General features: G+C 46.6%; 5 protein-coding genes across 5 annotated transcripts; 3 read left to right on the top strand and 2 right to left on the bottom strand.

Moving 5' to 3' along the window:
- Positions 1-1,180: 1,180 nt before the first annotated feature.
- On the bottom strand, positions 1,181-13,845 carry MRRF (mitochondrial ribosome recycling factor). The gene is made up of 6 exons (XM_054393436.1): positions 13,669-13,845; positions 13,115-13,270; positions 11,754-11,872; positions 8,811-8,902; positions 3,119-3,278; positions 1,181-1,633 (listed from the first exon to the last, which is right to left on the bottom strand). Exons 1-6 carry the CDS (start codon positions 13,841-13,843, stop codon positions 1,556-1,558), a joined length of 780 nt encoding a protein of 259 aa, XP_054249411.1. The 5' UTR covers positions 13,844-13,845; the 3' UTR covers positions 1,181-1,555.
- Positions 13,846-15,035: 1,190 nt separating this feature from the next.
- RBM18 (RNA binding motif protein 18) lies at positions 15,036-26,616 on the top strand. The gene is made up of 5 exons (XM_054393377.1): positions 15,036-15,148; positions 21,063-21,189; positions 22,433-22,519; positions 24,395-24,480; positions 25,809-26,616. The coding sequence occupies exons 1-5, from the start codon at positions 15,036-15,038 to the stop codon at positions 25,966-25,968; spliced, it is 573 nt and encodes a 190-aa protein (XP_054249352.1). The 3' UTR covers positions 25,969-26,616.
- Positions 26,617-29,736: 3,120 nt separating this feature from the next.
- On the top strand, positions 29,737-44,470 carry LHX6 (LIM homeobox 6). Its single transcript, XM_054393376.1, has 10 exons — positions 29,737-29,811; positions 30,341-30,481; positions 30,830-31,012; positions 31,093-31,214; positions 36,842-37,062; positions 39,567-39,667; positions 39,752-39,847; positions 41,812-41,986; positions 42,711-42,814; positions 44,424-44,470. Exons 1-10 carry the CDS (start codon positions 29,737-29,739, stop codon positions 44,442-44,444), a joined length of 1,239 nt encoding a protein of 412 aa, XP_054249351.1. The 3' UTR covers positions 44,445-44,470.
- Positions 44,471-48,816: 4,346 nt separating this feature from the next.
- On the bottom strand, positions 48,817-62,404 carry MORN5 (MORN repeat containing 5). Its single transcript, XM_054393559.1, has 5 exons — positions 62,358-62,404; positions 62,135-62,282; positions 61,730-61,841; positions 60,681-60,812; positions 48,817-48,896 (listed from the first exon to the last, which is right to left on the bottom strand). Exons 1-5 carry the CDS (start codon positions 62,402-62,404, stop codon positions 48,817-48,819), a joined length of 519 nt encoding a protein of 172 aa, XP_054249534.1.
- Positions 62,405-62,576: 172 nt separating this feature from the next.
- Positions 62,577-64,879, top strand: NDUFA8 (NADH:ubiquinone oxidoreductase subunit A8). The gene is made up of 4 exons (XM_054393434.1): positions 62,577-62,642; positions 62,745-62,908; positions 63,841-64,006; positions 64,488-64,879. Exons 1-4 carry the CDS (start codon positions 62,592-62,594, stop codon positions 64,623-64,625), a joined length of 519 nt encoding a protein of 172 aa, XP_054249409.1. The 5' UTR covers positions 62,577-62,591; the 3' UTR covers positions 64,626-64,879.
- The last annotated feature ends 3,975 nt before the right edge of the window (positions 64,880-68,854 follow it).

The raw sequence follows: 68,854 nt of genomic DNA on the forward strand, positions 1-68,854 counted from the left end.
CCAGCCTGGCACCAGTAAAACTGGTGCAGTTTTACTATTAGGTTTTAATTCATGGTGTGTGAGGTGCTGCAGGGTAGGAATAGCAGTGTATGTGGGAAATTCCTCTGTGTGATGATGCCATGCAGCTCTGCTTCTCACCTCCATCAGCCCATCACCACCAACTTGGACCCTGGGAAGACGCTGTAAGAAGCCCTGGTGGGCTGAGCCTGTGCCTGCAGCAGCTTCTCCACCTGCCCTGGCTTAGAGGAACACCCAGCTCAGCAGCCACTGCTCCCAGGCAGGTACCAGGGAAACCCTTCAATCCCAGGCTCTTGCTGGGATACTGAGGCTGCAACAACTGAAAAAAAAAAAAAAAGAAAGAAAAAAAAAAAAAGCCTAGTTGATAAATGTCAAAAGAAATGCAGTAATGGGCTGAAAGCAATTTAGTGAGCCATGTAACCGCCCTGGGCTCGCCATTTTCCTTTATTCATTTATCACGGTGAGGGCTTTGGCCAAAATACACAAAGCAGAGAAATTGTTGACATGTGGGGCCCTAGCAGAGCAAATCCTTCATCCTCCTCCCCCTCCCCACTGCACACAAACTAACTTTTTTGGGAGTTGTTTATTTAAGGACTGCAGAGCACTCAGTGCTCTTTGAACCCAAATGCCTTGGGAGCAGGGCTGGCCACCACCTTCCCTCCTCCTGCCATTGCCCAAGGCTGTGGGGAGGCTGTTTGCTGCTCTTGGGAAGTACCTGCTGGAGGTGAGGAGATGAGCTCTGTGGTGTTCTCAGGACCTGTTCTGTTTCTACCTCCCCTAACACCTAAACGGTGATACTGGTGGCTTGTGTGGGCATTCTGTAACTGGTCAGAGAGGGCAGATGATTATTTTGGAAAGTTTGTGTTGGTTTTTGGTGTTCTCAGATCTGGTTAAAAGAGCCATGAAGACAGCACTGGTTTCAGTTCTCTATCCATGCAGCCCAGAGTCCTGCAAAGACCTGCCCACCCTGCACCAGTCGGTGCTGAGCTCCCTTGTGCCTTCCCAGTGGCAGGCTGCAGCTAACTCTGCTGGCCATGGCAACAGGCAAACACTTTTTTTTTTGATGCATGAACTCTGGGGGGCACACCAACCAGGAACTGGCTGCTCCTCCACATCTCATTTTGTCTTTATTTTACGCAAAAATAAATGGTTGACAGCAGGACAGTCAGGTTTCCCTGGTGTGTGGTCCTTGCCTCTGCCAGGCTGCAAACAGTCCAGTGCACAAGGTAAGCAGGGCAGTCATTCCTCCTGTGCCTTCCAGTAGCCTCCAGTCCTCCTTACTCCTGTTTTGTTTTTAATCTGGGTGCATCCAGTTCTGTTGCCACCTGGATGAAGAGCAGCAAGGAGAGTTCCCCAGCCCCTCCAGTACAATCCGAGGTGGGGAATCACTGCAGCTGAAGCACAGAGCTGCTTGAGAGGTCTGGCAGAGGTACCTCTGCCCATCACCTGAGGCTATGGGCTCTGGGCAGGGATGGTCACTGGGGTCTGTGGCAGTCCATTATTGCTCAAGAGGGCTGTGTGTCCATTAAGATGGTGCTTATCCGAGTAGCTCCTTGGTCTTCGCTGCCAGCAGCTTGTCCATCTCTGCAGCAGTGCTGTCTGCCATTTGCTGGATCTGTGGCAACACAGTACAAGCCCAGGTCATATGTCAGGGTGTAAAGGGAAAGGAGTGACTGGATCATCTCCTGGAACAAAGCCCAAAATAGTGCTGGGGCAATGATTGGCTCTTCCTGGGGGCTCCCACCAGCCCTCAGTAATTGTGCCAGTATGGCATCAGTACAGTAAGGACATGGACAGGTCTCTGAAGAGACACATAACACAAGCCCTTGGCTGAGCTTTACAAGTGGCTTGGTCAGGTCCTTACTTAAAGCCACCTCGGGGGAAGACAGGGTTGGAGACCTCATGGTATTGGCACCAGAGAAGAGAAGGCTTATCTCACTACCTGCTGCAACCTTTCCACTGTTAGAACAAAAAAGGTAATAGCAGGAGCACAGCCTTAATGCACACTAGGAATTTACTCAGTGAGTAACAGATCTGTTTACTTCTTGTAAAAAGAAAGCAATGGAGATGGTTAAAGCCCTGCCTAATGATGAGGTCTCCTGGTAATATGGGATGGACATGGCAAGCATGTAAGCAGGATGGAAATGTGTATACACTTATGTGAGTGAGTGCAGAGAAAGGCTGGAGCACATCAAAGGGGTTTGTGCACCAGTTCTACAGGATTGATTAAGATGCACTCGCTCCCAGGGTCTGAGGTATATGCTGATGACCTTTCCTCGTGATGAAAAATTTGGGCACAAGCAAGAAGGAGACTTGAGAGGCTACCTCTACACATGCAGAAAACCATCTGTCTGCTCTGGGAGAGCTGCTTCCCAACAGGATTCAGTTACACTAGCATGGCCATTTTTCCTGCTTGCACGAATGCTCTGTATATCAATGTTTATTTTTGTGAGCACACAGAGAACTGTCCTGAAGCATTTGCAATGTATCTAACTTTAGCTATTACTAAACAAACAGCTAAAAAGTAATGGCCTGCCTTCAGAGGCATCAATTCAGCAAAACGCTTAGGCTTGTGCCTGAGTTTATGCCCAAATAATTGACTTTAGTGACATCTGCTCTCAGGGAATTAGGCATGTGCTTAAGTATTTTCCTGAATTGGAGCCAAAAACTCCTAACAGAGATAATCTTGCTAGCCTTTTCATTAATAACAATCTGGAGCAATCCTCATTAACACCAGCTGTTTTGCTATGGCCAGCACTGTGGAAATGGTGGTGAAGCTATGGACGTGGGCTATTCTGCTCCCCAAGTTCAGCTGGTTTGTGCAACAATCCCTCATAGCACAAAAGCTTTTGGGGAACCTTTTTTTTGTCCTTTGTCAGCTTACAATGGTTCATATTATAAATTTGGCTTTGAGCTTGAAGTCCCAAATCTCACAAAAAAAAAAGCAAATACAACAGCCATTGCTGACTCCAAACATTCAGCTCAGGGCCACCCACTCCCCAGCTGGATTTTCAGTGCTGGAGGTTTGTCAGCAAGGGCTGAGAGAAATACACCACTAAGCTGTGAAATATCATGATATGGCAGAAGGAAAAAAAATTACCTGCTTTTCTAGCAGCCAGATGGTATCTTCAGACACTTTGCTCTTGAACTTCTTTACCTGATTGATGCTTTTGCTTCGCACCCTTCTCAGGGCTTCTTTGGACTTGTTGGTGGACTGCTTGGCAAGCTTGGCCAGGCTCTCCCTATGTTCTCTCGTTACCCTAGCAGCAAGGGGAAAGAAAAAAAAAACAAAACACTACCAAAAGGAAAAACAGGGTCATGTGTAGCACAGCCAGATTTAATTTCCAGGGGCAAATGCAGTGATCCTGCCTGCTGTGGTATGTCTACGACTAGCTCAGACAGAGCTTCCATGCAGCACCAAGCTGGGCTGTACAGGGAGACCTAAGAGCTCGCAGTGTGTGGAGGCCCTGTGCTGCAAGGGCAGAGGGACTTAACAGCTCAGGGGGTGTTTTTCTTCCTGTTTTGGTCCACCTGAGCAAATTGGCCACCTCTGCACAGCATCACCAGGGTAGCACACCCCAGTGATGCACATCTTCAGCCTAGAATGGAAAGTTCCCAGCACAGACCTAAGTTGTCACTCCAGTGCCTGAAAGTCATGCTGAAATGTTCAGACTTTCCTTTTCTCTGCTGCCAAAGTATTTGCAGGAAAGAGGGAAAATCCTGCTCCAGACCTGAGAGATGGAGCTGAAATGTGTAACACTGCAAAGCAGGGAAGAAAATTCCATGCCTTCCTGAAACTCAGTTTCATGTCCCTGCCATGGAAGAACCTGAATTATGCATCTGGAAGCTACAGAGCTTATATTCCAGCTCAAAGCGACCAGGCTTTTCCACCAAGACAACGTGAACACCCAGTTTGATAAGAGGATGATACAAGATATGGCTGGCCACAGGAGAACTTCAGCTCCACCTTCCCTCTGATCTGGGGCAAGCTGCTGTTGCAGAAAGTACTCAACTTTCCATCCCAAGCTAAAAACTGCAGGTGATGAGGAGTCTGGCCATCTGAATAAGGCACAGGAATGGCTGACGTGTCACCTCAGCTCTGGTAACGCTCCAGCACCTACAGCTGATCGCTGTCAACATCAACTGCTGGCGCTTAACAATAATATTTTAATTATTTTCCTGGCTATTGAAGTTTCCAGACCGCCTCGGGAATGAGAGAGCTCAGTGTGCTCACTGTGCCTCACTAGCAGGAGAGCAGTCCCCTGCTCGCAGCAGATACTGCAAAATAAACATTTCACAGAGTATTTAGAAATTGGCTGCAACAGCCTGGGTCACCGAAACACCAAGGCCAAGACTCTTCCTGCAGAGAGCTCAGGAAACATGGGGTGAGGGCTCCGAGGGCAGGGCCTGCTCTGCCCCAGTGAGGGTGCGTTACAGGGAGGCTGGCAGGGCACGATAGGACCCTTGGCCCTCCCTGATCTCACGCTCAGCCCAGCAAGGTGCCCGGGCACCAACACCTTCCCTCAGCAGCCAGGTTGCTTGCAGCAGATCTCTGCAGAGGCACTGGCCTCTTTCCAGTTATCTTTAGCTCACAGTGCAAGAGGGAATAGGCTTCCCAGAACTGGTTAGCAATTACAGGAATTTGGGATTGCTAGAAAAGCTGACAGACCTTGAAAGCAGCAACTCAGCCCCAGCATCCATGGTGCCCCCTTGGTGCCCCTAACCCATCCTGCTCCCTGCTGAGGGGCAGCAAGAAGGAGATGGCCAGTGAATTTCACATGTGGCGAGTGGCTCTTGGTTCACACAGGCTGGAGCCTGGACTGAAAGCCTAATTAGATGTGAGTGGGGTTACTGGTGATTTCCTCTGCATCCCAACACTGATGCCTTTAGGGCTTCTCGAGTTCGATCTCCTCAGCTGGAGGTCCCATGGCACATGCGAAACCAGCAAAGCCAGCTCACAAACAGAGGTCTGGGTGAGGTCAGATTCTCAGGCAGCTTTATTTGGGGGTGGGGAGTCAATCCCGACTGCTAAACTTGGAGGAGGGAGCCGGAAATCTCTCCCATCTCCTGCTGGGTGGTGAGAAGAGCCGGTCCACAGTGGGCCTGTCTCAGCTCTGGGAGCCCCAGCTTGCTGTCAGCTGCCTGCCTGCTTGCTCCTGCTCAGCCTCTGCAAGCTGTGCTGCAGCTATCTCTTGCCTGCTTGGGGCTGCCGAGCCTTTAAGGAAATGTTTTTGTTTATACAGCGCTGCCAGATTTCCTATGCTTCTTGGCACGGGGTCACAGCTTTCATGCCTCCTTGTCTGTCTTTATTAACACCAATTTCTTTTTATCACTGCGCAGCGCTGTGGAGTTTCTCAGCGGGTTTTATGTTCCAGCCAGACTGTGTGTAAATTCTCAGCAATGCTACCAGCAATGCCAGAAATGGACACTTTTTCAAGCAGATGCTGTTTCTGGTTAAGGAATCCATCAACACGAGCCAGGCCCATGGTTTCTAAGGACAGTTGTTTAATCCTGCCCCCAAATCTAGGTCTTTTAAGCTGTTCTTAGATATGTTTTCTTTTCTGTCTAGTAACCATTGTCCTTACAACTCTCTTTAAAGCCAAAAAAAAAAGTGTGATGTGAACATGGGGAAGGGATGCCAAAATGGGGAACAAAGACAAGATTCCCTCCTGTTGTCCATTCTGTCAGGGAGCAGTGGGCTCTGATTCTGCTGCTCCCCTGGGAACAGTCCTGCCCTGGCAGGACAGAGGCTGGAGACTGCCACACCAGGGCATTCAGAAATACACACCACCCCATGAGTAACATCTCCTCTTTTTCTGTTTCCCTCAGCAACCAGCAGTTTAAGCACTGCAGCCCTTGGATGTTCCTCTCCCAACACCCGCAGTGAGCACAGCACAGGGCACAGCTCGTCTGGAGACGTTCACGCGGGTAAGAGTAATTTCTGTATCTCAAATGCTAGGAATTTCCTGTGAACGAGAGGGATCAGTTAAAGGAAAGTAGGCTTAACTAAACACTCTGCATGCATAATTGCAGATAAACATAGGGTGCAATGTATATTGCTCAACAAAAAGCATGCAAGAGACTTCTGATGACAAGTGATCCAGAGCAATGCACCTCAGAAACAGCTTTGGCTTTGGCTTTGTTTTTTAAATGAATTTTTTTTGAGTCCTTTCTCCCCATAGTAGGTATCTTTGCATATTTCTTAAAGGGCAAAGGAAAAAAAAAAGCTCACAATGAGTCATTAAACTTTCAAATGAGTCATCTGGCTTTCAGTAAAGCATGTGTAAAAATATTACTAATTTACAAACAATATCCAGTGTAACACAATGGGTCCAAAAAAGATGAATCTAAAAATGAGGCAATACCATAAAAGACACAAGGTCAGGTCAAATTCGGCCAAGAGATCAACCAATACAAATGTTCCCATGGCTGGTTCTCTTTCCCCCTTTTTTATTTTTTTTTCCTTTTAAAACCCTCAGAGAATACATTTTATACAAATAAATATTGCCTATGCAGCGCTAGCAACACAAACAGGCAAATGCCTTAGGGAGCAGAGGGGATCCTAGCAGGCAGCAGAAGTAAACACAAATGAACCAAATGTATTTTTTCTGTTAAAGCTGCAATACAAAAACTAAACTAACACAATAAATACTGAAAAGTAAACTCCATTTTCAGATGCTTAGTTGAAACAGTCTCAAGCACTGAGGCATAGCTGGACCTGCATAAGGCACAATATGATGCATGTGTGTCCAGCTGGTAAGTCAGACTCAAAAAAGTATTTTTAACAACAGGTAAGGGCAAATCAGGTTTGATTGTACTTTTACTGTGCCTCCTTGTGAAAGAACAATTTCTGCAGAAACAACATTATCTCTTCATTTCTGCTTTGCTCACTCGTTTTGTGCATCTGCCAGAATGCTGGCAACTTCACTGCATCTGTCTGTCAGATATCCTGCCCTAAATGTCTTTCGAGTTGGGAAAATGAAAACTTATAAAATTTAAAGAAATCATTCAAAGATATAAATTTAATATAATGTTAAAGAGAGGCCTCAAGCCTCTTTGCATTAGAAGTTTGAAAAGGTTGAAACTGTCTGCTTGTCTTTTTTTGGTAAGTGGATGAAACTCGGACCCACTCCAGTGTGGGTGAGCAAACAGGACGTGAGGTGCCAGGAAGGGCAGACTGCAGGACATGTCCCCAAGCCAAAAACCTCTTCAACTTGAGACTCTGAGAGCAAGGGGCCAGGAGCAGCAACCCTGACACACCAGAGGGATGAGGGAGTGCATGGGGCAGATGTGCCCTGAGAAGATTCGTTTTGGCGCTGCAGCACTGACAAAGACAGCGACAGGCCATATGCATTTGTTTAAAAACCACTATTTTTTTAAAGGTTGGGATTTGCAGTTTTGGAGTTTCCTCCCCTGCAATTCATATTCAAGGATGACCCAAGTGCCCATTAACAATCAAACCACTGTGCAGCAACCCAGGAGCCTCAGCAATTATGAAGATAATGGTGCCCTCCTCCTTCTCTGCCTCCTCTCCTGAGGAATGGGGGAAGGGCAGGGAGCATGGGGAAAAGAAAATCAGCAAATAGAATGATAATGTCATTCCCTCTCACTGACAGCAACGGAAAGCTGTAATTAGACTTCTCTGATCAAAATGCTAGCTAAAATTTCATAGAATTTCTGAAGCACAAAGAATACTTGGTTCATCTTTACTGAGAAGTCACCTGCTTGTACAACACAGTGCATGTGCAAGGTGTAAGGAGGCATAGGCTGTGTCTTTACCCTTTATGGGAGTATTTTTGCAGCAGCCCAGGGTGTGGGATCACATACACCCACATCTGCCCAAGGCATTCAGGGGCCAAGCATTCACAGGTGTGTTTTTGCACCACCCAGACCTGGGCAGAGCAGCACTACAACCCTGGTTACAGGCTGTGCCAATGCTAGCAAGCTGTCCAGCACAGCACAAGCAGAGCTGCTGGGAGGCCTTGCTCCACACAGGTCCAGCCTGGTGCCAGGGACTGAACACATGTGCAGTGGGGGGCCACTCGGGGCACTGCTTGAGGCTATTTCTCTATCTAGTTCCATCTGAAAGGAATCTTGTCCATAGGCAGAGAGCTCAGCATGCTACAGCCCAAAGCACGCTAAGCAGGGATCATCCAGATTGCTTCAAAAGTGCCCTGTCCATGAGATGCCTGTGGTGGGTGAGAGAAGGATGCTCAGACCTTGGCCAGGAGCAGCCTGCTCTTTTATCAGTCCTATACCAAAATTTCCATGCAGCTGTCAATCACACAAGAAGGAGTAGAGTTTTTTCAGCCAAAGCTATCAATTTCCTCCCTCTTTCTCTTCTAACTTCCTTTTAGTGTTCTCTGCAGCAAGGTGCTATTCACTCCTAATACTCCTGGCTCACTGCTGTGTTACTGCTGCTCTGCCCTGGTGTAATTCAAGGACAGCAAGGAATCAGCCCTTGAATTAAGGCAATACAGCTTAAAAAACCCTTTAGCTGTCTCTTGCAAAGTGCTGAAGCCAGCTAGACCCAAGTTTCCTCTGAAGAGAGAACAATAAGACCAACAATTGGATGCCAAAGTGTGGTGACTTATTGCTCAGGCACTTAGAAGAGCTTCCACCAGACACTTCTAGGGGCTCAGATTTTTTTCTGAAGCTGAAATACAGGTCTCTGGAAAGCAGCTGCATTACGACATAATAGCAGTTGTGCATGCTCACCCTCTGAAGGGCACTTACTGCAACCTATTGCTTATCTTGCATGATGATGAACTCGTGCAGCCATCAATACTCACTTAGGAACTGGCACCCGAATTACTGTCCCGTCCGCTTCTGGGTTCAGGTTCATGCCGCTGTCCCTTATAGCCTTCATAGCTGCAGCTGTGCTCTGTAAAACAGATCAAAAGGTAAAGGGAATTAGGAAATAATCATTCCCATATGCCAGAACTCTGTCAATACTTGGCAATCCATCTCCACAGAACATGGAAACATTTACTTCTGTTACCAGTAAGATCAGGAAGTTACATTGGTGTAGAGAGCTTTGATCAAACCGAATGGGAAACTACGGCAGTGCTTGGTATCGGGGTAGGGGGGCACAAAGGGGGGCAGAGGGGAAGGGAAGCAACAACAAAAGAAAACTGTTTTGCTTCTTTGAAACTATTTGAATGGTTTGAGGCAACGCAGAGTAAAACCGCAATAAATTCCCAAGGCATAGCCTGACTGTGGCGAAGGAGATGAAAGATTCTGAGCATTTAAAAATTCCAGTTGAGTGTTTCCCACTAGAAATCACACAATGCCAATTTAGAAACTTTAACTAACTTAACCACTTCAGCACTACAGCCTAACCACATTACATCAGGGCAGTAGCAGCTGACTGAGAAAGAGTGTCTGTGCCCAGCTCTGTGTTTATTTTACAGATTACTTAGGATTAACCTCTCCAAATCCCCCCACCGTTGGCTGACACTCTGCTTGCTTAAAAGGTGGGGTGCACAGGTTTGCCTGGTAAGTGCAAAGTGATTAAGCAGCTTCCTTCCCCATTCCAGGGCACCGGTGTACCTCTACAGCATCAGCCTTTATGGGTAAACTGGAGTTATGTGGGGAGCTCCTGCAGTGCACTGCCAGGTTGCTTTGGTCTTGACATTGACAGTAACAAGAATGAATGAGTCTGTATTCTTGTGACACTTGTGTGGCACTTCATAAAAGGTGTACTGCTATTTCTGAGACTCTTTCTCATCATAACTCCAGCTCCAGGCTGCTGCACTATGGCTGTGTTTATGGAATTCAGCCTTTGTCAGCTGAGCCACACAATTAAAGCTCTGCATATTTGTTTAGGTCTCCAACGCGTGACATCTCTGAAGGAAATGATTGTTCTGCTAGTGCTTTGTTAAACATCACTGCTGTCCCCTAGAACACAACAAGGGCAGAGAAAATGTAACCAAGATGATCTCAGCACACGAGGAATGTAAATGTGTTATTCTATGGACAGTGCTTGCTCTGGAGGAAGGAAATGCTCAGTAAAAGCTGTGTTGTTTAGCTGTGTTGGAGGAGAGAGAGGAAGGGGAAAACATTGCAATATTGCCCCCATGCTCCTGCAGCCCATGAAATAAATATCTGTGCTTAACAGCCATAGCGTTCTTTGGATTTATAACACTCTGGCAAACAGTGTAAGTTGTTTTTTATGATTATTTTCTTTCCCAGATTCTTCAGGCATTTTTATTTACTTTTCAATGCCATGAAATACTGACTATATGCTGTAAACAATGACATCAAGTTAAATGTGTCTGTTATGGCTTGAAAGAGGTTCAATCTATCCATGGAAGAGTTATGGTATAAAATGACTGCATGGAAGGAAATAGTTCTAGCTTGAGTTCAAATGAAAAATGGTCCTTTGGCTTAGAAAGCAAGTATAGGCAATGCCTTATAGATGATCTTTAATTTCTCACATGTCCATTTCTCAGCCTGAGCTCCTGCTTGGACATGAGCTAAGTCGTGAAGTGACTTCTCAGGTCCTCTCAGCTCCAGCACTATGAGGGACCTTGGTGCACATATTGATGAGAGGCCTCCATTCTTCAAAACCATTACACATGCTGGGTACACTTTAAGAAAAACTTAGGCATCAAGTGCCTTACACTGACCTCCTCTGAGACTTTGCTGACTTAATTAATTGGGGAAAGCCTTTTCAAAATAAATAGAGATAAGCTTTGGCAAACCTCCAGACCTGGAGCGGGATGAATAGCTAACCTTGCACTCATTACTGCTCCTCTCTGCCTGGCTCTGGCTGCGTGAGCCTGCTGCAGGGGACCACTACTTGATCCTGAGGTGGGGATCAGATTTGCTCCCTCATTTAGGGGCAAGTTTAACTAAGGCTCCAGCAGAAAATCAAGGGAACTCGGCTCAAGATACCAAATTTGGGTTGTGATCTGTAGGTGCTGCCAAGGGAGTTCACTAGCTCAGTGAGCTCAGCCTGGCCCAGTCATGCCTTGTGACAGCAGCTAGCATGGGCCCAGCTTAGTCCTACCAGGAGGCTTTGCAGAAACTTGTTGGCTACATGAGCAGCTTCTTCCATGAGCTCTCAGAGGGAGGCACCAGCCCTGGTGATAAGTAAACAAGCTTTAGAGGAGCCTGATGGTGTTCCCAACACAAATACAGACTACTCCAACTATATTTCTTGTGCTGTGCATGGCCACATCTTCATATGGAAGTGAAATGACACAAATGGAATGGGGCAGATGCAGCATTGCTTCCACATGTCACCCAGGTGAACCAAAGGAGACTGTGTGCGCACTCAAGACTCCTGAGTGCTGTGAAAGCAGAGGAAATGGGGACAGCTGGCAGGGCACTATTCATCCAGGCACTTAGTCTACAACATGCTCAGTGCCACTTTACAGCCATGCTTTCGCAGATTCAACTGTGGGGAAAACCAGTCCCCAAAGCAAACTCCTTAGATTGTGATATTTGTTGGATATGACCCTGAGAGCGATCACAGCCTCTTGCCTGACCCTGTGCTGCTGCAGGTGAGATGCTCTCTGCACCAGGCAGGGCTGCAGTCTCTTGCCCTGAGCAGTCATCAGCAAAACACCACTTCTGTTGTGTGTCAGTCACAAAGTGACACACAGCCTGGCCCCAGCTCTCAGCACTGCCAGGCTTGACTGACTTTGTCTGAAAGTTCCTTTGCTCAGCATCGACCTGTTTGCTCCCATGGGAGGTACCTCCTCTTGCTGTCAGGAATGTGTCCTTACCTCTGGAAAACTGGCCATGTTCACTATAATGAGCTGTGGTGACTTCTGTGAGATCTGCCCCAGCTGGTTCAGTGGAAACTTCCCTTCTTCTGTCACCACAGTTATGTGATCAAGGGCCCCTCAAAAGAAGCAAACACAAGGGAGTTTCAGTACCACAGAGCAGTTCACAGCAATGCTGAAGAAAAATGCATATGCAGGGTCCCACTTCCCCTCTGGTACACAAAATAGAGATGTTACAAAATAAATAAAAGCATGTTTATTCAGACCTCAGGTGCTGTTTGTGTTCAGGCATCCCCTGTGGTATTTGCAAACTAAATATTTCAGTGCTACTCTAAAGCACAAAACCCATGAAAACAAAACTCGTTTTTGTTACTAGAATAGGAAAACTAAGCAGGATTGTGAAGAATTAAAAGGAAATAGTTACTTTTTAATTCTTACAACTTAAAGAAAATCAAAAAGTTATAAAAATCAAGATAACTATTGTCTTTAACTTAGTTGTGTTCTCCTAAACCATTTTTTTTCCAGGTCCCAAGAGGAGGTGTTGTACTCTGCCTAATTTAAAGTATTCAGTTTCTCCCTGGGCTACTCTTAATCTGCTCTCTGGTTTCTGCTGCAAAACATTAACAGGCCAAAAGGCACGTGGGACAAGAGGTACTTTATCAGTGCAATTAAAAAAAAAAATCTATGGTTAAAATAAATAGTTAAGAGACTGAGCTATGCTTTCCAGCTCCATTAAAGGCTGAAGTGCCCCTGCCAGATCTGTAGTGGTGAATGATTCAAATTTGGTCATTGTTTAATGTTAAATTTTATCCCTGAAACCTGACACTACTTACAAATACATATGTTCAGAGTGTTATAGTAACTGTAGCTTAGTCAAATATATTCACATTTCTTCTTAAAACACAAAATTCAGTAAGTGAGCAAGGCTTGTAAAGGTCACTAACCACAAAGATGCAGCAGCAGGAAAAAAAAAGTTTGTATATGCCAGACACCAGCCTGATGGCAATTTCCAAAAGGCTAATTTAATGGCAATTGGATTTTTCCTGCCCTACTGCACCATTAGCTGACAACCTGCTTCTTCATCACATCTGCAAACAGTTCAGTTAGACACTTTTGACATCTCCTACTTACAAAAGCTATTTCCAGGAAGCTATTAACAAAAATGGATTCTTCCTGGTCAAGCTCAGGGTGAAGGAAGCCTTGAGTTGGGGATGTTACGGTTGTAGCAATTGGGTGTTCAGTGAATAACTCAATTTAAAAAAAATTAAAAATCAAAATAAAAATAAAAGAGAGTTCTCCATTACTAGGACTGGTTATCTTTATTTACAGGCAACAGAGCAATATACGAGAACATTACCAACCTGGTGAAGTTCTAACACTGAGATTTCTGCTGAAATCTTCTTTCAGAGCTTCCACCACTGCCTGCATGTCTTCATTGGTTTCCTCCAAATTGATAATATCCTCAACTAGGGCAGCACTGATATTCACTTTGGCTTGACTCTGCCCTTTACCTTTACCTGCAGATTACATGGAAAATTAATTTACGTTTCTGACAACAGTTAGTTGGTGCATTAGAAAGTACAAAGAAGATATTAAACCCCCCTGTTGAGTCTAAGATAAGACTGTATTTTCTAATGAGTAAAAAGCCCAACACTCGAGCACATAAGCCAAAACACATTTGCAGGTCATACTGTGTCTGCTGCCCCCAGCCTGGACTGTGCAACCGGTACCTACAGCCCCAGCACAGCAGCAGCTCCAAGTGGTACCTCTCCCATGGGAAGAGTTAACAATTCCTGGGTACTGCAACACCATCCAGAGCTGTGTCCAGCCTAAGGTAGGTCAATATCAGTACATGAGATAAAAGAGATAAAAGAATAATTTCTGGCAGCATACAGAAACCGACTGCCATTGTTACCTTTTTTGGTTGCTAGCTTTCTGGTCAGCAGCACCTGATGAACACACTGCCAGCAGCCATCCAGGAGAAGGACTGAGCAGCCTGCAGGAGCCTGTGGCAGCCCTCGTGTCATAGCAAACGAGGAACGATAAAGCAGCAGGGGCAGATGACGGAAACATCGTAGTGCCATAGCCATCCTTTACCTCACCTGGAAAAGAGAAAAGGCAGCTGGTCCACTCGGCATGATACAAGGAAACAGATTCAGGTGTTAGCTGTGCCTATCAATGCAAATTGACAGTTCAGCAGTGTGGGCAGTGGGTCTAGGCATGCTGCAGTGACCAAGGGGAAGTGGCTCAGTGGCAGCCAGCCTATACCCATGTTATCTGTGTGGCCTTTGCACACTTGTCCAGAGGGGCACAGCTCTGTAGTGCAAAACCCGCGTTTGCTAAGCATGAATAGCTGTCAAAGTACCTGGTATTTGCACTTCATCTGAGCAGAAACTTTTAATTTCTCTTGCATGAGGTTTGAGGCCCCAACCTCCCCAATAGCTCCGTATTTTCAGGGTTTATTTCAGCCTGGGCCACTCGGGGCTCCGAGGTGTTACTACACCTGCAGCTCTGCTGTGCTCATAGCTGCAGAAAGACAGAACGGAAAGCTCGGACCCATCAACCAAGAAGGGTGGGTGATGGCTGTGGGGGCCGGGAAGCTGCCGCTCCCGTCTACCGGCGGCATCGGCCTACCCCCTGCTCCCCGCCGCTCCACTAATGGCCCCGGGGGCATCCATACCCGGTGCTCGGTTACGACGGACACTTGGCCCGTGCTCCCGAAGCCCGGTGGGAGGACGCCACCGCGATTACGGTCCCCGGAGCCCCGCCGGCTCCTCCCGCCACGTGCGCTGGGCCCGTCCCCGCTGGGCCCGTCCCCACGAGGCCTGCCCCTTCCCTCCCCAGCACCGGAACGAGACTCCGCCTTTCGCCTAGCTCCACCCCCACCGCCTCCCTCTAGAGCCTCAGGACGCGCTGGCCCAGCCCCGCCTGCGCCGCTCCGTCTGCGCCCCCTCCTGATGCCCCACGGAGGGACGGGCTGCAACGCTCGCCGGTCCGTCCTGGGTCGTGTCGTGGACCGGGAAGCGGTGAAAAGGAGGGGTAGGGCATGTAGCCGTCACCTCGCTTACCGTCGCGCAGCCCCCAGCGCTCTTGCAACGTCATCAGGCCGCGCCGTTACGTCACAACGCGGCGCCCAGGGAGGGGCGAGGCCTGCGCTACGAGAAAGCGGCAGCGGCTTGCGCGGTCCCGCGGTATCATGGTAAGTGTGGCCTCGGCCCAGCCCATTCCCCCGGCCCGAGTCCCTCACCCCTACTCGCTCTCATTGGTGTCTTCCGCAGAGCCATGGAGCCCGGGCGCCAGACGCTGCCGCTGGAGAACGCCTCCATCTTGTCCGAGGGCGCGCTGCAGGACGGGCACCGCCTCTGGATCGGCAACCTCGACCCCAAGATCACTGAGTGAGCGACGTGGTACACGCACCGCACTTCGCGGTGCTTCGCGGTGCTTCCCGGTACCGCCACCAGCTGCCCCGCCTACCCTGCTCCCCCCGCGACGCCGCTTTCCTCCACTCACCCGCCTCCAACAGCGGTACCGCCCCACCGCCACAGTTTCCCCCATCTGGCCGTGCTCCCCCTGCATCAGCAGCGCAGCATTGCTAGACAAGGCCGCAACTCCCTGCCCTGGTGTTTCCCCCACCAGCCACTATCCTACACTGACCCTCCCTAGCTCTAGCAGCCCCCGAGGCCCCAGTGTTGGCCACCCTCCGGCCCCCGGTGCTGAAGGCTCTCGAGGGGATTGGACGGGTGACAGTTTGGGGAACCTGCACTGCTGGTTTCTTCACTGCCACAATAGTACACCTAGCTCTTGTCTCTGCCCCACAGTGAGGTGTGAAAGTTGCCCACGCCAGCAAATTTGCCATCTTGTCCCAACTCCGTTGGCACTGGCTGAGCAAGCCTCTTGTTTGATAGGTGCTGCGGCCCAGCAGTGGGTGGCACGAGGGGTGTGGGGGCATGATGGTAGGGGGTGGGTACATGTGGGGCATGTATGTGGGGAGTCTCCAGGACTTCACTGGCCCCACAGATCAAAGGGCTTAGAGACAGGCACTGACCTACTGCACACAGCAGTCTTCTAAGCTTAGGTTGGAAGCCCAGAGACTGGAAACATTCTTGTTTTCTAAACTAGAGATTTGTTAGAATTTTAGGCTTGAGACTTCCAGGGTGACCGAAAATGGTGTTTTGTTGGTTTTTATGGTGTTAGCAGTGGGATGTAGGTTGAACAGAGAAGAGTTCTTGAGTAACCATGGAGTAATGAGACAGGGGTTGATGTGACTGGCTGCCTTACGCTGAATAAGTGCAAAAATCAAACACATGTGTATTTGTTTCTTGTTTTCTTCAGACTACAGATAATTATCTTCTGAGCAAACACAATAAATTGTTAAGGATGTCTTGCTGCCCAATATTTGGATAGCGTAGGTTCTATAAAAAGCCACAAACCAAAACAATTTGGGGTTTATACACTTCCAAGAAACAAGTATTTTTGATTAAATATTGGATATATCTGTCATGGCATAGATTTTCTTCTTGCTTCTTTATATGTGTGTGCGGGTGCTAGCTTTTTGTTCTAAATGTGGTTCATCTTAATGGAGCAGTTTTCTAATAGCCTCTAAATGGAATCATTAATGCATTATGCTTTTCAGCCATTCAGCTTTGGGTGGTTTCTGCATTAATTACCATTTCTATCTCACAGACATGTTATTCTGGTTAGCCCACATTGACTGACCATGTAAAATTAGCTATAGGAGTTCTTGAGCATGTTGTTTGCTGGGCCCTTAAAGATTCAGGAAACTGGGTTAGTGTGAGGACAGGAGTAGTGGGTGTTTGTGAATGCATCCGCTTCCTGGGGTGATTATTAGTGGTGTTTTTGAAGACCCTTTCAGTCTAGGTTGTTCATCTGAATCTATGCCAAATAAGTAATAGCTTTATAGGGCAAAACGTGCTTTTCATAGCATGGGTGAAATGAGTTTTATAGTTTTCAATCAGCTTCTTGCATGGGCAGGCTATTCCTATTCCAATAATCTCTTGCAGCTGCATGAATTCACCAGTCTGGATGTGGGACTTGGGTACCAGGGCAACCTCACTGTTGGAGACTCTGTCCAGAGCAGTGTCACAGCTGCAGGCAAGGGGCTTCATTCCCCAGTGACATCAAACCTAGAGTGCTTCCATGCTACTGTTTAAGGCTTGCCCAGGGATGACGTGCTTGTTGCTTATTTCAGGCTTTGTAGTTCTGTCTCTTGCTTTATGTTTTGCTTTAAAGATGGCTCATGTCTCCTACAAATCATATTGCAATCTCCATTTCCTTGGGAATTATTGAAAGAAGAGGAAATTTCTTTTAACACTTTCTCAGTGTATAGACAAAGAGTGTGGTTCTGTGTCAGGTCAGTAAGGTTCTATAAATCATCTCAACCCTTACTCTCTTTTCCTAAGAGCTTGCACCTCTGCTCGTAGTTGCTCATCTGAATGAGCCCTGTAGAGATTACTAATCACGTGACTAAAAACATACACCTGGAAACAAAAATAGATATTTCTTCATTTGCTGCTTTTATCTGACTTTTAAAAGGTTGCCTCTGCAATCTCCATTAGAGATAATGTGTGAGATGTAGACAAAGTAAAGTTGATTGAGTTGTTAGCAGGGTTAATAACTGATTGTGACTTTTGAGCAGAAATGAGTTCAGCAAGTCTTGGATTAATCCAAGCAACCTATAGGTGCAATCAAGTGCTGGGGTGTTAATGGGTAAGGTACACATTGGAGCACAGGCTGCAGGGATAGGAATTTATAAATGTAGGGTTGCCCACAAATTGCAGCCTGCAAATTGATGACTTGAGATGTTATTGCACGTGTTGAGTAACTGTGACTCAAATGAGAGTCTCATAGGATCTTGAACATACCCTATGAGCTGGGGTATGGTGGGACTTCTGGTGGGGCATTCCTCCTTGTCAGTAGTTTGGATGACTTCTTATACCTGGCATCCTTAGAGGATTGTTCTGCCAGTGGAAGAAGGTAGTGTTGGGAGTCTGAGTGTATTCTTAGCAGCTGAAAGGAAGCGAGTTGGCACCACAGGACTTTGCAGTTGTTCGTGGCATAGGATACTGTTCACCAGGCACTTCTGTTGCTGACTGATCCCTACCACAGCAATGTACGAGATGAGCAGTAGATATTTGGGCTCTGGGTTTGGTATCACTGAGCAAGGAAGCTGTGGAGTCCCCTCACCATCAGCATGAGCAGAGCCTGGTGCTTCCTTTGTCTTCCAGTGCACAGTAGGGCAAGACATGTGCTGTGGCACAACTGTTTGTTCACATTACCTCTCAGTAGTCTGCACTGGGGAGAAAGACCCATCCTTTAGTAATGTCACCTATGTGGCAAACAGAGTAGGGCTATCTGCTCTGCCCATCTGTTTGTAAAGTTTGCAACTTTTCAACATTTTGGACAGGCACAAATTTCCTTTGCAGCCCTACAGTTACACACACAGATTACCTGCTTTCCAGTAGCCTTTGAATGACCATTCATTTTCTGCAAGTATGGGATAGTGAGTGTTCAGCTTCCTTGTTCTGCCGGTTGTCTGCAATCCCATCTTGATGAGTCTCACCTAAAAAACAATGTGTGCAAGAGTTGTTGTTACAGACTCCTACTGACTCCCAGTGGGGCAGAATTCTTTGCAATAATAGGTTTTGCATGTGGCCCGGTCCCTTCACGGTATCCTTGGGACAGCATTGTTCAGAGGAAGCCTTGCCTGTGTTTGAATAGCGCTCGGAGTGCCAGGAGGAAGAGTGGAGGAAAAGGAAATGGGGGAGCTGCTGGTTTGTCTTGCATTCACATCAGATGACAGGAAGTGGAAACTGAGGTTGGCTGCAGTGATCTGCGCAGCACGGTGGGGCCACATCTGTGTGAATAACTCCCGAGCTTTGGCTCACCCCAGGCGTTGCCATAGTAAAGCTTTTTACGTGTTCTCACTTTGGGGTTTTTTCCAAGGCTTTGGGTTTTCCGTGACAGGTCTTCCTTCAGTACTGAAGTCCTCTTGGCTTAGAAAGTGCTTGTCAAGTTACTGTTAATGCCCTCACTGCATTAACAATAACAAATCATAATCACAGCCTGAAACTTCTTATACCAGACTTCGGTTCTGAGCTCTTCCATGGAGAGTGGGTGACCAGAAGTTGCATGGGTGGCTGGATAATAGCATTTGCATCACGTATGATCTGAAGATTCTGATCAAATAGATGATGTGGGTTGCTTTTAGACTCCTCTTTTAAAGGAACAATTACCACTTTGCTGCTCAGAAATTATTATGTGAATGCAAAAGTTCTCAGAAAAGAGACCTACAAAGATTCCTTTGAGCAGGGCAACTGCAGGGTTTTATTGCTCCTAACAGAATGCAAAGAGTCATCATTGCCTTTCCACTACCCCTGGAACTGCCAACAGGACTTAATTTTGGTAGTGTTAAAATTGCAAATGTTTTTTCAGCAATATGTTTACAGAAACAAACCTGAAGTGGGTTTACATATTTTGGAGGCTTTAAAAGTTCAGCGTGTGGGCTGTTGTATACTTCACGTGTCTCCACAGACAGGGGTTTTACTTGCACATCTGTGACCTGCTTGTGGCTAGCTTGAGGTGCGGTGGTGAAACTTGGCTACTATGTAACCAGCTCCTTTTTTTTTTCCCCTGCTCTTGCTTTTCTATCTCCTTTGCCTTCTGAGCAGAGGCTGAGGGTTGGTAGGCCTCTTGGAAGACCCTGTGCTTCATCTGTGTTCTGGAAGCCTTCCATGATCAATTACAATGTGTTTATGCCCCTGGGAGGTAACTTGGCCCTTCTGCACTGCTCCCCTGAACACTTGCTGCACCTTCACCTCTTTAAAAGTGCATATCCTGAATGTCCACCGTGACCCATCCTGTGGGATGACTCACGTTCCTGGAACTTTCTTGCTCCTGAAGCTTAACAAAGGGCTAAAGCCCTTTTCAAACATCCTATCAGGCTTTATTAGGAAAAATGTTGTCTGCTTTTCTTATTGGACTGTCCCTAAAGCTGCCTGGTGTGTTTGGCTGTCATGAACTGTTCTGACCATTCATGCCTGGTTTCTTCTAGTGCCTGGTGCTCCATTTACACCTCAAGTTAGCCTGGAAGGCTTTCAGAGCACTGAGTGTTGCCTTGCAAGTTGAAAATGTGCCTTAGGCTCTGACTTGCTAACGAATGCTTTACATCCTGTCCTGAGTAGGACAGCTTTACTAAACCCTTAAAAATTGTCTTAGAGATGGGTCCAGGCAGTGAAACAGGAACAGGTGTCATTTTCCTCTAGGTCAGCTAGACTTGTTAAACACTTTGATCCCAGGGAACCACAAAAAGCTGGAAAGAACTTTCAGGATTAGATGTGGCCTGTACAACAAATGTGCTCCTTATTTTAAGTTGCTCAGTGTACTAGATATGTAAGCAGACAGATTTACGCTGGCTTTCTGAGTTTTATTAGAAACAGCACGTTCCCTACTGGATGGCAGGAAGATAATTGGCTAAATAAGTGTCTGACTTTCATGTGTATGTCACTAAAGAACTGCCTGAGCCAGAAGTGTTGGCAGATTTGGCCTGGATGATCCTGAGGTCTGTCTGGTGCCTTTTTTTTTTTTTTTTTTTTTTCCCCCTCCTTGCAGTCCATTCCTGGTTGCAGCTTATTCTGCTTGATTCTTCTGTCTTTATGCTTTCCCAGCTCTGCCAGGCATGGGGGACAGTGGCTGCATCTTTGTAGGATCATAGAATGGTCCAGGTTTGAAGGCACCTCCAAAGGTTATCTAGTCCAACCCCCTCTGCAGGAAGCAGGGTCATCCTCAACTAGATCAGGCTGCCCAGAGCCTGATGTGGCTATGGCCTTGCCAGTGCACTGATAGTACTTGGCACAGGGAATGGATAGATCTAGCAGTGTTTGTTCAGAGGGAGAAATACAGGGGATGGAGCTGCAGGTGGGCACATTTGGGCTGGGGGATGGGAGACATGGTGTTTGTACTTGAAAGTAGGTGTGAGTTAGAGAGAAAGGAGGCAGAGCCCTCCCTGACCTTGCATAATTGTCCAAAAGCCAACTGTTAACAGATATTCTGCATGCTGGCATGCAGCTGGGAGGGAAGGTTTTTGCTTAGAGCAGTAGCAGCTTGGAGCTGTAGATGCTGAAAGGCTGCTGTACAGGGCACCTACCTCCAAGGGTGTTTGGAAAGAGATATATGGCACAACTGAACTGCTTGTGTGCTGACTGTGAAATTTGTGTGTGTTTTGGGGAGTACCTCTATCTCCTCATTTTCAAAGCGGTGAAAGGTGTCATAAACATCTTCTCTCCTCTTTAGATACCACCTCCTCAAACTCCTTCAGAAGTTTGGCAAAGTAAAGCAATTTGACTTCCTCTTTCACAAGTCTGGTGCTCTGGAGGGGCAGCCAAGGGGTTACTGTTTTGTGAACTTTGAAACCAAGCAGGTATGTTACTTTTTGTCTAAAATTCTGATTTAAATGACTGTCTTCTTCCCCCATCTTTTTTTCTGTTAATGTAAAGCTAAAACAGGAAGGTGTAAATCAAATACCTTGTCTACACAAACTTAGATTGTTAACAGCTCTACTTTGTGACTGCTCCTGGAAGTAGCAATAATGATATCCTTTCTCCTCTCCCGTCTTTTCCTGAGTCTTGCTTTCTAATGCTAATCAGAAAGGGTTAGTTCTTCAGTTCACTTTTCTAGTGAGCTTGTGGAGTCATACCATGGAAATGCTGTGATCAGATCATCCTGCTAGACCAACTAAAATCAAGACCTGAAAATCAAGTTCTGAAGTCCTCCTAGTTTGTCTTTTGACTTGATGAATGCACAAACACCAACTTGTGTTATACTGCCAGGTGTGCAACATGACACATCTGCAGCATCCCAGAGTCAGCTCTTCTGGGCTGTCCATTTGGGGGTTTAGCTCTTAGTACAAATGAATATTTCAATTCATGCTCACCTGCAGCATTGAGCTGTAGTTACTTTGTCATAATTCTGCTAGAATTGTTTAAAAGTTATGAAGAACAGCATCTTTGGAGATTGCTTGTGGTTTTATGACCTCATTATTCTGCTGTACAGTTGCCTGTAAGGATGTCAGAAGAGCCCTGGCACAGTGTATTAGCTCTGGAAAATTATTCATAATAATTCATAATAATAATAATATTCATAATTCATCATTGCAACCTAAATCTTCAACTGCTGCAAATCAAATTTGATGGGAATGTCCCAAAACTGAGATTCCACCACTGAGCTTAGAACTGAACCAAGTGGATAATGGATCCAGTGCACACAAGCAGGATCAGGGATAGGCAGAGAGGTGTTAATTAACCATGTGTAATAGCTGTAACGAGTCACAGCATTGTCTAAAGAAACTCCTGTAGCAGAAACCTCCCTCAGAATGCTGCTCCAGTGGCCTCTCTCTAATATTTTCAAAACTCATGATCATTTTCCTCATTTCCTCCCCCAAAACAAAGGAGAGAATAAACCAATAAAGCTGATAAAATTCTGGATACTCAGATGTTGAAGTCTTCCAGAGATATTTGTGGACTGGGATACAATGGGAGAAACTTTCTTTGCTGCCAGTGAGCTGTACTTAGAGAAGACTGAATAACAAAGAAGAAAGGCTCTCTACATCTGAGCTAGTTTTGACTAAAGACGTGGTTTGTTTACTGAGCTCTCTTCCTGTGCAGGAAGCAGAGAAGGCGATCCAGTGTCTCAATGGGAAGCTGGCCCTTTCCAAGAAACTGGTGGTGCGATGGGCACACGCACAAGTCAAGGTGAGCTGCTCCTTGGGAAAGAATTTCTTTTAACTTGCAAAATGGGAAACTTAATAGTAAGGAACAATTCTTATCAAAACTGTCTTAGCCCTGGCAAGATAATTTCAGTCTGTTCTGGGAAATGCTATTAAGAGCCTGCTGTGTCTCTTGCCTACCTAAACTGTGCTGGATTAGTTGTAAGAATAGGCCATTTAACCTGATGTTCTTTGTAAGGGAGTTTCCAATCAGAGCACTGTGAACTGATTACTTCTATAAATGTCCATGGTATAATGTCTCCCGAAGTTACTGAGTGATTGGCTGAGAGGTTGACTCCTTCCCTTTGTGGTTTTGCTCCCTTTTTGGATAGGAGATGCGTGGAAATTCCCAATTACCAAGTACTTTGTTACTTTGTTCCACTTCTGAAAGTGCTTATGTGGCAACAGCTCTAATTACTTCTTTACATACTTTAAACCAATATATTTCATATCTTAGCTATATATCCTTTTATTGCTTGGTATGTTGCATGAAACATCAGTGTTTTCATGTTAACTTAGTCAGTACCTTCTGGAACATTTGTGCTTCAATATTTTAAAATTCTTATATTGTTTCTCCTGCAGTTATTTACAGTCTGGTATTTGATAAAGAGTTTATTTTGCATAACTTTCTTTGCAGAGAAACAAATTTGAGGGGAGGCAAAGGGGGACCTGTCTGCTGTTTTCCTTTGGGTGGTTTGCTTTTAGCCTTTGTGATTATCCTATGAGCAGCTTTTGACCCTTTCTTTTATCAGTTATACTACTGCATCTGTTTTGGATGCTGAAAAAACCCAAACAGGTATCTTAGTTAAAGGAGACCATGTTGTTCTAATTATTGGCTTCAAGGGCTCCAGGCTCTTGTCAGCACATCCAAGCTTGGCCAAATCCAGCCTCCATTTCCTTTATCTGTGTAGCTACTGGAGTGCCACGTGCTTCTGAATGCCTGAAGAGTGATCAGGCCATAAAAGGAGTTTCATCCAGAGGAATGAGTGTCTGCTCAGCTGGGAGTTCAGTGGGTAGCTGAGTGCATGGCTGTCCAGGGCATGGTGAAGAACATGCATAAGTAATCAGTTCAATTTGCATGGCATTTTCTAATCTGCAAATGGAAAGATTTAACAGCTCAGATCTTTGGCTTACTGTAACAAGTGTTTATTTTAGACAGTGCCAGCGGCATGCTAAGTAGCCTTAAGGTGAGTGGCCAAAGCTCACCAGACACTGTCAGTCCGAGCAGCCCTGCTGAAAAACAAACCTGACCCTGTGCCAAGCGAAATGAGGAAGCTGAGCACTGCAAATAGTTCAGGAGGCCTGTTGCCCACAGAGATGAGAGACTCACAAGAAAGGAGGTGGTTCCTAACTGGTCTCCTTTTTTTCTTTTTCTTCCCTTTTCTCTCAGCATTGCACAGTTCCATGCGGTTGTGTGCTTGGGTTACCTTCTAACTCTGCACAGCAATTAGCTTCAAATTTACCATCTTTTCTTCATGTCTTGTCAGGATGAGGTTTAAGGATCTTAGAATGGTTTGGGTTGGAAGGGACCTCCAAAGGTCATCTAGTCCAACTCCCCTGCAGTGAGCAGGGATATCCTCCATTAGATCAGGTTGCTGTTGAGTCTGACCTTTATCTTCAAGGATGGGGCCTCAATGACCTCCTTGGACAATCTGTTGCAGTAAGTGTTTAGTATCAGAGTTTATGTTCCATGTTGGTACTAAACAAGTATTGTGGTTGGGATTTCAGTGCTTGGCCCCCAAAATCATTCCTAGCAAAAGCTTCACAAAGTCTGAGGTAACAATAATCCAACTTTAAAGCACATCTGTGGGAAAAAGTTTGTAATTCCAGCTGACTTCAATCCTTGGTCTCTTGTTCACAGAGATACGATCACAATAAAAATGAGAAGATCCTTCCAATTAGTCTGGAGCCATCTTCCAGCACGGAACCACCCCAGTCTAACTTAAGGTAGGAGATGGAGTGGGTGAGAGGTGACCCAACTGTGGGAGTGGCAGGGAACAAATTTCTTTGATTTCAGAAAAATTTGGAATTGCTGGTGTTATGTTTGTGTTAAAAATGTAACATGGGAGAAAAGCTGCTTTCAGAAGGGCAGTGTGCTCTTAAGTAACTAATTTGATATGGGACACTTCAGATGTGAAGTTCATTCTTTAACATGGGAAGCTGCTAGGGCAGTGGGGAAGAAGAGGGGTGGGGAGAGGGATTGGGAATTGCAGTGTTCCAGCTGCTTTGGCTAGAATGTGCTTTGCGCTTCTTTGTATGAAATTCATTGAGAGGCTTTGTACTGTACTAATTTGATTAAGCAAAATACTGAAGAGCAAGAATTTCTACTATAGTGGCAAAAGATTAAAACAAAATCACAGCTAGTATTTCCCAGGGAACTAAATTATTACTTTTTTTCTGCCAGCTGATAGGTCTTCTCTGTGGGATGTGGTTAAACTCTCAGTTTACCTAAAGCACGTAGTGCTGCTTTGCTAATTCAGTTCAGTTGAAAGGGTGCGTGATTTTTTTCCTCTGTGGTCTGTCAGTGGAACCCTGCAAAGAACCAGGACTGGGGATGATGAATTTTACTACACATAAAATGAGCTTGGGATTCAGAAGTAACATGCAAGGAAGTAATGAGCAGAGTCATGCAGACACTGAGCTATACCAGTGGCATGGAGGAGTTGTTTTAGTGGGGATGGGTGCTGCAAGAAAACACAGCAGAGAAGAGAACGTTCCTTGGTCCATACCCAATGGAGGGTTGTGAATAACAGAAGGAATTTGGGGTGTAACCTAGGATAGCTTCTCCCTTTGGGATAAACCCTGCTAATGCTGAAATAATGTTTCTTCCTGACCTAATTAGAGTCTGGGGTTTTCCCATCTCGAGCGGTCTTGTAGCTGGGAGGAAGTCTGGCTTTCATTTCTCTGCTGTTTCCAGCAGCCTCATCTGATCTGTGCTCTGCTGCACATGCTCAGACCTCTTTAAATGACATCATTTTACATGAAGTAGGAAGCCTTGTTGTGTTCTTGTCTCTTAGCATCCTCAAGAAAGTGCTGAGTAGGTGCAAGGACTGTTATTTTGTGGTGCAATGATATATCTCAGAGGAGCTGAGGTTTAAAATGAAATCATGTGGGCTTTAAGCAGTAGATTCCTGCTTGTGCACGCAGCACTGGGGGCTGCCTGGCCCCTCCTCGTGTGACTGAGTATTCGCATGTCAACAAAACCTCTGGATTGCTGCAGTCAGATTCCATGCTGAGATCAAGCTCAATTTCTCTTCTGCTTTTCCTCTTTCCAGTGTCAGTGCAAAGATAAAGGCCATTGAAGCCAAGCTGAAAATGATGGCAGAAAACCCAGATGCAGAGTACCCTGCAGCACCCGTTTATTCTTACTTCAAACCACCAGATAAGAAAAGGACTACTCCTTATTCCAGAGCTGCCTGGAAATCTAGAAGATGATGCTTATGAATGGATAATGGTAGCAAGAAACACTGTTTTGTACACCTGGAGTCCTCCAATGCTTTTGTACTTTGTAGAGCGAGAAGAATGCTGCCACCTGAGCAGAACACTGCTGCATGGAGCACAGTGGTTTGTGATGCCTTAGGTGGTCTGCTGAACACTCCTCTCTGCCAGTGCAGCTCACAGCTGAGCGCTGTTCAGAAAAGTAGGTTCCCTTCAAAGCCTCTGATGAACACGCAGACAACCTCTCGTTAGTGTGCATTCATTAGCAAGATTAGAAACAGTAACCAGTCTGTGGAGTAAAGCACATCCAAAAATACTCCATTTAACTGATTACTTTTTAAAGTATTTTTGAACTAAAAGTATTCTGATTCCTGTTTTTAATGGAGGGGAAGCACTTGGTTTTGATTAACATTCTGTAGTCACCATGGAAAACTTTCATTTCAATAAAACTCATTTTAAATAGATTTTGCAACACTTTTAGTAACTGTGCATGCAATATTTTATATGCACCAAAGCAAACTTATTTTGCATTTTCATTTGCAGGCTTTAAGGTATTACTTTTATGATGTGATAACCTGAAGATGATAACACAGCACAGGTGTTTTTTGCTGTCGTTTAGGCTGTAGGTGTGTGCCTCTGTGTAGGAATTAGTGTATTTATACACCACTGAGGTCTGTGCACTGCCCTAAGCTCCAGAGCACAGCCGTGGCATATCTCGTGTTTGTGTTCTGTAATCCCCTGCAGTGGCAGCTCTTCAGAAACCAGATGTGACAGCGTGAGAATAACACTGCAGCCTCTGAGACATCTGTCAAGCACATGACCTCAGCATTTGCCCACCAGCCAGTCCAGCTTCTGGTTTTCACTGGCTGGTAAAGGTGGTCAGTTGCCCCTTGGTGTAAAGCGTTTGTGGTTAAATGGTTCTGTTGTGTGCTGAGGATCACCTGCGCAGGGTGCTTAGTTTACAGGTCTGATAGGTAGCGTTTTGCTTAAATGCTTTGATCTGCAGCACATTCTTCTCCCTAGACATTTTCTGCAAAACTGAAATCTTAAGGAAAAGCCTTGTCTGGCAGGAGTTTTCCTGAGTACACACAGTGCTGTGACTGCATGTGCAAGAGTGTTGTTGGAGAACATGTGTGCTCAGGGGCTGATATTTTTTTTTTTTCTGCTGTATGTGCTCTCTTGTCCTGGTAATGGTGAACCTTCACCTAGTTGCTGACTCTTGAGTTGTTTCCCCAAGCTGGTTAACAGTGCTCTCCAACAAGAGGAAAATAAGCCCCTGGTTTCTGTACACAGGCATTGCTCACTGGCATAGCAAAGTAAGGTTTGTATTCCTACAGTGATGCACCTACCTCTGAGCAGAGCATGCTTCCTGCCTCCGAACCAAGCGTCTGGAGCAAAGCTGTGCATGTCTGATAGACAGACTGTTAAAAGCCTGAACTGTTCAAAAGTGGGCCTTGTGCTGTTAAATATTTGCTTTCTAGTTTTTGGGTACCTGATTTAAGAGAAAAATATTGTCTTTGCGAGCTTGTACCTTATGAATGTCAATAACACCCATGTGAACAGCTGTGTTTTGTTCTTGCATGGTCTAACACTTGTAGTTCTATGGGTCTGTGTGTTATTTAGAATACCAATCAATTCTGTTTCTATTAGGATTTAGAAGATACCTAGATTCAGATTAGGTATGTGGTTGTCTTCCTGTCAGAAACATACTTTGATATTTATTTGTATTTGAATACAATTTGCTGAAATTCTTATGGCTCTAAATAAACATTTAAAATGCATGTTTTCCTCCAGGAAAGCGAGGGTGGCGAGCAGGAAGTGAGGGTGGTAAATGCTTGGCATCAGCTGAAGTCCACGGATACAAATCTGGGGACAATAGCATCAGTCTTTTCAAAAATGGGTTTTTTTGCACTGCCACTGTCACTAACAGAAGTGCCTTGTCTGACATTTGGCCAGACTCAGACCTGGGGGAGCTTTATTGCAGGTTGGTGTTTGTCTGCTGCTGCCACCAGCCTGGTAGGCACTTGTGCTGCCTGCGCATCCCAGGAATGCTGCGGCTTTCCCAGGGCCCCAGCAGTCACAGCAGCACAACCAGAAAGTTTCTAATCCTGGAGCTGGGTAGAGGTAAATGTTCAGTAGCATCTTTTCGTGAGCAGCAACATATCAACCATCACAATATTTGTTTGAAGGAAGTGCGGCACTGGTGTGGCAGAGGATGCAGCTGGCCCTGCAGCCGTAAGTACAGATGTTGGGAGGCTGGTGGTGGGAACAAGAGCTGGGCTTGGGCCCAGCTTCCCAGAGGAGTTTGGGGTCAATTCTTGTCTCCAGCATTCAGTCCTGTCCACTTAAAGGTTTTCTTGCTTCCCCTACATTTCCATCATATCTCTGGGACAAGTTGAAGGTACCCAGGAAAACATTCATTGTGTTCATGGTATAGGTTTTTCCTCAGTAATCTTCCTACCTATAGTGAGGATCTCTCAGCTAGGACAGGTACAACATCATTTCTTCATCCACAGGAACACATCCAACCCCGAATCTCAGGGTTCTGGCTGGTTGCTCAGTGGCATACAGGCTCCTTGTTACTGCCCTATATGAGCTCTTGCACTGCTGTGAGGAGCATGTAGTGTGGGGTATGATAAAGTTGCAGATAGCAGCTCTGTAACTCACGTTTTGGAGGTCTACCTGCTTTCAGCAGGCAGGGGAGGGGAAACTGGCTAGCTCGAGGGCTGAGAATTGACCCTGAGGCCAGGGAAAGGCAGAAGCTGGACTGAAGTCACCCTGTTCCTGAGCCTGTTCTGACTGTGGCCCCCAGACTGCCTAGTCTGTAATTAGAAGAACAGAAAAAAACATCAGTATTGCCGTGTTGTGCCATGGCTCCTACAGGCCTACATCCCACTTGGATGCAAACGCAACCCTCGCCCTGTGTAGGGGAATGGTGTTCATGGCTGAGTCCCTGAGAGCTCCTACATGTTTCTTCTGGAGCAGCTGGAGCTGATTCAGACCCTGCCAGCGTGGATGGGTGGTTGAAATTGTCCTTTCCCAGCACTGCTCCTCCGCACTTGTCCATGTGCCCCTTTGCTCTGCAGAGCCCAGGAGGGGCTGGCAGGCCATAGGCTGAGTTTCCGAGAGGTTCCTCGGCCTTTCTTGTAACCTCAATATTTAAACCTAATGTCTTGTATTTATTCTAAAATGGCTTTCATCTGATTTCCCTCTCGGTTAACAATTTAGCTGTCAAAATCAATAACAGCGAGGATCCATCCCCGGCCGCCATCAGCTCACGTTACCGTCCTGCAATTACCCCGTGGTGGAACCGCTGCCGGGGCTTTGCCGGAGAATTATCAGGTTACTAATGAAGCCCGGGCAGAGGCGGGCGGCCAGACGCCGCGGTGCTGGGTGCACCCGATCCCGCCCCGCGGGCAGCGGGGGGAGGCTCCGGGGCCGCGGCCGATCCCGGCGGTGCGGGGCGGTGCTGGCCCGGGGTCGGCCCGGCCCGGCCCGTACGCCCCGTCGGGGCCGGACAGGGGCCATCTCTCTACTCCCCCCGACCCCCACCGCCAGTACCGGTGCCGCAGGTAGCAGGGCACGGCGGGGCGGGCAGCCCCCGGGGCGCGGCGGGGGGGCTCTGCTTCCTGCCCGGCCCGCGGCCGCCCCCGGCGGGGGAGCGGGGCCGTCGCGGCTCCCCGCCCTTCCTGCCGCGGCCGCGGGACGCGCCGCCCGCGGGCACGGAGCGCGGCAGCGGCGGGCGGAGCGGGGCGCGCCCGCCCCATGCACCGGAGCCATGAGGGCGGGCAGCCCCGGGGACCGGGCCGCCGCGCCCCGGCCGGCGCCGAGGCGGGCAAGGTGAGGGTTGCTGCTGCCGGTGCTGCTGCTGCCGTCGGGGCCGGGAGCGGGACTGGGCAGCCCGAGGCGGGCGCGGGCTGCTACCGGGACCAGGGCCGGAGACGGGGCTGGGGTCGCTCGCTGCCTCCGTGCCTAAGGGGAGGATTTTCCATCCCGGCGTTTTCTGGGGCGTTTTGTGCTCAGCAGAGGGAGAGAGGGGAAGAATTTCGATTTTTAATTACTACCATTAAAAAAATCAAATTTGCAATTCTTTGGGTGGCCTGATGGATTCCCTGATTGACAGCCGGAATTGACACTCTGGGTACCTCTTATCTCGGGCATTTACGGCAATTTCTAATTGCAGGTAGTTTGTGGGGTTTTTTCAGCGCTTTGGCTCGCATGGGAACCGAGCGATTACTTCAAGAGGCCCGGGTTAAGTGCAGGCAGAGAGAGAATTCAATCCACATTCAAATTGCTTCATTAAAGAGACGTAGCTTTTGTTGCAAAGGATTTAAATGGCCACTAGAAAGTTCTTATTTATTGTTTTGAGGCGGTTTATATAGGGTGCCCCGCGCTCGCCCGGCGCATGGAGCCGCAGCCTTCCTCTCCCGCTCTCTCCTGCAAGGTGATGCCGCCGGAGCCACTGCCCAAGGGGAGCGTCCGCTGCCTCGACCCACACGCCCGAGCCATGGTAAGCGGGGCCGGGGGCTGCAGGGACGTACCGGGATCTACTGGGCCGGGGGCTGCGGGGACAGAGTGGGCTGGGGATACTGGGAGCTGCCGGCGGACTTCTCAGGACTCGCCGGGCCGGGGGTTGTGGGGACTCGCCGGGATGTACCGGGCCGGGAGCTGCTACTGTGACACACCGAGCTGGGAATGCCGGGAGCTGCAGGGACCGTCTGGGACCCGCTGGGCAGGGGCTGCAGGGACCCTCCGGGGCGGGGATGCCGGAGGCTGTGGGATGTCGGGACGCTCCGGGCCGCGTTTGCGATGACCGGCGAGGCCCCAGTTAACGGCCTCGCGCCGGTTCTGCCTGCAGTCCCAGCCCGACGGAGAGCCGCTTCCAGGTGCCCTGGAGAAGGAGGACGCCCGCTCAGCACCCAGCACACCCTCCACACCATCTGTCTGCTCCCCGCCATCCTCCTCATCCTCCACGCCGTCGGCCGGCAAGAACGTCTGTTCCAGCTGCGGGCTGGAGATCCTCGACCGGTACCTGCTCAAGGTGAGCGGCGGCGGGGGGCAGCGAGCGGGCGGCGGGGGGCGGCGGGTGGCCCCGGGTCTCAGCCCCCTTCTCTGTCGCAGGTGAACAACCTCATCTGGCACGTCCGCTGTCTGGAGTGCTCCGTGTGCCGCACCTCGCTGCGGCAGCAGCACAGCTGCTACATCAAGAACAAGGAGATCTTCTGCAAGATGGACTATTTCAGGTAGGGGACATGGGCTGGAGGGCAGCGTCCGTCGGTGGTGCTCAGTATCCTCGCCGGCTGCCGAGGAGGCCGAGACCGCTCCGGTGCTGGCGGGTAGAAGGTTTGAAAAGCCTCCGGGCTCTCCGGAGAATCCAGGCAGAGAAGCATGACCTCGGGGCACCGGGAGAACAGGGATTTGGGGTGCAGATCCATCATCTCCCGGAAGGGTTCCTGAGCCCCTCGGCTGGGGCTGTACGGGCCTCCCTGACACAAGGCACTGCGGCGGGAGCCCCTCCGGTTGCGCAGCGGGAATTGTCCCCTCGCCCAGACACAAGCCCGCTGAACGGCATTGCCCCGGGCTCTGCTAGGAGGAGAGTTCACGCGTACTGAGGGAACTGCGGTGCCGGGCGGCTTTCGCCAACCTCCGTCCGGGATGCAGCACCGCAAATGCCGAAGCATCCGTGGCAGGAGTGTGTTAAAGAACCCAACCAAATTAGCAGCAGGGCAAGTCCCGGTAATCGCGGCCGGGACGGGGCTCGCTGGTGCCGTTGGGTTCGGTCCGGAACTGCATCCCCCGGGGGAACGTGTTCTGCAGGGGAGCTTCGACAGTTTTTTGGTTATAAACCTGAAACCACGAATTTTCTTGCAAAAGAGAGGTATGAAGGGATAGGGGATCTTGAGTTCTTCACTTGGATTTAACTAAATATTCCATTTCCTTGCTCTGATTTTCCTCATCCCCCCGGGATGAGGGAATACGGTTTTCCTCGGGAGGAAGGGGAATCACGGTCAGGAAATGGGAATGACCCCGGCAGGAGCGCGGGGGGCTCGGCAGCATCCTCCTGCTGCGGCCAACGGGGCAGTGGATTTTCTTTGAGATTTCTCCCGTGTTTTTCATCGAAAGCGTTTTCACATACCGGGTAATCCACGGCTTCGTGCGCCGTTTTGCGGGCTCCCAGAGCCCGAGGGGTTGCAGAACTCCGCTTTCTTCGCCCTCGTCTTTGTTATTTTTGTGTATTCTTATTTTTAAACTGTTACTTATTTGGGGTTTCACTGAAATCGCCTTCATTTTCAACGGGAAGGTTTAGGGGTGTCAGCGGTGCCGTTGTGCTGCTTCAGGGCACTTTCAGCGTTCTCATTAATTAATAATCGTTGCGATGGCGTTAATGATTTTTTTTTTTTTTTCTAAGAGTGGCATTTCCAAAGGCGGTTTTAGAGCACTGGCTGGGTCTCTAAACTGCCTCCGGGCAAGTACAGCCAGTAACAGCTGTTAAAATTAATCCTGGTTAGCTGAAAGTCCCTTCGCCGCCCCCTCGCTCCGGCGGAGCTCTGCGGGTCCTGCCGCCGGCACCGGGGATGCCGGGGCAGAACCAAAACGAAAATCGCTGAAGGGGCAGCGGGACACCCCCGATTCCTCGGCGGCTGGTTCAGGGGGCGGAGGAGGCTGCTAATCCGCCTTTTGCACTCGACTTTTGCATAGAAAGATGGGGTTTGGGGAAGGAGTTGTTTTGGGTTTTTTTGGTGAAATGTGGTGCGGAGGGAGCGGCAGCGCTGGGAGCCGGCCGGGCGCTGAGTCTCTCCGATCCCCCCAGCCCGTCTATGACCGTCGCCCGAGCTCCGGGCAGGCTCCGATCGGTGCCCGCGGCGGACAGCGGGGAAGGGTCGCTCCCGCCGTTCCTGGGCGGAGCCGCCGACTTGAGTCCCGTCGTTGGGACCGGTCCGCGACCGGGAGCCCCTGCCTAGAGCCGGGGCGGGTCCGGGCAGACCTTTCTTAGATGCCCCCCGGCTCAGGGGGGCGGCTTGCCCGACCCCGGCACCCTCCCGACTCCGGGACCATTCTGGCCACCAGGCTGCTGAGCGCAGGACAGCCGGGACCCGGCACTTGGCGCTTGGCAAAAGACAAATCTGCCTTGTGAGATGGGTTTTGGTATTTGTTATTTACTGCAGATGAAGTGTGGGGCTGTTGTGGTTTTTTAAAAGCAAAGCAGAGACCCCATCCTAGCACGTGTGGCTGTGTGGAGCCAAGGCAGATGGGAAGGGGTGGTGTGATGCTCTCTGCATGGAGCACACGGTGGCTTTCATCCTACCAGAGCTGATACCCTGGGAAATGGGTCTGATTTTGGGCAACCGAGGCTGGGTTGAACACCCATGGGCACTGCACCACTGCCCAACAGAGAGTGTGTTTGGGCCTCGTCTGCCTGACCTTCTCTTCCCTGTTCATGTGAGGGGCTGCATAAGTGCTGCCATGGCTCTGCGGCCTTGTGTGCGTTTTTAACCAAGCGCTGCAGTTTCCTGTGTCTTGTCAAATAATTGCATTTGGCATCCAGGGCTTCACTGCTTTGAGGAGAACCAAATCAAAACTGGAGCTCATTGAGCAGAACATTGTGTTCCTGGGTGATGTGAAGGCTGCTCACAGCCAAGCTTGCATGGCTCTGGTCAAGGAAGGCCTGATGTGATTCTGGTCTGATTTTCATTGTGACTTTTGTGGTTCACTGTCTCACTGGGCAGCCCTTGTCTCCACATGCATGGAGTCACTGGCCCTGGTATGTGTTCCTGGGGCTTGGCGCAGCAAAAGAGCTGTGCCATGGGTGGGCTAGCACCTTCAGCCAGTCTGTGGCTCAGATGGCCTCTGTCACACTCACCATTGTGTCCCACTGGGATGATGCTTCTGCTGGAGTACTGCTGTGCTCAGTATGGAGATGGATTCACTGCAGCAACTCGCTACTGGCCTGCTGTTTGATTTGGGATGTTGTCTAGAAACCACAGCTGACTCCAGGAGCTGTACTAGGGACTTCCTATAGGAGCAGGCCTGGGAGGGAACTGGGATGTTTGTAGCTGTGGCTGGCTCCAGGTAGCCCTTGCCATGTCCCTGCAGGCAGGGATGTACAGTAGGACTCAGGGAGCTGTGGTACCTGGGTGCAAGTGGCATGTAAAAGCCAGGATGCACTAGGATGTCCTCCCACCTCTGCTCTTCCAGCAACCCAGATGTTGCAGCTGAGCCTGGGGGAGGCAGGATGAGCCTCTCCAGGATAAGTCTTTCCTGGTAATGTTGTTGGCATTTTACATCTCCTGGTGCTGACACTCATGGATAACCAGCAGCACCCGACCACAAACCATGTGTGTGGGGCCTGAGCTGATGGCTCTAGCAGATGTTGGTAATGCCCTGTCCTGCCCTATGCTATGCTATGCTGGGCTCAGGGAAAGCCTCTAGCTCTGTGTCTCCTGCTGCAGTATGGCCCTGTCCTCATCCTCGTCCTTGCCAGACAGGTAGCAGGAGCCATTGGATTGTCCTCCCCTTATGCCCTGTAGTCCCTTGCTGACAGATCTCTTTGGGCTATCAGTGCCTTGTGAGTGGTGAATTAAAGTCTGGTTTGCTTCCAATGTTGCTCCCAGCAGTGATGAGTCAGGGCAGCTGCTTGTAGGCATTTTTTCCCCCATTCTGTGTTGCTGGTGGTAGCAGTCCCTGCTGTGACAGTCCCTGCTGGGTGGCAGTGGGTGCCCATGCTTGGCCCCAGCTCACTTTGGTGTCTGTAAAACCTGATTGCTGCGGTCAGTGCTGGAGGTAGATGCTAGCCAAGAGCTGTGAGTGCAGCATCAGTGATTGCCTTTGCCGCAGCCTGCACACCCTCCATGCCTGCATCTGACTGCTGAGCCTCAATCTCTTTCTGGATGCTGCTTGTGCCACGGGTTGTCAGGGGACAGTGATGCCAGTCCCTGCCTGTGCTGGCTGCCATAGCCCCAAGAACTCTCAAAGCCTTATCAGCCCTTGCCTTGCTCCCTCGGAACTGCCACCAACCTAGGCGTCCCACCTAGCCCCAGGGAACACTGTACTCTGGGGCTGGGGACACCTGAGTGCATCCCCCAGTTCCTAGCTGGTGTGTGATGGGGGTGTGTGACTTTTCCCACACAGTGCCCTGAGCCCCAGTTTCCCCTTGGTTCTGGAGGTGCTGGGATACACTCATCCCTGTGCTGTGCCCCACCTCCCTGCAGCAGGCTATGATCCGAGCAGGGAGCAGTGATTACCACGTGCTATTAGCTTGGTGAGCCTGCCCCTCGTTTGATACCGTTCAGCAAGGACGACTGTTTATATAGCACATTGTTCAAAGTAATTCAATTTACAGGAATGATCTTTACTTCTAAATAAAAAATTAATACAGTTCTTTTGTTTGTGCGTTTATATAAACTAGCTGGCACAAAGTCAGTTTACAACGTTCCCATCTGAAGTAAATTAGTGAAGTCTCATAGCTAAGTCTCTGTATAATTTCAACACAGAAATGTCCTCTCTAAAACAGAGGTTTGTTTTTTTTTTTTCCTTTTCTTTTCTTGGTCAGCTATGGTCAGGCTGAAAAGTTGAAACCTTTCCTTTTTCCCCAATAGTTTTGCAATTAGTAATTGCAGCACACGATGGCATTTCTGCGTCTTGCTGAGCCCATGGTGGGCAGCAGCTCTGTGGCATGGGGTCATGGTGGGCACAGGCATTGAGTGGTGGCTGCTGTGGGCTGACTGGGGACAGGGCTACTTGGGCTGACTGAAACCCACGGGTTTGCAGTGCAGCATGACTGTGCCGTGTGGGGTGTCTGTGGTTGTTGGAGGTCTGTGGTCCTAGTGTTTTGTGCCTGCACTGAGAGATGCTGGAGCTGCTCAGGCAGGGCTGGCAGTGGGCAGCTTGAGGGTAAGGACCATGCAGTGCCCAGCTGCAGTGTGGGGTAGGATGGGAATCTTCAGGGAGCCTGCGGCAGTGGTGGGTGAACTGGGCATGCACAAGGAAGCATTGTGGCTCTGATCAGAGCTTTGTCAGAGCCAGTGCCAGCTCCGTGGTGACAGAGGAGATGCTCGCTTCTCCCCTACTCTTCTTGCTGCTGCTTGCTGCATTTATTTTTTTAAGCAGCAGTTACACTAAAATGTAGAAGCCAAATGAAGACCCTTTCTGCAGGCAGGACCTCCAAGCAGGCAGTAGCTGGAGGTGCAGGGCCATGTCTGCAGCTCCCCTCCGTCAATGGCCTGCCCTTGGCCAGCAGTGGCCTCACAGAAATGGGGATTTTTGGAAGCACACAATCACCCAGCACCCAGAGCCTGCCTGTTTGTTGCCTCCTCACTGCACTGAGCTACTTTCCAGCATAACTCACTTAAGTGCAATCACTGTCCTGTTGCAGCGAGGAGACTCCACGCAGGAGGAAAAAGCAGACGCATGTGCCTGTACGTGTGAGGAGCAAACACATGTTTTGATTTATGGCAGTGGGAGAGAATCGGCTCCGACACAGTTTCCATTCAAGTCTCACACTGGCTGTTATCAAAAGAAAAAGCCCATGGGCTTGGAAGCTGATTCATTGAGCTGCGTCACTTCAGCCCCTTGGACACGTCTGGCACCATAGGGCCAGGGCAAGTCACACCCTGCTCCTAATCATACTGCTGCCCTTGCCACTGCCCATGCCACTGCCTGTGCCAATGCCTGTTCCACCTTTCCATGAAGGAATGACACTGGTGGGACCATTTCACTGCAAGTCTTTTCTCTGCATGGATATTGGGTTTGGGCTGGATGGGGTGAGCGATAGGGCCAGCAGCAGTGCCCATGCCCCAGTGTTGTGCTGCCTGCCCTCACCTGGCCTGCCCTCACCTTGCCTGCCCTCACTCTGCCTCTTTTCCTCCTGCAGCCGGTTTGGTACAAAGTGTGCCCGCTGTGGCAGGCAGATATATGCCAGCGACTGGGTGCGGCGAGCACGGGGCAATGCCTACCACCTCGCCTGCTTCGCCTGCTTCTCCTGCAAGCGGCAGCTCTCCACTGGCGAGGAGTTCGGCTTGGTGGAGGAGAAGGTGCTGTGCCGGATTCACTACGACACCATGATAGAGAACCTCAAGAGAGCGGCGGAAAATGGTATGCAGCCCTGTCATGGCCTTGCCCTGGGGATGGTTTGGGCTGACCCTGTTCCCTGTGCTGAACCCTAGCACAAGGTGCTGGAGTTGGTCCTGTAGTTATAAAAATGGGATAAGGGGTGGTCTTGGGGGATGGGGGATTGAAAGTGAGGCCCTGGGCTCACAGAGGGCTTGTGGGGGTGGCCATTGTGCCTGGCAGACCTGTGTACCACAGGCAATGCTAGGGACAAGACCGTGGTCCTGCACAGCCTGGTGTGAAGTACACGAGGAAGCTGCTGGGACTTTGAGGCTGTGAGTCATGAATCTAAGAAGGTGGGAAAGCTGGCCATCTGACAAAACCTTCCCATCATTTTCCACCCGCCCCGCCTGCCTGGGGATGTGCCTCTCCCAGCTGCACCACGCCACTGCTGTCCCCACTGCGGCACACTGTGAGCAGCCGGCCAGCCTCTGCTTTCCCAATCAAGTCTGTGACGCTGAGGTCACCCAGTGCTGCAGCTCCAACCCTCTCCTAGTGTGCCAGTGGCCGTAGAGATGCTTGGAGGAATATGTTGGTGCGGATAGCCTGATGTGGTGCCCAGGGAGAACAGGTAGTGTCAGGGGCTGTCCTGTGTTGTAAAGCACCTGAGATATGGCAGTAACCACAGCTCAGGGGACAACCTCCTGGGCTTCATGTGGCAGGACCTCACTCATGCACAGGGCGAGTGGCAGCCTGGCCAGGTCCTGCCCATGGGCTGAGGCCAAGGCTGGGTTTGTTTCCCTCTTGCATTTGTGCTTGTGGGCAGCTTTTGTTCCTACAGCCCCACACTCAGGGCTGGGGCTTTGTTGGGGCATTACTCCTGACTGGTAGCTGGGCTCCAGCCTTCCATGCCACTTGATAGTGCTTGGTGGGCACTGGGGGACAAATGCCATGCCTGGGTCCATGCAGCACGTGGAAACCATTAACAACCTGACATGAAAACAATCAGTGTTTCTGTTTACAGTGTTGAGTAAGAGAACGAAAACAGAGTGCCCAGTTGGGTGGGGAGGGTCCCGGCTCAAGACATGGCTAGTGGAGTGTTGGCTCCTGCAAAGGCATAAGCAAGGTGGTGGGGAGCAGAGATGGAGGGGGAGAAGCTGTGTGGCCTGGAGGAGGAGGCTGGTGTGAGGACGGCAAAGTGTCACTGGGGGTTCCTGCAGGGCCATTAACCCAGCCAAGGGGTGAGGTGGTAGATTTGCTGCTGTTCATAAGGATCTGGTGGTGTGGGCTGAGCTCCATTATGTTGAGCAGTGCTGGGGCACACAGCAAATGTCCTGTATGGATATCTGTGTCCAAGTGTCCTCTGGTTTTGAGAAGGGAATGGGAATCACTTTAGAGAGCTGCAGTTGCTGCAGTGAGGGCCATGCTCCCCTCCTCCAGTAATTACCCAGCAATTTCTTCTGCACATGAGGTTTTACATACAAGAAAAATAAACAGATGTTGCTGAAGTCAGAGTCCCATTCATCATCCAAAAAGAACAAGTCAAACTATATGAGAAAGTCCTTCAACTCCAGCCAAGACAATCACAGCCCAGGCCAGCTTGCAGTGCATGTGCCGGGTGGTGCAGGCGCATCCTGGGAGCAGGGCGAACGCCAGCGCTGCTCAGGCGTCGTCCCTCATCCATCATTCGTTGGTGCTTCACCCACACTGTGGAGAGGGCCAAGCATGACAGGCTGTGGCAGGGACCCTAGAGAGGAACCCTGTCTCTGGCTGCCTTGCCCACAGGCTCCATAGCTGTGCAAGCACAACTGGACTTACCCCAGGGTGGGTGGACAGTCCCTTCCCAGCACATCCTCCTTCAGTGTGGTTGCTGCCCAGAGCCTGGGAATCACATTTGGATCTGTGACCCATAAGGTCATGGTGATGGTGCTGCTCCTGATGTTCTTCTGGGACCCAGGAGGAGAAGACTGGGGTGGATTTGAAGGATTTGGGACTGAGGAAAGGAACAAAAAGACTTTTGAAACAACTAATGGAGGCAGTGCCCATGGGGGAAGATGAGGTTGCAGGGAACAGTATGGGGCAGGAGTGATAGATATTGGTGAGCTCTGTGGAGGCAGAGTTCCCTTATGAGACATTTCTTGGAGGCTGTGGCCAAGTGGTGGCCACAAGTCAGGGCCAGCAGGACATCAGTACTTTCCTTCATGCATCATACTGACACCCATCTCCTGCTGCCATCTCCCCATCCCTCTTTCCTTGCGACTTCCAACAACTTGCTGTATTTTTTATTATTTCAATGGTAACCTCCTCAGGGGTGGTGATGTCTCCTTCCTGGTATGTGGAGGGGCTCAGCAGCCTGGAGCAGCTCCTGAACAGTGGTGCCCACTCTGCTCTTTCTGCAACTGCCTCCAACAAGGCAAGCTGCGGGTGCTCCATGCTGTGGTGCCAGGCTTGTTTTCCCCAACCGAGCAGCTGTTGCATGCAGGAGTAGCAGGCAGAGAGTTGGGCAGGGCAGTTTGTGGCCTGTGGCACATTGAGCTTCTCTCTTGTAGGCAATGGGATCACGCTGGAGGGGGCTGTGCCCTCGGAGCAGGACAGCCAGCCAAAGCCAGCCAAGAGGGCTCGCACCTCCTTCACCGCCGAGCAGCTGCAGGTAGTGGGACTGGGCCAGGGGAATCAGAGGGACCGTGGCTCCCAAGCCTCATTCTGACCCTTTCTTTCCTCTTCCCCTGCCCAGGTCATGCAGGCACAGTTTGCTCAGGACAACAACCCTGATGCACAAACGCTTCAGAAGCTGGCAGACATGACGGGGCTCAGTCGGAGAGTCATTCAGGTGAGGTGTGCAGGGTGTAGGAAGGGATGGGCAGGCTGCAGGCACTATTGGCCAAGTAACACCAAGCTGGGCAGCAGGGTGGACCAAAAGGCTGGTACTAGACAAGACTCGCATCCCTGTAGCTCCTTGATCTCACCACATATCAGCCCCAGGACTTGCAGCATTCAGCAGCTTCATGCTGCCACACCAGCCTGTCAACTTTGTGGGCTCCTGTAGTGATGCCAGCACTGTCCTCCCTCTGTCTTGCTCACGGGCTTTCTATTTATTTTTCCCCCTTAGGATGCAATGAAAAAACCCAGCATGCAACCCCAGTCAGTCCCAATAAGTTGTTGGGTGGGAAAGCTGCTCTGCCCTGACAGCAGGCATAGACAACGTGGGCATTTTCCTGGCCATTGGCAGCTGTTCCTGCTATGAGCTGGCGAAATCAGCTGCTTCAGGAAGAGTTGGGGTCAAGAAGTTTAAAGAAAAAGGAGTTTTGCAGCCCCGGGGGACACAGTGGCAGGGAAGTCCCCACGCTTGTGCTCTTTGTGAGAGGAGGGAGAGCAGTGCTGTAGGAACTGAGAGAAATGTCCTTCAGCAGCTCCCAGCTTGGTGTCTCTGGGGACAGCCTGGCTTTGCCCCCCGGTGACATTTATTCTCTGGACTTTAATGTTCTGCTAACATACTTTTTGCCTACAATAAAAACACAAGTGATTAAAACAAATTTGGAGCTTTCATCCAGGATTGTTTTGCCAACAGCACATGTAAATTTTGTGCGTGAAAATCTGGCTCGAGCCTCAATTATTGAGATTCTTCATCTAGCTAAAATCAAGCAGCCTGCACACTGGGCTATTTTTTATGTGGATATTTTTTAAAGGCTCTTTGAGCAGGAAACGATTTGTCAAATGCTTATGACTGTTTCCTTCTCTCTGGTCCAGTGTGCTTGGCCTCAGAGCTAATCTTCACTCAGCCTTGGAGAAGGTTTTTACTCCCAGCTATCTTTCAAAAATTAAAGCATAAGAAAGAAATCACCACATTGGCATTAAAAAAAACCCTCTTTAAATGCATGTTTTAACTCTAAGAGGTAATCCCCTAACTATTCATTTAATTAAAAGCAGTGAGATATATGCAGAGGGCTCATACCTGCTGTTTTTATGGACTAGGGCTGTATTCCACACGGTACTCTCCTTTCTCATCTTTCATGCTCTGCTTCTGTGGTTTCTGAATACAATAAACCACAAGTGATTAAAACAATATTGTTTTCATTGTCCCTGTAGTCATGTCTTCTCCTACTCTAAGGTTTTACTCAGTTTTGTCTCGTCTTGCCCCTCACCTTGCCAATGCTCACACACTTCCCAGCTGATCTCAGCCATGCTTTTAGGCTGGGCTGGCTGGGGTTGAAGGTTAAGATCTAAATAAGACCTTGAAAGATGCTCCCATAATTGGCAGTGGAAACCATGCAGGGATGAAGTTTTGCATGTGCAGGGGTGGTGTTTCTGCCTGGCTGGTATTGTGCTGTTACCAAAGGCTTTCGCAGCCCTTCCTGCTGAGGGAAGCAACTCCTTGTTAAAATTGTGTTGGTGTGAGAGGGAATAAGGTGATCATCAGCATGGGTTTCTGCATCACCTGGTCAGGGAGTTTCACTCAGTGACCCCTGTGAGAAGCTTGAAAGTTTTAATCGCCCTGGTAAAGAATGGTGTTGGTTTTGACTGAGACAAATCAACAGCAGACATGCCACTGCAGGCATCCTAATGTCTGCACTGTCTTGAGCCAAAAGTCTTGCTCTGGTGAGTGCAAAAAACCAAACTCTGGGAGCTGGTGGAACACTGGTGTGGTATTTCAGTGTGCAGATTTCTAAAACTGATTCCTTTTCTTTTTTTTTTTTTTAAATACTTAGAAGAGACACCCACCATAGAGGCTTGGTGACGGAGCACGCTTCGGTCCCGTTGTCTGCACTGACGCAGGGTTTGCTGCTTTTGTTTCAGGTTTGGTTTCAAAACTGCAGAGCCCGCCATAAAAAACACACCCCCCAGCACACGGTGCCCCCCTCGGGAGCACCCCCGTCCCGCATCCCTTCCTCGCTCTCTGATGACATTCACTACTCACCCTTCAGCAGCCCGGAGCGGGCCCGCATGGTGACGCTGCACGGATACATAGAAAGTAAGTGTGGGCTCACAGGGCTTTGGCAGTGGGGGGCTCAGGGGGGGCAAGGCAGTGGGGTGCTCCCTGGGAGCAAGCAGTAAGTAGCCCCATGGCTCCCGTGGCTCAAGGTAGCCCCATGAGTGCTGTCAATAATGCCCTTGTACTGCGGGTGCACAGATGGTGCCCCTGCTGCTCCTCCTCTGGTCTAATGAACTTTGCTTTGGGTTTTTCTGAAGGGCCACTTACAGGGATCCCCAGATGAGAGAAGGAGGGTAGAGAGGGCTGCTGCAGCCTCTTTCACCCCATACCTCATCCCCAGAAAAATCACTGCCCCTGATTTTATCTGATTTGCTCTTGTCCCTCCTTGTGCTTTGTTTGTCATGGAGAAGAGGTGTGAATGTGCCCTGTTGAGCATGGTGGTCAAGTGGTCTCCTTCCTGCTCAGAAGATCAGAGTTGCTTTCTCTAACAGTTGCCAAGTGTCCCTGAATCATTTATGAGTGGCAGGCAGCTTTGACCGTGCCTGAAGGGAGGTTTTGGCTCCATGACCATTTTGAGGTTTCCCCCCTCCCACGCCTACATGGGCTTCAGTAAAAACTGGCTCCTGCTGTCCCTTTGCCTGATCCATTATCACCTCTTCTTCCACGCTGTCCCCAGCTGCTCCCTGCTGGGAGCCTGATTGTGCTGGTTGGTGGGTGTGTGTTGTTTGTAGTAACAGAGGCTGAAGCCTCTTCTCATCCACAGGTCAGGTACAGTGTGGACAAGTGCACTGTAGACTTCCCTACACTGCTCCACCAGTACACCTCAAAGCAGACATGGAAGGACCACTATCTAATAGGGGTGAGAAGGTAATTGTAGTCCCTGTTTCAGGTTTTAGGGCCAAACCTTGACTGTAGCAAAGATTTTTGTATAACCTCATTGCCACTGCTGTCTCTTGTCAGCATCACTGCTTCTCCATGATCTCTGGCAGCTGCTGCCCACTCATGTGTCTTAGTTTTAGTTGCCCTAGATTGATGTACCAGCTGCTGGTGAAAATGGCATCACTTTGTCCTTCACCCCTTGTTGTTGTGATGTGCTGGGATGCTGCTGTGCCTTGTGTTCACTGATGGCTTTTGTCATCCTCCTGCCTGAACTCCTCTCTCTGGCTTCTCCCCATCCTGTGTGCAGTCAGCTGCCTCCTCCTGCTCTGTTCCTCAGCCATCTGCACACACTGTTGGTGCAAACAGCAACTGGCTGTTAACAGCAGAGCAAGAGGACCTTTAGTATGTGCTAACTTTCCAGTTTTTCATGAGTTATTAAGAAAGATTCATTTCTTGGGGATTTCAGTATTGCTTAAAAAAATAACAACTGGCTGTTACAATATCTGAAGTAGGAATGATATTTCACAATGTCTGGCAAGCAAACACTATTGCATATTGATATTGTTCTGCTCAGCACCCACAGTGTCTGTCTCATAAGAGTTTGTTTAGAATCCCAGTTTAAGTGGTTTCCTTCTGAGGAAACACTGACCCTCTGGCAGCTCTTACTGGTTTCAGCTTTTGTCTTTATTGTTAGAAGTTCTCAGCATCTTGCTGTGTTCAGTGCGGCAGTGGTACATCATTAAGCTCTGTTTTGATAAGCACAAGCAGGACCAGAACAAAGTTATTTTTTCAGCATAAATGCTACCATTTTGTCATGATGTCTGCACAGCAAGCTGGAGAATTTTCAGAAAATATTGTACAGTCCTGGTGCTGTCATCCAGAGAAACTTCACTGCAGCAAGTAGTTCCTCTGAGTTAAATGCAATTACTTACTTGCAGCTGTTGCAGAGCTGGGTTCTCAGGACACAGAGCTGCCCCTTTTCCAGACAATCACTTGCACATTGAATTCCTGAAACCTGAAGCAGCCTCTTTTTGCACATCCAAACTTTTTTAAAGGCAGCGATAGCTGAGATCCTGGGAAAACACATGCGAATGCATCTCTTGGGGTACCCAGTACAGTGGCTGTGAGAGAACCAATCTGTGACCAACTCAGTGGCTGCTTCCCCAGACTGCTGGCAAAGGCAGATGCTGTATTTGCAGAGCAGTGAGGAGCAGTGGTTTGAGGTGGATAGGGGACTGTTTGCAATGGTCTTCATCTTTCTTGGTAGATGTGTATCAGAATGAATAATTTAAACACTGGTTTCAGTGTGTTGCCCAGCATGACGTGGTTTCACAGCTAAAGATGTGACCAGAGGTGCATGTCTCCTTCAGGCTGTGTGTTGCCACAGTCCTGGTCCCTCTGCCTATGCCTTCCCTGGCTGGCTCTGTTCCATGGGCAGGGCTGGCAGCTCTGGGGCAAACAGTGGTTCCAAAGAGGGTTTTTTCACTGGGAAGTGGCTGCAACAGCAGGGCACATATCTGTTCTGTTGGCTCTTGAAATCACGTTTCTGCCTGGCCCTGAAAGCGGCTAACTCTCGGCTCCCCTTTCTCCCACCTAGGTCATCCTCTTTCAGTACTGACTGCGCGAACTCTTCCTCACCTGCCCATGGCGCTACCAGCACCACTGCCCCTCAGCCGCTGAAACGCAGCCTCCAGCCCAAGGCAACGGTTATCAGTCATGCAGGAGAAACTCAGATCCAGCACTATCAGTTATTGCCATTGACCAGCACCTAACAGCCACTATTACTTCTCCAGCGACACTCTGTGTATGTGTGTGTTGAGTGCAGAGTTACATTTTTCACTTGTTTCTTGTGGACTTGTAGAATGACCATGAGTCTCTCCAAGGCAATGCCAGACACAGTCAAAATTAGTGACTCTACTGTGCTTGCAAAGCTTGCTCCCATCCCATGGGAATATGAATGAACCAGAACATGCTGAGTCTCAGGGGGATCGATGGTCACCTCTGAACATAAAGGAAGGAGGAACTGATGTGGTTTGGCCTGATTCTCTTTTTGCACCAGTGAAGCACTGTTGGTTCCCGGACATCCCTCCTTATTTCCACTTGCATGTGTGAAATCTGAAGTGGGCTTTTTGGCTCAGCAACTCGATGTATACACAGACCTTCCTGAGCCAAACTCGTGGGTAGCTGAGACTCCACTAAGTGGAAAACATGATGCCAGCTGGAAATAGGCAGTTTTTCTTCCTTCTCAAAGTGCTTTAGAATCACATGTCCTTTGATCACTCTAAGGTAAGTAAAATCTTAGTGTTTTTTTTCCCCTGTTTTATAGAAGGGGAAACCAAGATGTCCTAAGCTGAGAGGAACTGTGGGGATTGGTGGCAGAGCCAAGTTTAGCACCCTGAAGTTTTTGATTGTTGACTTGTTCTTAGAACGGTGAATATCTCTCTCCTCTCACAGCCATCTGCCAAATGTTTTTATTTTTTTTTTTTTTTTTTTTTACTGTTGTTCTTTGTTAACAAGCTACTTTATTTCCTTGGAGTCATATTGGATCACAAATGGGTGATTTCAGAATGTACCTACACAAAACTATTAGACAATCCATACTCTGGGAAAGCCAGACTGGAAGGTGGCCGTAAAGGTGTTAGAAATGTTCTGCCCTGGTGTGGATCCAGGTTCAGTCAGTGGAAAAAGTGGGGTAGAAACTGGAGACCAGTTAAAAAGGTGAAAACCACAGTAAGGCCAGCAGGAACAGCTGCTAGCTGAGTGGACAGCAAGGTGGTGGGATCTGATGGCATCGCTCTGATTCCCTCTGCCCTTCTGCTGCTCTCCCTTGCTGGAGTATGGCTGTTGCTCCTGCCAAATCCTCGGATGCAGTTGCATCCCAGGGGATTGCTGCTGTAGGGGCAGGCACTGCAGGGCTCATTGCAACAGCAAAGGAACTGCTCAGCAGTCTGGCCCCAAATCAGGAAAAAATCTCTGAAATGATGCTTCATTGACGGTAATAACAAAAAGTAAACAAGTAACCTTTGCCAGCCCTTCTCAGTTCACACCAAGCCAAGAGCAGGTCTGTAAGGAAACCTCTCTCCACACAAGCACATGGGTCTGTCTTGCTGCTAAGTGTCTGTGAGGCTGCGCTTCCAAGAATGTGAAAGCCTACTATGAGCCACAGTTAGTGCAGAATATAACTGGACTGTGCCTGAGGAACAGAAGACAGGAATCCATCCGTTATATAACTTGTTTTTAATCTGAACTGTAGATACATGTGTTTTTCTCTCTGGGAGATCCTGGATCAGTCTCCAACATTGGCCGGGTAGGCAGCCAGCCCACTGGTTTGGCCAGCCCATATTGCACACGCAGCAGGCTTCCTCCTGACTGTGCCCCCGAGCTCCAAGTGACACTGACAGCTGGACATGTAGCTCCACTCACTGCTCTGTCCCATGAGGAATGGCATAAGGAGATGCAGACGTCTGCTATGGTGGCCACCAAGATCTTTCAGTTGGAGAGGTAACTGAGCACAAGCGTGCATTTGATATTTGTTGGAACAGTATACACATACATACGTACCTCTGTGTGTGTGTATGTGCAGTAAAAAATATACAGAGAGAGAAAGAGTGTGATGGCAATACCTTGGACAGTTAGGCCAGTACTCTGTCTAATTGCAGCTAGCAGCTCTATCCTCAATTTAAAATAACATGTGAAAGGAGAAAGGAAATCATGTCCACAAAGTGCTGTTGTCACCTCCTGATGCACGAATAAGCATTTCCAGTGTGTAGCCAGCAACAATGCACTCCCACATGCCTGACCTGACTGGAACCACTGCTACAGAGGCATCCCCTCAGGGAGGGGACAGTCACCAGTTGCACTCTCTGCAGTCACTTTGTCCTTGTCTGTGGCAGTGAGGGCAGGACAGGCATTCCCTTTGTTGGCTGTTGGTGGAGCGTCTGTAATTGTGAGGTTGAGGTGGGTTGCTGTGTCCACATGCAACAGGGTGGTGGTGGTCAGCCGGGCCACTGGGGCCTGATTTTCTTCTTCATTTGTGCTTGAACATCCTAATGATCATTTAGTTGTGGAATTAGTGCCATAAAGGAATGGGTAGTTAATTCATTTAAGACTGAAGGAGAGATTTCAGGCTTGTAACTTGACATCCCACAGTCTTGAGATTTCCACAGCTGTTTTGTTGAGGAAGAAACTAGTGTGATGCATTCCTCCTCTGTCTTGAGAGTGCAATGAAAGGAAAACTGTTAAATGTGTATCTGCTAAATACCAGCTTAGTTACTGATCGACCCTCCCCACTTGTGAACTGTACTGTACTGTACATCAGTGTTTTTGTAACTGATACCGCTGACAGGACCGATGTGCAAAGCCAAGGGCACGGGCACGTGGATGCTTCTCTCCGGTGGAAGGGGACTCGCCACTACCCACGGGGTGAGCTGCCCCACACGGACTGGGCTTGGGGCACATGCCCCCATAAGTAGCCAGGAGCAGCTTTGCTATTCAGAAATCAGGCTCTGTTTATATTAAGCCCAAATTGTTTGCAAAAACTGGAAGCAATTCAGCTTGTGCAGTTTTAGAGCTAATTATGTGTATGGAAAATACTCAACTGTACCAAGAATGTAAGAAATCCTCTAATTTATTCAATACATTGTTTCACAACATATTTCACACTGACTATTGCCACTGAACCAAACCTTATCTCAGGTCATTTGCATTCATCTCCTGTCTGTAGATTAAAAAAAAAAAAATTAAAATCATTCTAATTTTCTTAGTTTATTCAGTAATTGCCAAATGGGTTCTGGTGCAGCAATGCAGACTCCACGTACTGAACTTTTCCAGTTGCTATTTACAAGACCTTTTGCAGACAAAACCCAAGGCAGATAGCCAGTGAAAGGCTTTTCACTTGACTTTAATAAGGTCTCTAAATATGGCTAGGATCTGAAAGTGGAATGGTTTACAATTTTATTACCAATGATTTTTTTTTTCCACTCATGCTGGTTAACCCCAATGCCCGAGCTAAAGGTGCTTACTACACAACTCACTAGTTGGGATGGGGGAGTGGGAACCAATCCTGCACTACTATCAGTGATACAACTGTAGGATGCCAACTCTAGACACATCCGTTTTATTTCATCTGCCAATCATTTTGTTGTAGCATGTTGCAATTCTGCATGTCTTGGCTACAATGGTTAAGAAAAAAAATTCTCTGAACGAGTGGACAGTCAAGACTAATATTTATTTTAAAAAAAAGTAAAACTAAATTGTAAGCACTTTTTTGTAAAACCAATGTCTGTTTTGTTACATACTTTTAATGTTGTGCTTTGTAAATGTCTTATTTGTGTAATAAATAAAGTTAATGCAAGTAGAAGTGCTGGCACTCACATCCAGAAAATGATGTAATTCCATTTTATTTTATTTTTAAATACTTTCTGGCTTACTAATCAAGCAGCAACCCACCCAGTTTTCCTCTTTTATTATTTTGTTAAACTCTGGCTTCAGGAGAGTTCAACAAACGTTCGTAGTAAATGGATATAATTTCCTAGTTAGCAAACCAGTCATTAAAGAATACCTCTGGTGTACATTATTACAATGATCAATCAATATCAAAGTACTGAGCAAAAAGAGAGGAAAGGAATTCACCAGGACAGCTAACTAAAATCTGGGAAAATAATGTTGATTAAGATGGATTTGAATGACTTCAACATTGAATCTGAGGCACTCTTTTTAACAAATTGTTTTGAGGCTTAATAACGTTTATATGTACTAACTACACACCTCTCAGGAATATTATTGTAAGTACAATCTGCTTTTTTTCCATGGCTTTTCTCAGCGTGACTGATTAAATGATTATTTCCATTTTTGTTTGTGCTGACAAAGATGACAAAAAAATTATATTCCTGTAGAGGGAAAGGGTGAGACAAATCCGCAAGGACAAATTAGGTTTATTGTGAATCAGATTACCTGCTTTGGAATATTACTGTCTAGGAAAAAAATGAGTTTCATGGTTTTGCTCTATGATCAGTTGTTTCATCCCAAGCTTTCCGGCAGGTCTGAATGATCCATTCATGTTCATCATCATCTAAAAGGGAGATAAGAGAATGCCAAACATCACCATGTCAGATCTGCTCTTTGCATCACTAGCGTCCAGCTTAAACAAGCAGTTTTTCCTTTGCGGAATAAATACATTTTTAGCCATTGGCTTCTCTTAGAACCTTTTTATTTGTTTGTTTCTTTTAAAGACTGTGTGCTGTTTTGTTGGGATCTGTGGCAGCAGGAGGTACTGGATGTGGCGGTGATTCTGTTTATTCCTCTGTTTGACAAGATTAGCTTGGGCAGAACTATGAGATTTACACATACCAGTTTTTGGTTTTTTTTTTTTTTACTTTTTGGCAGGAGTTGTGCAGGGTATATGTGGAAGCTATCAGAAAGGAAGATACACATTTTTAAATACTGTGTCTGTGTTGCTTTTTGCTTTATGAAAGGTAAAGAAAAATCTATAGTTAAAACAGAGGTTCTTGTCTTCCAGCTTTTGTTTTAATGCTGGTTTTGAAATGTACATTATGACAGGTAATGAGAAGCTGATACAGTGGCTGGTGGATGTGTTTTAGACCATCTTCTGTGTCCCTTGTTAGTATTCATGTCTGTCCTATTTATTCTCAGAGCATAATGACAGTGTGGAAAGAAAAAGCAAAGACAATGTAGGAAAAAACTAACTGTCAAGCAAAGTTTGAATAGAAATTTTGTGTATGGTTACAAAAAATAACTTGGCAAATATGGCTTCTTAATTCCAGGGATTTAAACAGTTTTGTCTCAAAAAAAAAAACAACTGTTCTGCAGCCTTTACTTTAGTGTTTATGTAGGGAAAAAGAGATCTGTGTAGCAGATTAGGAAAACCAAACTTCAAAAAGCCTTGGGGAAAAAAAAAAAATCGAAGTCTTACTTAAAACAATACCTGTATTTATTTCTGTATAAATGTATAAGAGCTGCTTCTTGTGTTTACCACTGTCTTAACGAATTCATATTAGCTGCTTCTGCTGTGTGTGTTTCTAACCTGCCTCCATCTACATTTGAAGTGGTTTGTAGCAGCACTTACAACCTGACAGAATAGATGATTGTGAGAGGGCTGGAGCCGAGGTGCTGTAACCCCAGCACGGGGACCACCACTTGGCGTGGCACACTGTCCTGTTATTTACACAGCTGCCCTGCAGAGCTGAGCACCCTGCTTAGGTAGGTCAAAACAGATCCAGAAAGAAGCACGTGTCTTTTAAGGAGCCAAATCTTCGTGGAGATACTTTGACTGTGGAGTTGTACCTTTATGTGGCATTTGAAATGCAAAAAGTGGGAAGGTCCTGGGAGTGAAGTTGTGCTGAGCTAGGAAGTGAAAGTTCATGGAAGGGTGTGTGACAAATTAGGTCTGATGCACAAGTCTTCAAGCTTGGGGGTTAATCTCACTGACTACAGTGGGGTTTGAATCAAACCAGCTTTGTCTTTCCTTTTTCCCTTCCTTTTTTTTTTTTTTTTTTTTTCATGCTTCCCTCCCCTTTTTCTCATTCCTGGCTGAGTGAGTCGAGTGCACGCCTTCATGTCTCGTAAGATGCTGCTCACACACAGCTCTGCTGGCATCCTGATGAAAGTGGGCTTAAGGAAAGGATGTGCCAAGGCACTTGTCCCTTGTCTGAACAGCAGCACTCATCTGCCACACGTGACAGCCAGTAGTCAGAAAGGTTAGTGACTCACAGAAGGTTTTCCCTAAGAGTCTGCTCTCCATTTTGCTCTTTGCATGCAGTCACTGGTTTCCAGACAAAGTGCTTCCTTGTGCCTTCTGACCCTATTCTTGTTTCCCTTTCAAGGACTCTGGCTTGCAAAAGCTTGGTTTTGGTGGTGAGTGCCCACCTCTGAGCAGCAGGGGAACACACTTTTACTGCCATTGTTCCAATAGCTCAGCCTGTGAGCTTGTTTTAATGACTGAAAAATGGTTATTATTTGGATAGTACAGTTAAGTTCTGCCCTTTCTGGGTTCCACTGGCATGATCTTTTTTTATTCCCCATGCCTATGAATTAATAGGCCTAAACAAAATATCCTGCTAATGGCACATCTCTTATTTAAGTAAAAACTAGGAGAAAATAAATGCTGAAAAATATGCCAAAAGGGAAATTATATAGATGAGCACTGAATCTTATTTGAAGACCACGCAGTCCTTACAAAAGCAGATTCTACTGAGGGCTGCAGCAGGAATGCAAATGTGGTCCTTAAGCTTTCTTAAAAACATCATCAAAGCCATAATCAATGTGCTGGCTTTTGTTCTATGCACTAGGTGTTCCAGCAGAGTAACAACTCCATCACGTGAGCCTGGGCTATAACAGATATTGTCCAGCCTGGGTAACAATGTGATTTTAGCTGGAATCACTTTAACTAAACAAACAGTTTATCTCGGCTTGCAACAATTGCATGAAAATGAAATTTTGTCTATTTCTGCCATGGTGAAGGAATAAATAAAACTTACAGGTGCTGAACATCATCACTACCTAGCTCCTATTTGGGTACAGATGTATGTGGCTTACCCAAGTACTAAAAATGATTATCCTGCCTTCCCAATGAGAAATCTACAGCCCTCACTGTGCTGAGCATCAAGGACATAAGCACTAAGAAAGGCAGATGCTAACTTGGCTTCATTTAGCAGGTTTTCAACATATCCTTGGTTTGCCCAGATTGTTTCCTTCCGCTCTCTGGGTTTCCCAGGCCTCCTGGGAAAGTACACAAGGCAGGTTGCTCTAAGGATTTTAGTCTTCTCAGACCCATCCCAAAATGTCTCAGTTTATGCAGTGATTTGATCGCATGCAAATTAAATATGTGTTCATAAGCACTGCTTAACTTGCTCATGGTTTGATGAGATGCAACAAGGAATGAGATAGATGAATTTCAACTTTTTATAAGAAAACTAAAAATAGATGTGATGACTCAGTATTCCAAAAAATAACCTGAAGCAAATCCCCTAGAATTGCCATCCATCTCAGGCATGGTGTGCTGCTGGCCCTTGCTCTAAGTAAGGGGAAACGAAAGAACTGATCCAGCATAGCAAGGAGAACCACAAACCCAGAGATGAGAATGGCTGCAGGGCTAGCTATGTGAGAAGAGGCAGGGAAATATTAGAATGTAAAGAGTTAAGCTATGGTAAAACATACTTTTGCTACACTAAAGAAGACTGGTTGATAATTACTGTAGTTTTAGGGCTATTTGAATCAGTGCAGCTGCAACCTCTTCAGTAGTAACCCCTGAAACAAGACAAACTGGGTTTATTGTACTGAACAAGTCTTAAAGCTCCTCCCTGATTGTTAGTAATTGGCAGCAATGGACTTAACAGCCTCTTGACTACCCTTTTTACACTCTACCTGACTGTGCAGCTAACAATTTAAATCACAGATGCTGATCCTTCTTTGTGGCAGCTGCTTGTTAACTACACGTTCCTCTTTTTCTGTCACTGGCTGCTTCCATAACCCTGCAACACCAGGGTTAGATTGGAGAATCACATTTCATCAATATTTAAAATGGAATTAAACCTTGAAGTTTGATTAATGCTACCAGATAGTGAGTTGTAATTACTATTTTGCAAATTGCAATTGTTTGAATATGTTAATATGATTGTCTAAGCACATCTTCACCTTCAGAAGTAATTTTCCCTTTAAAAAAGAATTGAAAAAAATACAAACTCTTTAATCAGTGGTAAATTATCACTCTGGGCACAATTAGGTACTACGGGGTTCTTCATGTTGTGTGCTGAATTTTGTGTCAGTTTATTTATCTTTGAAAGTTTATCCTTTTTTTTGATTTTTCAAAGATTCATGGAACTGACTTTGCTGCAACAGGACTAACCATGTTGATATTTGAAGATAAAAAAAAAAAAAAGCTTTGTCTGAAAATTTTACTGCAATCTGATGTATTCCTGCTCAGTTAGTAAATAAGAAATTCTATCTTCCAAAGTTAGTGAATTATAATGATTATTATCATGACATTTTATTGGAATCTTGAAAGAGAGCAAGAGATCTTCATGGATGAGCTGTCAGAATCTGTGTAAACATTGACTGAGTTTTAAAAATTATTTTCTCATGTGTCACTCAAAACCAAGTAGTTTTCTGGCATCCACAAAATATATTTTGAATACTGTGGGACAAATCCTCAGCCAGCCCAAACTGGGAGAGCTCCTCTTTTATTTTCGTAATTAATTCAGGCTGTTTTCATCAAGCAGGCAGAGGCATATGGACCAACCCTGGTAGCTACCTGCACAACTGATCCTCAGAAACAGCATCTGCCCACAGCAGATGATTAACCAGGGGGACAAGTCATACTGATCTACTGTTGGACACTGTCTACACAGTTACCAGGTCAGTTTGGAATTATCTTTTTAGGCAAAAACCACCAAATTCAATTAGTCATTCTGTGTTCCTGGAGGTAGCCCATTTCAAAATTAGTTCCTCTCAACAAATACTGCTTTGCAAGTTTCTTCCTTGGCTTTAGATGAAGTTCCAAATGCCAGCAAATCCAAACAAGTGTGTGTCAAAAGTGCAGGTGTATTCCATGGTGAACTCAACCTGCAGCCTACTGAAATCTGTGGATTTCTGCTCAGCCTCTCTGCAAAATTAAACCACTTGCCTAAATTTCAATGTTCAGTCTAAAAGTAGTGGCAGAAGAGCCTTCCCCAACTACGCACTCCAGATTTATCTCTCAGCTGGGATTAGGAACAGATGGAAACTCAGGGTGGCCTTGCTTCAGGGTGCTTCCAAAGGATGACTTGAAAACACACTGTAATTTAGGTGCATTTAATCTTCCTATATTAAATGCATATTGCAAAGTTTAAAATTATTTGCTTCTAGCTATCATATTTCTGTGTTGCTTATGGAAAGCTCAGTTGTGAGAGACTTCTTAGGACTCTGCATGCTTGGGTGTCTGCTATGATGGAGGGTGGAGACTGCTAGCAAACAGCAATATGGTTGTGTAGGCTTCCAGGGTCTTAACTAAACCACATAGAGGAGCACAGGAAAAGGTACTGCATTGAAATAACAATACTTAGTAGCTTACACAGGAAAAAACCTACGCTGGTCAATTTAGAAAGCTGGTCTGACTTTGTCTTAGGTCATCATACTGCACTGTGTAGCTCTTCTTGCTCCCATGGTCTTAAAGACTTTGTCTACGCTGGAGGCATGATGCCTTCCAAAATTCAGATCCTTGGCTCCCTCCTCTGCCCAAAGGCAAGTTGGGACCAGATGTGAGTGCACATCATCCCTTTGTTCGGTCTTGCTTCTGTTAAAGCCTGTGTGAGCCAGAAGGGAAGTAGATGTGTCCTGATATGTGGCTGCCTTGGGACAATCAGAGGGTCACAGCTCAGCGTACCTTGAGCACACAGCCATGGGGGAAGAGCAGCTTTCCATCACTATGATGTGTAAAAGGGTGTTTATAATAGACAAGCCTTGAACAAGAGCTGAGTTTCCTCTCTGTTTGCAAAGAGCCAAGCACACAGAGACCATTATAAACAATACCATTTAATTCTTTCACATGCCTGCCTCCTCCCATCACCCGCCGTGCAGTTTATCATGTTCCTCCACTACACAATTACAGTCACATGCGATAGCATCTTGGCCATGGATTCTGCCTGGCACACCCCTTTCATTTCCACTGCCCACTCTGCTCCCTAGCACCACTTTCCTTACTGCACCTGACCCCCACCAACATCAAGGCTGGTAAGAAAATGGAAAATATGTTTTCAATTAACCTTTGCTTCCACCCACAAATTCTCACCCTTCCATTTACTTTTAATTATTGTAATTCCAAAATGGCCCCCAAATGAACTTCCCATCTCTTGTAAAACTTGTTTTCACATGGACTGTATAGTTGAATATAAGTGCCTATAAGTCTTGTGTTTAATCTGTTTAAGGGATTCACAATAGGATGGCTAGCACACAAACAAAGTTGTTATTCTTGGCATGCCACTATTTGGAACTCAAACTTTCATGGTTTTCCAAATGATAAGTGTTTTAAGACCAGGAAACCACAAGGAACAATATATCTGCAAAAGCTATAGCTACTGAAATGACTGGAGTAACTTACATCATGGTGTATATATTAGTATTATCATTGTTGGCTCTAGTCTTGAATATATTGGTTCATAATCTATTTACTGAATGAAAGATATTTTATATTAAAACATGTAAGTCAAATTTAGTCTGAAAATGTTTTCTTGGTTACATGGATGAGAAGTCTCCAGCTAGCTCTGTCACTTGAGCAGACTTTGACACTGAGAAAGACATAAGAAGAGTGCATTTTGCAATGGCATTCAAAAGCACTGATCTTAACACATTTCTGTATAGATATGAAAACAACATGTGCTGGGTAGGAGAACGGGCCCAACATTTTAAAAAGTGTTTGGGGTAGAGCAAGAATAGACATGAAGCTACTTCTCACAGGAGTCTGGGATCTTCTCTTTAAATTAAGTAGGTTCAATTTCCTTCTGCTGTCTTCACTTGAACACTCAATTCATTTGCCTTTCCCACTCAGCAGTCCCCAGTTTGATACTTGCTAATGTTCTACCTCTCCTGCTTATAAGATGTGGGTCCTCGATTAATTAATTTGTTAAGCATTGGAGATTCAGATCCAAAGCTCTCACAGCAGGACAAAAGCTATCTGACTAAAAAAGAGGAAGAGAGAGATGAGTGACACTTGGAGATCCAGATAAAAGAGCTATCACAATTTCCTACCTTCCTTTTCATGCAATATATTTCAACTCTTCTATCATTGAAGCAGTGAGCCCATGGAAAGCAAGTGCAAGCAAACTGGAATTGTATGAATGTGAGCAAAAAAAATCTATGATATGAGACAAGACACAGGAGAAAAACATATAGGAGATAGAGGAGATAAGACCAAAAAGTGAATTTGTACAGGCTTGTGTAGAGCCTTGTGGGCAAAAAAACCAAGCTAGGTGCCATGGCAGAGACAGAAAACATTTTTTTTTTTTGGTGATGTTATTGTGAAGGAATGAATCAAAGAGGCCAGAAAGAGGAGCTAGCAGTAGAAAGGAGGAGCACTCCAGCTGTTGCAAGAAAAGCAAAGGGCTACTCACATTCATATGCTCTGTGTAAATGAGAGTAGTCTTGGCTCTCTGTTTTACAAAGCTCTTTTTTGTTTTTTTTTCAGAAATAAGTTTGTTAGCCAAAGTAAAGAGAAAAAGATCAATGGATTGTAATAGATGGCATTTAACATAAAAATGAGTAAAATTTACAATTTGGTTAACTTGTTAAATGTTAAAAAATCAGCAAACAATAGACACAATTTGTTTTGTTCAGAGCCCAGAGGTAGAGACCAAATCCTCTAAATTAATTTCTGCAAAAGCTGGGTTTTGTTGTTTTGTTGTTTTTTTTTTTCCCAAACAGGTCTGGATCCTATTCGTTGTAGAATATACTGATTACCAACTATTTTTAAGAGCTTTACACAAACATTATTTCTTTTGTTGTGTGAAATGCAGAATCAGCCATCTGGCAAATGCCCCAGAGCTAAAATCTTTTACATGACATATAATTCAAAATGATTAAATATACAACAGAAAATAGCTATAGCACTGCACTTAAAATAGCATGAACTTTTACTGCCGATCAAAACTGATTTCTTTAGCTTAACAAGTATCCAAAGAACAATTATTTGAAGAGCTTTTAAGAGTTTCAATATGTAGGAACCAAACCTCATCTAAATTCAGTATCTTAAGTCAAATAAAAAAGAAACAACTGTACAAAAGATTAAATGGTCCTGTGTTATAAGTAGACATTTAAATCTATGGGAAGCTAAATCCATTTGAACAAAAATACTATATTCCCTCTGTATGTGTATTGCTGGGGCTTTCCTTCCTCTTCATTGCTAAGGGCATCTGCCAAAACAACTCTTACACTCTTAGGCAATGACTGGGGACTGGCCTGAAATCAGACTGTTCATCCACTCCCTCCATCATCAGAACAGGCAGTTTCAAAGAAGAGCAGGGAATAAAGCTCCATGCCTGATTCCCAAGTGCAGTCAATCTTTTTTTTTTATTTCCCTGCACCACAGTCAGCTTTAAGTATAACTTGCTGTCTTTTTTTCTAGAAATATTCCAGGCCTGAAAAATTGCCAGGTCCTCATCCCACACCCAGTTCTCCAGTAGTTTATGAGAGAGAGCACGCAAACATCTGCATGTATTTGGGGTACACGAGGGTAGGTACAGAAATATTACCCTGGGTAATTATTGAGTGGTTATGGCTCTATTTCTCAGCTATGTTTTTCAGACAAGTCAACATCTATGTTTCCCAAAAAGCACTTGGTGCAAGCCAGAGATGAGTTGTAAGACAAAGAAAAAAAAATAGTCTAAATGTAGGAGATTAACTTCATGGATTTGCATACTTGGATAAAACTGAGTGATGAATACATCACTGTCAATTTTCCAAAGGAAAACTTGCTTCTACATTCTTTCAAACCGAGCATGAGAACCTCCATCCCAAGGTAACAAAGTGAGGAAACTCTAATTCTGGGATTACTAAGGCTTAGAATGAGAATGACTTTGCACCCTTGCCTGTGGAGTTGGGTCAGCCTCACAAGCAAGGAACCTCAGACATTCTAATCCGACACTTTTCTAAACTATAATGAAACAATGTTCTTGAATCTTGATCTTTTCAGTTTATAACGACTCCTGAAGCCTACAAGACTTTCAGGCTTGTAGAAATCCTGAGCTGATTGCTGGTTTGTTTGGGATTGCAGCAGCACCAAAGCCTATCCCCTCATAAAGATATTTGTTGTGGTTTTCTGCCCCTAATCCTGTTTTTAATAACATGCATGTGAACTCAGTTACCTGACTGAGCTGTGAGTGTAAAGGCAGGCGTCGTGTCTTCCTGCTCTTGATGTTATATGAAGAGCTGGATATATTTCAGGTAATATTGACTGCAGTATAGAAAGTTACCCTATGCACCATACATCTACTAATTAAACCTGAAGATGGAATATGAAAGTAGTGGCACAAATGTTTTTGCATGGCAAAGAGCAAAAGTATGTTTCATGTTATCTAACCAATCCTTGGGAGAACCACAGCGAAACAGGGCAATTTTCATCAGAAATATCTTTGTTTTCACCCAAAGAGATGAGACTCAGGCAATCTCCTACTATATTTTCAATCTCAGTATAACAAAACTTCTGGGTTTGATGGTGTTTTCTCTTCTGATATTTGAGGGTCCTAAAACCTGAATGTCACAGCTCTTCTTGCACATCCCTGCTCTGCATTAAAGATACCATCATGCATTTCCCACTTTTTACTGAAAAACTGGGAAATCTTCCCAATTTTCTATTCACCAAACTCTGTTACAAAGGTGCCTGGAGTCCTATTTCTGGAAGAAAAAAAGAAAAAAGTAATGCCCCTAGTGAAACAGGAGTCTAATCCCAGTATCTGTTCAAAATAAACAACATCTCTTCTTACAAATAACCCTTCCCATTCTTATTTATGTGTCCAATTTTGTGTACTTTGCAATACTGGAAAGAAAAAAAAGAAAAGATTGAAGAACACATGGAGAGTCAAGAGAAATTTGAGCATCCCCAAGGAAACAGAGGTTTAGGGATGGAGTAATAACTGCAAGATTGTGATGAGAATTTGGAAAACTTTGCTAGATAAAAACGTGTAACCAAACTGTTGCTGTCATTTCGTTCCCTGGGCCTGATTGCATTTTCACGATGAGCCTTTGCACTGCTCTAACAGTGAGAGCTCTCTCAGTAAATGAGTATCAGACCTCCACGCTAGCGAAGCGCAAGGCTTGCCAAATTTAAGAGGAGTCTCTACGGTACTCCACATCCACTCATCTTGACAAAGAAGTGGTAGAAGCAAATTCACCAGCTTCAAATGGTGTCTGTTCTCTTATTTTCTGGAAAGGTACCTGGATGCTGCCCCTTTGGAGGCAAATCAGAGCCAAGGCTGGACGCTTCCTTGAGCTCATCCCCAAACAGCCAAGAAACAATCAGAAATTGCTTCATAATAGGGCCAGGGTGAAAGGTGAGAACTGGGGTATTCTGAAAGCTTGCTGCCAGACCCAAGGAAGAAAGTGTCATTTTGGTAAACCTGTCAAGCTGTTGTAAGAACTTCCTCAATGCTTCCTACCATCTGCTTTTGATGCTTTCAAGACTTGGCTGAAAGCCTGGAGGTTTTCCTGCTCATTCCTGCCCAACCTATAATGGAGTAATTCTGGATCTGTTCCCTGTCATCCCAGCCTCTTCCTCGGTTTCTTCTGCTTACAGCTGTTTTTTTTTTTCTTCACTGCAGTGGCCTTGTGCCCTGAATCATCTCTCCTGGGGCGGTAAGAGTTCCTCTGATGTTGAACAAGTGCCGGGTTTTTCAATTGTGTTCATGTTCTTGAGAGGAAGGGTCTGGCCTACATGACACATTCCTTCTTCACACTCACATCAACAAGCTTAACTTTGTGTACAGGGCTCTCAATGCAATGACCACACAAAGCACATCTCCAACAACTCCAACGTCAGGCTGCACGCTGTGCTGGTCTGGTCAGTGAATATTGATTGATATAACTCACAGGGTTTGAGATAAATGCCATAAGGGACAATGAGTTCAAAGAACAGATTAAAAAACAATAAATTGAATTCCAAGGCGTTCCCTTCTGTACTAATCTGTGTAGGTTCCTGTGTTTTTGGAAAGCATGTTGCTTATCTTCCTCATCAGTAGGCCCACTGCATTCCAGTATTTTGGATCAATGCCATTGGTAATAATCTGGATCAGTTTTTATTCAACGTTTATAAAACAGGCCATGTATCATAGGGTATATTTTATAGCAGATGGTATCTCCAATTCATTTAAACGCACCCCCCTCCCCCCTTCATTTCCCTTCTCCAATATCACAGCACATAGTTCTAGGAGCTCTTGAAAGTAGAGCTGAGCAGAAATTTTTTTTCAACAAATAGTAAATAGGAGTTTCCAAGTAACAAAACTGTTAAACTGTGGCTCACTGAAAAGAAAATGTTCTCTCTTCTAGAAACACCAGTCTTGCAATTTGGACATTTGGGGACGCCAAAAAAAAAAAAAAAGACAAAGTGGGGTGGGTGAGTGAGTGGGTGTTTGCTTTCAGAAATAATTTTAATTTTTAAAAAAGTGCAATGAAAACGTGATAAACACAAAGGTTCAACAGCCAGAACACAAAGGATTTGTTTCTGGTCAAATGACAGTTTTTGAGTTATCTCAGTGTCAGTTGTTTGGGGAACTTCTGTGTGTTTTAAATATGATAAGTTTCTCTTTTACCTTGATGAAAACTAATTTGCCTTAAGGCTTATTAATTTGAGGACTCATCCACAAGAACTAATATTTGCCAGACTCTACTCAAAACAGCTCTCCAAGGTGACAAGGAAGTTTCCTGTTCAGCAAGGCATTTAAATGCAGCCCTAAGACTCCTTTCATTAAATTGGACTGTTCCAACATGCAGAGATAAGCACATGCTTAAGCACTTTGCTGGTTCACAACAGTTTATTAGCTTTCAGGAATCAATGATGTACACCTCACAACCACTCCCTTACTTGAGATCATAATGGAAGAGACTGAAGATTTTCCTGAGTTTAACATACCAAACTGTAATAAAATATATTTATTTGTATCTGCTTGGGAACACTTCACTGTGATTTTACAAAATATGATTTATGCAACTCTGGGGATACATAAGTCACTGATAAAAATAAATAAGGAAGAAATATTTTCACTCATTGATAACAGAACCAAATAATGGATTTTATGTTTTAGCTTTAATCACACATCCTAGGAGATATGTCAAATAAACTCATCTTAGTTTACCTTGCAGAAGTTGTTAATCATACCTGCATTTCTCAGAAATCTGAATTTGTAGTCAACAATAACTCTAGTCTCAGGATTATAGAATCCATCACCACAGTCGTAACAACCTTCTGGGATTTTTCTGGGAGGATCCAGATTTGTAAATTGAGAAATGCCTGAAGAAAAAAAAAAAACAGCAAGGGTTTGGTTTATTTTGCTTTTAAATTTATTTTTATTTTTTGCATTTGTACCTTGGATCAAGAGAACTAACAAATCTTATATCTCCATGGTATTTGCTATAAAAACAATGTTACAGTAAATGCTATAAAATGTTTTGCCAATTTTGCAGATGGGAAAAAATGAAAATGGAAAAATCCATACAGAAAAAGATATCTCTTTGATTTCACTCACGATCCTGTGATTCAGCCCAATAAACTAGCATTACCAATATGACCCCAAACTTCAAAATGGGGCCAGGAGAGTCCTGCTGGCCTCACAGAACAACTGCATGTCATTGCAAAAATATTTTATGTATAAAGAAGTGTATTTTATGTATTACGTTACATATTTCACTTGTTCCTTATAAATCTTTTTATCATTTGACCACATAATAATATTATAAAACTCTTTAACATAAATATACGCTGGACACAAAAGTTTATTCTGATATTTACTAAAAAGGTACATGGGACAGATGCAGCCAAACTGTATTTGATGTTCTGGATGGAAATTAATTGTCTTTGCTCAGCTATTCTAAATTAAAAGTGTGCTGCAAAGGCAGTGGAGTGTATGAAAGGGTTAATGAGGATATCAAAAACTGTACATAACAAAGCCCTGTCTTTAGGGGCCATCACTCCAGAGAAGCCCATGCTGTGGATGGAAGGCTGAATCTCTGTGGATGGGAGGCTGGATCCCTTGCTGAGCTGGTGGAAGGTGGTGTCAGCATTCTCTGGCAGCATCGTATGGTCAGGTTCTGAAATTAGCCAGAGCATTTCTGCTCCATGTTACTCATGTAGCCGAATTAATCTTTCTTAAGCAAAGTTGTTAGTTTAATTCCTTCCAGACTCTTAGGATTGCAAATGCAATTCAGTACCTGCTGGTTTCAGACCAGACGAGATTTCTGTGTAAAATCGTCTGTCGTAGCCGTCGCAGTAATGCCATTTTTTATCTTTGTATTCGAGACCATCTGCAAAAGTGTATTTCCCCTGCAAAACATGTTCAAGCACAGAGTTAATAAACATGATGGATGGCTGGAGCATAAACACGGCCAGCGTTCCCTCTGCCAAAACCGTGCGTTGGCCGAGCAGGGTGAGTGCAGGGCGCAGCTCGGGCTTCCGTGATGCTGGGAACTGAATCTGCAGCCTCACCCTCACACCTCTGGGTGTGCGATGCCGTCCATGGGAGGCAAAAATTGGCTTGTCTCGGAAATTCGCTGGTTTTACCCAAAAAGCTTCCCTGGAGGCGAGGGCCTCGGAGTGAGGCCCCTTGCTCGAGGTACCTGCGTGGGCACCCCACGGTGCCAGATCGCCCAGTATCTGCCTCCGTTGGGGAAGAGCAGCTCTCCTTCGCCGTCAAACATCCCGTCCTTCAGCGCTCCCCGGTACTCGGTGCCTGTCGGCAGAGTGTAGGAGCCCTGTCCCTCCATCCTGGAAGAGACAAGGCGGTTAGGAACGGGGATGGAGGGTGGGCAGCCCGTGCCCGCCACACCCCGCCGAGCCCACCTGCCGCGCACGGTGTCCCCGATGTACCGGCCGCCCCCCACCTCCATGGATGGCCGGCTGCGCGGCGGCGTCACCATGGCAACGCCGGGACCGGCGGGAGGGGCCATAGAGCGCCACCTCCCGCTGCCGCCGCGCATGGGTCGTGATGGTGAGGCGGGGCTGCGCGTGCGCGGCGGTGGCGGGCGCTGAGGGGAGCTCAAGGAGAGCGGCGCCGCCACCGCCACCGCCGCCGCCATGCCCGGCACCCTGCAGGTGCCCTCTCTGGAGGAGCTCGACGTGCCGGAGGTGAGTGAGCGGCCGCCGCCGAGTCCTTCCCCCGCTGGGCTGCGCGGCCGGTCGGCCAGTGCCGGGGCGGGCCGCTGCCATTGCCGCTCTGCCTCTCTGTAGGTGAAAGTCAGCTCGGCCGTGCTGAAGGCCGCGGCCCACCACTATGGCTCGCAGTGTGACCGGCCCAACAAGGAGTTCATGCTGTGCCGGTGGGAGGAGAAGGACCCGCGGAAGTGCCTGCAGGAGGGCCGGCAGGTCAACCAGTGCGCCCTCGAATTCTTCAGGTAAGCGGGGCCCCCGTGAGCCTTCCCCGGCGGCCGCCCTTCGCCCAGCCCCTCTCTGCGGCTCCCTGTCCGCGGAGGCTCGGGAGGGGAAGGGGTTTCGGTGCAGTGTGGCCTTGCCGAGCTTTGTTATTCAGCTCTCGCAGTCACTAAACGTGTAACTAAACGTGCTGCCAGCACTCCAGCCTTCAGGTCGTTATGGTTGCTTCTTAAGCTTTAACTCTAAAATTTAACCCTTATATATCCTTTCACTTGAAGCTCCCTGGCATCAATGCCAGAGTAGGTTGCTCTTATTTTTGTTAGGTTAGCAAAAGAATCCTGAGGGGTTGTGGAAGGTTTTCAGCTTCTGTACCTTCTATTTATGTTATGAAATCCAGGAGACTGTCCTAAGCTTTGCACTGTCCATCCTCTCTTTTTTATGGGCAAACTGCTGTGAAAGCTCAAAGAGATACAGCACTTGCTACTCTGACCAAAAATGTGTATTGCAAGGTGTGCATCAGTATCATGCTCTTGAAGGCCAAGTTAGTTAGCTCCAGACATGTCCCAGTATATCAATTAGTAATCAGAAGCCTCTGTTCTAACCATGTCATATTGAACTTAGACATCAAATTAGTTTGGAAGCATTAAGACTGTGTATAATATACACTGAGTTATCTGGCAAAACAAGGATCTCTTGAGGAGGAGCTGTGTACATCTAGTGAGCAAGAAGCAGCTTCTATGTAGCAGTTAAGTTATTACTATCTCTACTTGTAGATGTACAATTTTTACTGGTATTGGTATCAGGTTCTGTTTAATGATGCTTCAGATACTGACCTCTGGATTCAGTCTTAGAGCTACAAAAAAATACTTTACACAGGTTGAGGCTTGCATGAATAAGAGAAAAACATTAAAACTGTAACACTTGCTTATGATTTTCATTCTGTGGTCTCTCACAGGAAAATTAAGACACACTGTGTAGAACCATTCACTGAGTACTGGACGTGCATTGACTACACCAACCTGCAGGAGTTCCGTCGCTGCCGAAAGCAGCAGGCAGTATTTGATAACTGTGTGCTGGAGAAGTTGGGCTGGGTGAGACCTGATCTGGGAGAGCTCTCTAAGGTAACTTCGTATGTTTTTGACTAAACAGTCAGATTCTTCTCTTTTCTTATGGACACTTCATCCAAACCAGGTCTCAAAGTCGTCTTCCAGCCAGAAGGTGATTTGTGAACTCAACACAGGAAGCTTGTGGAATTTACCAGAAGTGAAGACTCTGTTCCCCAGGGTTGCTTTCCCAGAAGAGTTGCACTTGATTTAGACAATGCCATTTACTCTTGCTTATGCTTTTCCTGGTGCTTTCCCTTTCCTTTATGAGGGAAGCTGACACACACATGGAACTACTCTCTTGTTATGAGTGAAATATTCCTCCCCTCCCTTTTTAGAAGTACTCTGGAGATAGGAGGTCTCACAAGATCAACAGTGTGGCCTTAGTGTTGCTTGGTACTTCTTGGAAATTATTCCTTTAAGTTCTGACTCACTCTAGCTTTTCTGTTTGTTACCTGCTGGGAGAAGCTGTGTCATTTCCCCTTTTCTTTCCTTCCAGGTAACGAAAGTGAAGACAGACCGTCCTTTCCCTGAGAATGCATATCACTCTAGACCTAGACCAGAGCCAAATCCACCCATTGAGGGAGAGCTGAAGCCTTCTCCATTTGGCAGTAGGCTCTTTTTCTGGTCCTGGTGAAGCTGTAACTGTGCTGTAACTGAAGAACAAAGATGAAGTGCTTGCAAATGTAAATTGTCCTGTATTTTGGGGTATAACTTCAATTATTAAAGAACCCCAAACCATTACATGGCTCAGTAGACTTCTTTAAACATGCTTACACATCACAGCAATTAAAAAAATGTATTTCCCTGTTTTGCACAGTGATCTCTGTTCTCAGGTGGCCATTGGGACCCTCTTAGCACTTGTCAGTTGATTGACACCGACTACCAGGCTTGTCTGAGATGTGTGAATGTAGCCTCAGCCTTTGGCTACTGCCTCAATCAATCCCAGACTGCCCCAAGACTTTGCTTACGGAGAAGGCTGTCACTTGGATCAAGGAAACTGAGAACAAACAAGTCATTAATGTTCTTCCTTAGGCTTGGAACTGATTAATTGTGCATTTATTTTTCTGAGGGGCTTGTTCTGTACAGCTTTAACAGTCAAACCTGTGGATTTTGCTAGGTAGGAGGTCAGAATATTTGCTGCTATAAAGATCCTTGTTTGACTTGTCACTCATTCCTCATGCAGCCAGGTTAGTGGCTTCTGGGGGTGGGATTTTTGTTGTTGGTTGTGGGGTTTGTTTTATTTTTTTAATTGCGGGAACATAATTCATCAGAAAAATCATGCTAAATTTTCAGTGCTTTTAAGGAAAAGTGATTTCCTGAAGGATCTTCTTGTCTCATTAAGCAACGTAAGAAGATGGCTTTTCTGTCTCAAGGCCCTGACTGGAGGGGTTTGAGGCAGATCCTTCCCATTGTTTCACTGTAGTAGGCTTTTTTCGATAGAGGAGTAAATCAGCTTTATCTTTTCTACAATGTCTAAAAAGTGAATTTTTCACAGGAAGATCTAGTCTTTCATCTGCTTCCATCCAAGAGCAAGATCTTTATTACAGAGGGCAGAAGAAACTAAATGAAGTTGTCTTCACAAAGCCAGGGGCAGTTTTACTTGCTTCAGGCTGGATTGTGTAGCCCCAGCCAGGGCAAAGACTCGGGTAGTGCTTTGCTCATAGAGTAGCCTGGCTGCTATTAGGGTCTGAAGATTTACCATTGCCTCGTTTGGGGTAGGATTAGACTGTAATGGGTCTGTAGCTGCAGCATATGTTTCTGATCCCTGGAACCAGAGGGAAAATTGTATAACATTTATCTAAAAATAGCTTGTGCACTATGCACAACTTTCTGCTTGGGTGTGTGGACTGAAACTCAAAGCAGGCACTATGGCATATTTGCATTTTAATGTGCCTTAGCAGCACCTTGTCTTGAGTCTGAGATGGTGTGCACCTTTGCAGCTTCTCCTTGCAGAGCTCTGCCAGCATTTTGGAGCAGCCATGTACTGCTGAAGACAGATAACCCCTTTCTGCAGAGATGGAAATTGGGACAAGCTTGAGGTCTAATTACATTCAGCTTGAGAGAAATGAGGTTTGGCCAAGTAGAGGAGAAATTGTTCTGGGATGTTAACACGTGTCACATCTGATCTTGTATTGCTGACCCACTCCAATAGTTAGGCAACCTCACAAGAAGATTTTTAGATATTACTTAGTATGTTTTGCTAATAACTTACTATTGTCAGCATAATGTATGAAGCATTGCACTGCTGAACATCTGCTTTGGAATAAACAGGCAGGGGCATTCCAGTAGTCAGCCTCTAATCATAATCAAACAGCATTTTCCCCATTAAATTGCTTCTGAAGAGAATGGCGTGCGTGAATGGGGGCAGGTTTTTAAACAAGCCTTTTATGAACCCCACCTTTCAGTTGGCCAGTGCTGTAAGTAAAAAAAAAAAAAAAAAATAAAAAGAGTAGCAGTGATTTATGCTTCAGCCTCAGTTTTCAGATTGTTCCTCTGTTTATGGCAGCTGAATCAACCAGAGGTGGTTGATTCAATAACAATGCACTGGCTGTGTTTAAAAGTCAGAGCTAACGATCTGTTTGCTGAGCAGGAGTGGGCAGGTGAACATACAAAATGAAGTGAAGTCAAGTACAATTCAGCTGCACTGTGAACACTTCTTTCATTAACCTTTTTGAGATAATTGCTTCTTGGCTGAATCTCTCTGAGGAAATATTGCCAGAGGCCTGTTTGGCACTTCGGACAGTGCCTGTATGTAGCTATTTCTGTTCAGGATCGTCATGTGGCTTTACTCAAACATAGATGCCCCCTTTGGAGCTGTAATGTTTTCTTGGAAACTACAACAGGTGAAGGTCAAGACTGAGTAAAGACCATAAAAGTATTTTTGAGGAATGTATCTTGATGTGTTTTTGGCAGATGGAGAGCAGACACACACAGATTCAACACAGATATTTTCCTTCAATGTGAAAATCATTATTTGTCATGTTGTAGGCTCTTATCTCTGCCAGAGCTTCTAATCATGTGTCCAATTAACAAAATGCTAAGCCAGTGTTGTGGTAACCTGCCACACCATGGGTCAGATGAGGCAGAACCTGCTTTGTTCTTTCACATTGTGGATGGGAAGAGTAAGATTCTTCTGTGATTTCTAACCCCAATAAGAGAGGAGTGTTTCTGGTGCAGCAGAGCTGTGTGGTGCTGGCACAACAGCTTCCTTCTGAAGGGAGATTTCCCATCCGCTGCACCTGGCAGTGCCTTGATCTCAAACAGTTCTGCTTGACTCCCAAGGCAAAAGGACTGAAGAATGTGTGTACTCGTAGCCAAAAAGGACAGGAGTCCAACTGCTTATAGCCACCCAACCTGAGCAAGTGGTGGTAAGTGATTTTTATTTAGCTCTCTTGCCAGTTTTTATGGTGCTGCTGCCTGTCATTTTATCCATATTACTGTCCCTGAGAAAAAAGATTCTTCCAGGAGTCAGCTCAGGTGGAACTAGCCTTTCAAGCATTTGTAGGCTAAGACTGTCTAGGGTCAAAGCCATTCTCCTGCTCTTCTTCCTCTGCCTTCAACTGCAGATAAATAAGTAAGATGGATTTTTTCCCCCATCCCATTCATAAGAAAGGATAAACCGTCATCTTTTATACCAAGGATTCATGATTTTACCTTCAGAATGGATACTTGTGTGAAGACAGAGAGGAAAGTTGAAGCTCAGGCTAACTTTGTAACCCCCTTTTGCAGGCTTGCTCTGTCCTCTTGTATTAGTTTTGAAACTAGATTCCGTCCAGCCTTAATAGGAGATTTAAGACTCCCTCTTGTGGCTACGTTAAGCTGATCTTGGGCATCTCGCAAGGTTTTTCCATCATGAAAAGTCCGAAGGCTACTTCAGTGTTCTGGTAGAAATTTGATTAAGTCTTTTGTCTCTGCTACAAAATTCACCTGATCATTGTCTCAACTTGATTTTTCTTCTATGTGAAAACTCTTAAATTGAGTATGAAGTGAGAAGAGGAAGAAAAATGGTTTGAAGATGTTCTGATCACATCCATGACATTTGGTGTGACTTATAGAAGTAAAGGCAGCGCCACAGCAGATGGAGGTGGTTGGGAAATCCCACTGTATATTGTATTTGCTTCTCTGAATCCAGAAAGGGTTGTCTCTGGTACTGCAGAGAACAGGATGGCTCTGAACCTGTGGGGCCAGTGCTAGCAGTATGTGCCAGGCAAACACAGGGAGCAGGTTAATTGCAGTATTTAACTTCACGTAAAAGCACATAATTTCTCTTAATTAGGAATAGACATGACCTTACTCAATAGTCTTGATAATGTAATCTTGCCCTTCTGTTAAAAGCTTTATGGTTCTTCGTGCGAGCCCTTCCAGCTGGAGAATTGATCTAAGTCTGTTCTAAGATGTTCTGTGTGGTTGCATGTGGTACAAATAATACTTTGGCAAAGGGAGAAGATCTGAGAAAATACAGAACAGCAAACTAGAAGCAAAAAGTCTTTAGTGTTATGTTGGATATTAAGGCAGTAAATCAGTGCCACAAGCAGGAGCAGATGCTGAAAGGGTGGTGGCAGGTCAGCAACGCTGCTCACTTGGCACTGCAGGGGTTATCCCTGGTTTTGGTTTCTTTCTGCTTCACCAGCAAGTTTCTCCACTCTTTTACAGATGTTGCAAAAGCTTTGGCAAGCCCAAGGCACGCATGGGTGCAGGTTGCTCTTGTGCATGATGTCTGTGCTTGATGAGAGTGATGCAGTGAGAGCAGGCGATGAGGAAAGTGGCACTGCCTGCACACCCGCAGCTGCCCACCTGCTTGAGAGCTGCTCCAAGCTACCACAGGGCTGGGGCAGAGGCAGAAGCTGCTGGGACGTGAAGAGC

This window comes from Indicator indicator, chromosome 28, assembly GCF_027791375.1.
Source record: "Indicator indicator isolate 239-I01 chromosome 28, UM_Iind_1.1, whole genome shotgun sequence".
Lineage (NCBI taxonomy): Eukaryota > Metazoa > Chordata > Aves > Piciformes > Indicatoridae > Indicator > Indicator indicator.

Coding starts and splice junctions, on each gene's coding strand:
- MRRF (XM_054393436.1), bottom strand. CDS start 13,843: ATGGCTATGGCACTACGATGTTTCCGTCATCTGCCCCTGCTGCTTTAT. Junction 3,279..8,810: donor ATTCGGGTGCCAGTTCCTAA/GTGAGTATTGAT, acceptor CCTTGCTGCTAG/GGTAACGAGAGAACATAGGG. Junction 1,634..3,118: donor TCTGGCTGCTAGAAAAGCAG/GTAATTTTTTTT, acceptor GTGTTGCCACAG/ATCCAGCAAATGGCAGACAG.
- RBM18 (XM_054393377.1), top strand. CDS start 15,036: ATGGAGCCCGGGCGCCAGACGCTGCCGCTGGAGAACGCCTCCATCTTG. Junction 15,149..21,062: donor CTCGACCCCAAGATCACTGA/GTGAGCGACGTG, acceptor TCTCCTCTTTAG/ATACCACCTCCTCAAACTCC. Junction 24,481..25,808: donor CCACCCCAGTCTAACTTAAG/GTAGGAGATGGA, acceptor TCCTCTTTCCAG/TGTCAGTGCAAAGATAAAGG.
- LHX6 (XM_054393376.1), top strand. CDS start 29,737: ATGCACCGGAGCCATGAGGGCGGGCAGCCCCGGGGACCGGGCCGCCGC. Junction 31,215..36,841: donor TGCAAGATGGACTATTTCAG/GTAGGGGACATG, acceptor TTCCTCCTGCAG/CCGGTTTGGTACAAAGTGTG. Junction 39,668..39,751: donor TCACCGCCGAGCAGCTGCAG/GTAGTGGGACTG, acceptor TCCCCTGCCCAG/GTCATGCAGGCACAGTTTGC.
- MORN5 (XM_054393559.1), bottom strand. CDS start 62,404: ATGGAGGTGGGGGGCGGCCGGTACATCGGGGACACCGTGCGCGGCAG. Junction 61,842..62,134: donor ACCGTGGGGTGCCCACGCAG/GTACCTCGAGCA, acceptor CATGTTTTGCAG/GGGAAATACACTTTTGCAGA. Junction 48,897..60,680: donor CAGATTTCTGAGAAATGCAG/GTATGATTAACA, acceptor TCTCCCTTTTAG/ATGATGATGAACATGAATGG.
- NDUFA8 (XM_054393434.1), top strand. CDS start 62,592: ATGCCCGGCACCCTGCAGGTGCCCTCTCTGGAGGAGCTCGACGTGCCG. Junction 62,643..62,744: donor AGGAGCTCGACGTGCCGGAG/GTGAGTGAGCGG, acceptor GCCTCTCTGTAG/GTGAAAGTCAGCTCGGCCGT. Junction 62,909..63,840: donor TGCGCCCTCGAATTCTTCAG/GTAAGCGGGGCC, acceptor GGTCTCTCACAG/GAAAATTAAGACACACTGTG.